At 44.1% G+C, this 72,089-nt stretch overlaps 1 long non-coding RNA gene and 1 pseudogene across 2 annotated transcripts; one reads left to right on the top strand and one right to left on the bottom strand.

Annotated features, from left to right (window-relative positions):
• Positions 1-24,117: 24,117 nt before the first annotated feature.
• LOC142589788 (uncharacterized) lies at positions 24,118-69,843 on the bottom strand. Of its 2 annotated transcripts, none has more exons than XR_012829935.1 (3): positions 69,690-69,843; positions 68,662-68,721; positions 24,118-24,260 (listed from the first exon to the last, which is right to left on the bottom strand). It is a non-coding gene; the product is annotated as an uncharacterized LOC142589788 (long non-coding RNA). The 2 variants fall into 2 exon arrangements; XR_012829936.1 differs by lacking the exon at positions 24,118-24,260 and adding an exon at positions 66,708-66,851.
• LOC142591817 (U6 spliceosomal RNA) lies at positions 44,602-44,710 on the top strand (annotated as a pseudogene).
• Positions 69,844-72,089: the final 2,246 nt, after the last annotated feature.

The following is a 72,089-nucleotide window of genomic DNA, read 5'->3' as shown; positions in this document are numbered from 1 at the left end:
AAAGGAAAAGACTTACTGTGGGCCCAATGCAAGCGTGCCCCGAATCGCGCAGACCTACGGGCCCAATTTAAGCAGCTCAGAAATAAAGTTATCACCATGATCCTCTCCGCAAAGCGAATACATTTTTGAGACAAATATAAAGCTGCTAGTTACAGTTGTAAGAACACACGGTCGTTAATTACCAGCTTTAGAGGCGCTTATACGCGAGCTGATATAACGAATTATTTTCCTTCCGGTTTATCTAGCGGCAGACAGAATATTTTTGATCAGTTTAATAATCACTTCTCTCGTGGAATGAGAAACACTAACTTACAGGTAGATTTGTGTACTTTGCATCACAGCATTAGTGAGTCGGCATACCTGCCTTCAATTTCTCAGGAAGAGTTAAGATCAATTATATTCAATTTAAAATGTAATAAATCTCCTGAAATTCACGGCATTTCCATTAATGAATTGCGCGGAACATATGAATACATCCAAGAGGTTTTGCTAGCACTGCTTCATTGCGTAATTTCAAGTGCTGAAATTCCCGTAAAACTGAAAGCAGCAATAGTTATACCTCTTTATAAAAGCGGTGCGCGCAAAAAAATAGAAAAATATCGCCCGATTTCAATTCTGCCTTCTATCACTCAAATATTTGAAAAACACGTACTCTTAACAACGACAAGCTTTCTGGACGCCCACAGCATTTTGTCGCCAAGTCAGTATGGTTTGTCGCCCGGCAAAGGCACTCAAACCCTTCTGGAAGATTTCTTCGATCAGTTTAATATAGCTTTCGATAATAATAAAGTTGCTTGTGCGCTCCTTCTTGATCGTAGCAAGGCTTTTGACAGTGTTCATATTGGTCTGCTGTTAAATAAGCTTTTCTTGTTAGGATTTCGGGGTGCTTTCTGGTCGTTATTAGCAAATTTCCTTCCGGGTAGGCGTCAGGTCGTCTCAGTTGGGCACGTTCATAGTGCATTCTTCATTATTAAAGCTAGAGTTCCGCAGGGATCTATACTCAGCCCGTTATTATTTAATATTTTTGTAAATGGACCTCTTTAGCTTGTTACACGTTTCTCTTTATGAATATGCCGATGATACGATGATCGTAACTTCTGCCCACAGCGACTATGATGCCAATGCTTCTTTAGAGTCTGCTGCCACAAAAGCTATGGATTTGTTTCCAAATACCCTAATTACTATAAATGTATCTAAGACGCAAATAATCTGCTTCCTTAATCCCTTAAGGAAGGTAGCCCTCGACTATCCTCTTGTTTTCTATACTTCAGATCGTTCAGCTTGTTCTTGTAGACCATTACAGTACTCATCTGTTGTAAAATATCTTGTTTTATATCAATGACCTTTCTTGGAACAGCCACCTTGCTTACGTTTGTAAAAAACATTGCGCCGTATCCTGTCTATTGTACAATACGAGATACTACATGCCCTTATCAGTAAGGAAAAAAATAACACATTCTTTAGGCTACACACTACTCCGATATGGAATACCAATTTACGGGCACTGTGTTATCCGCTGGCACAACAGAATAAATGCGATATTGCACTACCTCTTAAAAAATATCTCTTATGATCTGAGCCTGAATGCTGACAGAGACCGTGTGAAAATACTTTCGATGCCGAATTTCAACCATCTTTTAATGCGAACGGTTCTTTTAAAACACTTCTGGTGCAGTCAATTCCAAGTTCCATAGACTTCTTCACGATGCTTAAGGCCCAGAGACCCCTTTTGGAGGTTACGTTGTTCTACAAGGTATGTAACTAGAGCTCGGGCCCATTATGTGCCCACCTACATCAATAAATTACCGCACAGCACCTTCTGAGCAAAAACAAAATATAAGTTAAAGAGACTGCTAAGGCATATCTGTTAGTAAAAGCGTATTTGTTCCTTTTGTTTACCGTTATTGCTTGTGTTCTTACATGTGATTGCGCAATTCCTTTGCACCATGACGGTCAGACTGGTATATGGGTTTGGATTATCTCATGGTCATTTTTGTTCACACGCATTGCTGTGCTTCTGTGTTTCATTATGCTCAATGAAAACTCTTTTCATAGACACTGTATAAATTGTTGGTGTTGTATACTAGTGTTCGCCGCTTATAACTGGTCTATTAATCTACCTTGTATGGTTTTGCTACCGGCCAGGCACTACCGCTCAAGCCTTCAAAGGCTTCGACAGGCCTGTATAATTGTACTAATTTGATTATTGGCAATAAACGTATTATTATTATTATTATTATTATTATTATTATTATTATTATTATTATTATTATTATTATTATTATTATTAATATTATTATTATTATTATTATTATTATTATTATTATTATTATTATTATTATTATTATTATTATTATTATTATTATTTAAAGCACAACAATAGCGACGAACACAGTCGCTATCGTCAAAATTTAATCTCTCGGCCAAATGCGTCGGCTTTTATGCACGAGCCATGGCACGTTCCAGAGTAATCGCTGGTGCTCGCGTGTCTTCCTGAAAGCTCCACACCATTCGCGTCGCGCATACATGTAATCAGATTGTACAAGGTTCGGTGACAATAGACAGCGGACAGAACCGTAGATAGCATTCCATAAACTACCGATACATGCAGGTGCGTCCCACGCTGAGCGATAACATTTCGTAGGTGGTGAAAAGCGTTCACCTGAAAAAGATAAACAAGTTCACGTTTCAATATTCTTGGCAACGTCGTCTCCCAAGATGGCGTCCTTTCGGGTGGAAGAAAACTTGGTGCCGTTTTCGAGTTGGCTATACCAAATAAACTGAAATAACTTCGCACGTTCCTTGGTATTTCTTTATATTTTGGTCACTTCATGCGTAATTTTTCCTCCATCATACCAGCTTTGACTTACCTTCTCCGCAAAAGACGCTGCGTTTGGGCATGGTCACAAGCATGCGACGATTTATTTACTACATTATGACACCTATCTAGATTGCAGACAACCCTGAAAAATGTTGACCCCTCTAGCAAAAATGGATTTCCCGAGTACCACCTGCATACGCCAGCCGTGCGCTCAGTAAAGCCGAAGCCAACTTTTCGGTTACGGTAAAACTGCGCGTAATCATATGGACCATGGGAACGTTTCCCTCTTAGCTTTACGGACGCCCAGTTGACGTTGGTACAGTTAATATTGAATTATCATGGTTCAGCTCCTTGAAATATCCATACGATCAACTCGGCCATTCTGGTTCCAGGAGCACGACATTCTCATGCATTCTCATGCAGACGCTCTGCCCCGGTCAATTCGTCTACCTGGTGTGGTGACACCGTCTGTGTCGAGCTACGGCGTGTGGACGTACAACGTGTGGACCTACGACGTGTCCTCTTTAGCTGTCACCGGCATGCTTTTGGAGCAGTGAAAGGACTCCTGGCTTGCCTTATTTATCGAATTGTTATTTAGGCCACGTCACGTCCTGCCTTGGGAAAACTTCGCACTCAAGCTCCCAATTTCATTCTTAGCGACGGCTGGCTATAATATCGCAACTATCTTTCTGAAGGACTCAAATGACTTTCCGTTACTCCTCACAACCTATGCCCTGACGTATGTATCGCCTTTCATGCTGACCCAGTGCGCGAACATGCCAGAGTATTGAAGACTTACACCGACATTCGCCTCCACTAGTATAGGTGTGGAATGTTCCGCGCTTGATTCGTCGCTACACCCTTTCCGGTCTCGCTTGCCAGCACCGTAAGATGCCTTCCTGCCCTTTAACGGCTCCAATTTAAGCCATTGTCTTGTTCTCCGCGCCCCTTTGACCACATCGTCATCGACGTATACGGACTTCATCGAATCACACCTCCTGGCCACAACTGAATAAATGTTGCTACTTGTCACCCCACGTGACACGCTGAGGTTTTCCATCTTGCATGAGAAATGACCTTGAAACTTTGATTTCAGAACACATAATTTTGTGCGGGTGCTTTCTCGGCTGGGATCCATGATTGAATGTGGAGGTTTTGCTGCGACTTCAGTGTAGGTCAATGGCGCGGAGTCCGGCAGATGCTGGTGGGTGGCAGGCAGGCTCTTCGGAAACTAGCTCTTTTATTGTCCTTCGAAGCGATGGGGCAAGCGATTGCGCACGGTCCATCGCTGTCACCATTTCAGCATAGTTCTAAATATTAAACGTTAAATAGCCAGACATGAACGTTCCTTGCAGGACATTACTCAAAAATGAATCTACCCCCGCTTGATTTGCAAGCCTTCACATATCGTATAGATTCAACGTTAAATGTATGTCTCATAAAGGTTAGGGCGAAAAACAACCTATTCATAATGCATTCAAATGATTTTGTACACTACAATCACAGTCGAAATATGGTTAGGTTAAAATTTGGAATCGCAACTGCGACATTACTTGAACGGCTACGAAACAATGTATTCTAAACGGAATTGTTATTTGCTTGCGGGTGCTCTTTGGATTCTTTCCATTGTGCGTGCTTTCCTCGAACAAGCGATACTGATGTAGTCCACTTTTAGCCTTCGCGGAAGTGAAACAAGAGCAAAACCACATTTTTCTCTGGCGTGTTTTACTTTTGGCTCGGTGTGATGTGCCGTACCTGAAAAAAAATACTTTCGGAGCAGGTGTCTTCTGAATTTGCAAAAAGAACAAAGATCTGCGTGGTGGTGGTATCGCACTGACTGAAAATTGATAACAACAGATATACTGTAGTGTTTGTCTCTTAGATCTTTGTTTCTTCTATCGCCACAGAGACCGCATTGACACTTGTTTCTGAAATCTCTGCCGAAGAAATACCGAGCTCGCAAAAAAAGAGATACTCCCCAAAAAATACGGAAATAAAACATAGCCTCCCCAACGCACGTTGTAACCGAACAACAAGAATGAAGAGTGTGACGTCATGGAAAGCATCGCAAAATTGTATTTAAGCGCTCGCTGCTGGAAGAACTTTCACACTACTAAGCGCGTGACCATGGTGCGCGTTTTGAGCTTCAGCATTTTCGTGGTTTTGACCATATTTGCCTTACTTTTGTCCTCGATGCCGGGATCGGTCTTTGCAAAAAGGGGTAAGTCAGCATTTCTAAAGATTTCGAGAGCAAATTTCTTTTGAGAAGACGATCCTAAGTGCGCTGGCGGTAAACAAGGCATCCTAAGGACACCATTACCGGATTTATTTTCAGAAGTAAATTCGACATTCGGGGTTGTACGCCTGCTGTAAGTGAAGTGCAAGTGATTCGGGAGCTGATTGATTGTGAAGCGTGATGTCCGCGCTTGTTTGCTGTCACTTTTGTGAGTGCACCGCGTTCCATGGCTAGGAAAATATAAAATAACGTGTATAGCCGCGACCATTGATGAGTTGTTGAGGTTGCCAGCTGCAGAAACGTGTTTCTAATATATGGTACTTTACCGATGACTTCTGACCGAGTGCACATACAGCTGTGCTCTACGAATGGACAATTAAGCACACAGCTGGCATGGTTGCCCTGAGCTGCATGTTGGGCAAGTGGAAGAGCAGCGCTAGCAATCAGTACCATTTTTACGACTACAGCTGTCTTTGAAAACTATGGTGCTGAACCTTCGTCGGCGACGCGGTTTTGTTTAAGATGGGCAGGCGAACGTGGCTTCTGGCTACCCGACATGCCGTTAGATCGGCTTCCTAAAAGAAAATAGCTCGACGGTTCGACTTTGGACCTAGTAGTGCCTATTAGGAAGCAGCGCTCGGAACGCCAAATAAAGGGCACAATGCCGCGTGCGTGTTTTTTGGAGAATTTTTGATAGGGCGTGTTGTGAATGGTTGGCTCTGCTGCCGACGCAGGTAGTGTGTCGTTTCCGCACAGCTGTGTAGATGAGTATAGCAATCTCTAGCAGTATATCCAACATCGGGCCCCCTCCTTTAGAATAAGTGAAGTAGGTACCCCATATTGTTCTCAGCGCTGAATTTTTATATGCCTTTGATGAATCGGCTAAAATGAGCTAGACAATGAATGTTTAGATTTTTTGAAAGAGCCCCACGTTAATGCTTATTTATCTTCAACAGGTGGACCAAAGGGAACAGGTGGCAAAAGCAGTGCAGGAAAACAACACCGAATGCCACCTGGTAGATGAAAGCTTTGTTGATTTTCCTTTTCATCACGAAATTACACATATTTTCCCAATGGTGCATACTGAATTGGCGTTTTATTTATTAATGCCGTATTGTTTTACTACTGCAGTTGTCAAGATGTAAGACGTTATATATATATAAGTCAGTTAACCGAAGTGTATACGCCGATTCTCGTCTGCATATACGCACAAACATAGAGAGACCGGAACAAAATTATGTCATACTTTTGTATAGCACAAAGAACATGCACGCGCAGACACATAACGTAGTTAGTTGCCCTTCGAATATAAATAAATAATTATAAAGTTTTACGTACCAAAAAACGATCTGATTACGAGGCACGCCGTAGGGCGGGACTCTAAATGTTGAGACCATCTATTGTTCTTCAAAATGCACTTAAATCTATGTAAGCGGGTCTTTTCTAACTTCGCGTCTTTGAGTGATTGTAACCTGCTTCAGCAGTTTATTATTGTCACATCAGCAGCCTTTTCCACTTGTACATCAATTATCAAATCATACGGTTTACAAACTGCAAACTGATTAATATTGCGTTTTTTTCTAAGGATTAGCTATAAGTGAAGAAGCCGAAGAACACCGTTTGGTGCTGTCATATTGTATATTCCACTTTTTTCATGAAGTAGACAACACTTACAAGCGATGTATACAAACAGTATCGAATTTACTTGGCTTATTACTCTTTATCAGGACGCTACAATGAGAAGGTAACATTTCTCTGTGTAGCCTACACACTGTAAGACTTTGTATTATCTTCTTAGCTTATATGAAGAGCTTTAGCTTCATCTTTTGAACTAAAACCACTAAAACGAGGCTTACTTTGCATAAAATTTCGAAACAGACTTTAATAAAGCTGGAAATTTTGCAACACATGTAGAAATTGTCGTAACGGAGGCAGTAAAATAAATATGAGTGAATGGTGCACATTTGCTCATAAATTCAACGTCCATCACGACGCGCTAAGAAAAGTGCTGTAAACGAGGCTTGCCTACCTCTAAGAAAAGCTATTTGGATAGTAAGCAAATGCTTAATTTACAGGTGATGGTCAATACCACATGGCGAAAATAATCATAAAATACCGGAATGGTTTGAATTTTCTTATGAACGGACACTTCTTATTGGTTCAGATATTGTGACAGCTTATTCACCACAGTTGTACGAATTTGTGTCCTTACTAAGCAAAGTTGTTTCTAATAAAAGTTATCATGAACGTGGCGCTAATCGTTTCGCATGCAATGTTTATGTCTCTGCATGCGTAGTTTTTACTATGTATTGCTACGTTTTCAACAACAAAGTATCTTGTTTTGCGCAAGCACGAACTACCACAGCGCGGGATCACATTCCGCTAACATGATAGAAAAGATGACACTACCTGCGATATTCTCGAGGACCAAGCTAGATTTCGCACAGCATATACCCTCGAAAAGTTTGATATTTTCTAACGCCGAAATATTACGCGCAAATTTTAGAAATTGCAGCGGGCTCATATGAGACGGCCGGTCAGGAAATAGTGGCTAACCGGCAGATTATGTTTCTATTACTGGACGTGGGGGCGGCTGACCTGGCTTTAATGCCAAAGACAAGAGCGCATAATCCTTAGGAATATTGCCATAAATACCACTGGATCCAACCAACTACATAAATTTTGGTGGAAAGTAAAGTTTTGTGGAATTGTCATTGTGAACTGTATCTCCTTTTATATTTAAAGAAAGTATCCGTTTCGCCCAAAAACCGAAGCATTGAGTGCTATATCAAATTAGTATAAAGCAATACGGCGTAAACATGGGAGTCTCACCAGCCGTATAAACATGGAAACATTCGCTTGCTAATTGAATGAACAAGCATGACGTCAACTGGAATAGGCGAACATGATCAAATAACACTGGATGATAGCGGACGGTCGCAGCCGACCGCTGACAAAAGCAAGCGCGGAAGCAGCAGTGAGCAAAGTTACCTTCGTGCTGTCTATAGCTTCGAGACAAACTGAGTAGCAGGAAAGTAGTGCGCAAAAAGGTATGAGCAGACTGCATATCGCTTTCGAAATACGAGGCGCGGATTTGCGTGTCCACGCAAAGTACGCATTTGCTGGCAGAGCAGAAGCCGGCCCTCCCCTCTACTTAGCAGCCTCGCGGCTTTCTTCCCTTTCGCGCGCGAGATTGACACGTGATCGTCAGTTGCCCGTGTGCCCCGTATCGAAATACGCAGTTGCTTCCGAATCACAAAACCGTCCCCTCCCTCCCTCCCTCCCTCCCTCCCTCCCTCCAATACTCCCACGGCCTTTCGCGCGAGGGAAGGCGGTGCGTTTGCTCTTCGCGTACCTCACTCGCACGCGCCAGGTTGAGCCGCGATCGCGGTCCCACTCGAGTGCAGGCACTCGAACATACAGTGTACGGCGCGCGTCCACGGCCTGATCACCCATAGATTTTGTACGGAAAGTGATTCGACGCCGACAAACAAAAATGCCCCTGAAGTGTTCATATAATTGCTATCTCAATACTACAGTGATACCATGGGTGGTTGCGTATTCGACGTTAGCAATATCAAGTGAATACAATACATGAACTATTCTTATTAGTATTCGGAAATGAACTATTCGTTGTTTTCGAGTACATAAAACTAACCAAACGGCTGCCTAACAATGTGTCGCGATTGATTAGTAGCGACACGACATCAACTATGGAGGCTATGGGAAAACAAAATAGGCAATAAAGATTTCTTTATTGCTTAGCGGTGGAAGGCTGCATATCAACCAGCAATTTTTGGGCGATTTTGTGTTTTTCGCAGTATATTTGAGTGTCAGTTTTATTCTTAACGCCACAAGCTGTAGTGCTTTCGTGGCAACGGGCGATTTGACATGTATCTGCATCAGAAGAGACCTTGAGCAATTTTTTTTTTCTTCCACAACTGGTGGTCTTTCTATGTAAACCCTTAGTTGGGGTTTCTAGAGAGGTATTCCTTGCACGATTGGTACAGCAGGAATTATTTCTTCAAAATTTTGTTGGCTATCAGGCTCTGATGTTGCGTGACTGTTGGTGTAGTCGGTTTATTCCCAACCACTGAATTGGTCTTTACATTTGTCCAATTGTTTGTTCGTAAGTGTTAGCCAATTTTTCACTCTACTCATTCCCGACGTGCAGCCTAATAATACCGAATCAAGTTTTTGGGCTTAAGTTGATGCGTCCTTGATTGACGACTAAGAATTCCATTCAATGTTCAATACTAAGAATTCGCATTCGATTCGTATTAGAAAACGCTTTATTCCCCTATCTACTTTTTTTATTCTCTTATCCCGAAATCTTGGTTGGACCTTACATATCTCACAAATGGTAACACAAAGAATGAATGATAAATAGCTGCAAATATTTAGTAATGGAAACAATAAGAGAAAAAAAATTCGATCAACAAAATAAATGTACCAAACATTGTAGTTCGAAATATAAAAGACAATGCCTACACCAAGGGTGATACATAGCAATATATGCTGCGATACAAGGAAGATATAGCGTGAAGCAGACGAGCGAAAGCTAGAATACCCGTAGAAAGCGTTAAAAGCGTCTCTGTTCCTAGCAGCGTGCTAGCGCATAAGCATGCGCGCCAAATTTTGAAGAGGAATGTAGTTCACAGGCACTGGTGTAGTGAATTCACTTCCATTTTCCCTCCAAGTTATCATTAGTTTATATCGTATACACATGTGCCTCATTGCCACTGTAGGGGATAAGCCAACAATTAGACGAAATATTCCATAACAATAACGAGAATCAAAATGTCAGGTTTGATCAGCGCTAGTTGATGTAGAAGGGGCAAATAAATATTTTAATGTTAAAAGAAGCGCAATGTTCAGAAACATGAAGCAACCATCAGTAAACTTGAGAATGCAGTGAGACAGAGATAAAAATTTAACGCAAAAATAGGTTAGACTTCTGAACCATTCCTAGACTAGGAAGCAGTGATGTCAGCAACTAAATCCAAGGCGTGAGGATCGTATAAAAAATGAAGCATTTGTTTTATGTCCTGGTCAAATATACGAAGGGGAAAATGAAAGTAACTGATTGTACAAAACTGAAGTGAAGACAAACTAGAAAGAAAGCTGGGGATTGCATTGCTCTTCCAATAAGTCTCGCTGAAAAGTGACTCTATGTTTCTTTTCATGAAGGGAACAGAGTGTGCTTTTAAGAATGTTGCCTTTGATCCGAGTTTATAACTATGTTAACCTTCGGGTGTGAAAGAACAAGCAGCTTTCCATGTCACAAGTTGGTGCAACATATTTGCTTTAAATGCTGAACTCACGCATTGTCGTTTCGCCCGTGCAGAAATTAGCCATATAATGCCGATATAACAGGCAAATGTACTGGCAGCAGTGCATGCAAAGAGACATTCAGAGCGTTGGCATAAGGTTGAATTAACAGAAAACTGAAGGTAACGATCCTAAAACAAAAGTTTTACGTTCTGACCGATTCGCAATATATTTGTGATTATTAGATGATGATTACCTACTATTCTTCAAGTGTATACTTACGCATGAACGTTTCTGCAAACCTGCCATGCAACACTCACATTGACGACGTAAATTCTAAAATATCAAAATCACTCGGATTCACTAGACGCATTCTATCCAACTCCCCGGCCGACTAAAATTGGTAAACACGTTTCTAATTCCCTCCGAAACAGAATGTGCCTCATTCATTTGGAACCTGGATCAACTATACCTAATAATTGCTAGCTTCACTTCATTATAAAGGTACCAGATATATACAAAAAAGTTACAACCATTCCAGTTTCAGAATAATAAACACTTACCTTTCTATCATCTTATAAACGAAAATTGTTGGCACTATTATATCACTTCGACAAGCTATAGTACGATTACTCTTAATTAGCGAGGCCTTACTTATGGCCGAAGAACGTAAATAATCGAGCTCAGATCACTATGTTCAAGCTCAAGCTCAGCTTGCGCGTATTACACTTTTGAACCTCCTCAACACTATTGATTCCCGTACGCCGCCTGAATAATTAGGTCTAAGGCAACGATGAAGTTTTGTGCTTTTCGTTGTGCTGTCGTTTGGTGCTGTTTTTTTTCTGCTTTTGTGCTTAATCGCGCATTAGTAATATTAGTAACATTCAGGTGTGGCTTTTGTGGCCCCTGAAGACATCTGCTTTGTAGGCAGACCCTCTCTGCAAAGGTTGCTATGGAAGACAGGGTGGTGAACCCGTCCCGTGGCAGGGACACACAGCCCGTCTTCTAGAATGTCTCAATTTTTCACTACCTTGCGACAATGCCGGTTCCGAGCTTCCTGATATCCGGTCAGAGGATTCGGATAGCTTACATCGTCCTCAAATGAAGGGCAATCATCTACAGTGACATCGTTTACTATCACAGTAGCCTCCATGCCGTCCAAACGATGGTAGGCATGAATCCCTTCTGCAAACACTAACCTAATAATGGCTCCTGAGGTTCTCGTGGATTCAAGAGGCTCGCCTGAACCCAAGGCTACATCTGATTGCTGTTGTTGAACAGGTGCCAATCATCGCTAAGAAAACTCTGCTTCGTTGACCTGAAGTTTGTGCTGTCTAGACGCTTGCATACATCGTATCAGCTGTCATATGTGACGCTGACATCAAACTCAAAGATGACTTGCTGAAAAGCATGATCATTTGCACACAAGAATGAAAAATTATAAGCATTGGTAGGTCGAGCTAGTTAAATTCTGCGAAGAATACATTTTCGTCTCAGAAGCTGCCTGGTCATTCAAAACCGAACTAGAGCGACAACCTTGCGACCCTTTCTCCCAAAGCGACTACAATGCCATGAATGTATAAAGGTTTGTCATGCACAAGGTTCCTGCGCAAGCGTTGTGGTGTGAGTCAAGTGTTACGGGAATAACGCGCTGTGCATTCCTGCGAAAATCAGAAGCCTCGGAGCCCTAACTGTAACGGTGAACATTTGGTGACAACGAATTCCGTTGTTAGAGGATGCAGTCATAAATCTGCAAGATAAAGCCAGAAAGAAGGCAGCAGGAAAGAAGAAAACGAGTAGTCGCATTTCTCGTCCAGCAGTTGTAAACGCCTCAACTAAGGATGAAACCGCACGTTCAAGGAATGGCACAGATACCGTGCGTCCGAAAGGGGGTGTGCCTTCTTTCTCTGTGATACATCCTGTCCAGCGTTGTCATCGATATCGACGGAACCAGTGTCTACTGAGACTTCAGACTCGGTGGAGAACATTGTTAAAGGAACAAACAACCTATTTTTATGGTACCCTCTTTCTTTAGCACAATGAAAAGCGTACCATCCAGAACGTCTAATCATGAAGTAGGAACGCCGAAAAGCGGCGTGAAACATTTTTTTATCAGAATTTTTCCATCTGCAGTGAGGATGAAGTCGTTCCCTGGAAGCGTTCCCTGGAAGCGGTGGGTAGACAAGTGCGGTCGTAGGTGTGAGAAAGTATTATTTCGTTCATCGAATCGATATTCCTGCGATTGCCTGGCCCCTTTGTCGAACTACAACTTTTTCTGGTTCCTTTTTTCGCCATGTTGTTGTGAATTGGAACGCCGACGTCGTCGCCAATACGTATCTATTGTCATAACCAAATGGTGCAACCGCTTATACTAAAAGCAGTGAACTTTGTTTATTTGTATAATATATTAACCCACTCATTATGTATACCCCCCAGGGGTCTTTTGTGTGAATGAAGTGAAAAAGTGAACTTCCTGAAAGAATACAAAATCGCTGAGAAATCCTCGATTTCCCACGAGTATGTAGGCGAACCAATGCCCCTCCTCAACCAGGCCTAAACTGGAGGCAAGCACTACGACTGGCGCCGCCTCCAAACAAACACATTTACACATTTACAGATGCAACACAAAATGTACCGAGACAAGTTCCAGTGCACGCTATGCCCGGTGGCCGCCATCTGGCCGCTCCTAGACAAGACTCACCATACCTCGCCGGGGGAGGTGCGACTCGCGGAAGCGAAATTCGGAAGCTAGCGTGCGACCCTTGATCTCGCCCGGCAGCCGCTGTGAGCAGTGGGACCCTGGAAGACGGGCTTCACCCATTATAAAGAAGCTAGCCTCTGCTATAAAAACTTTTAATCTGTCTCTCTCTCTCAGAGCTGTGATTGAGAGTAGATTTACTGGATAATGAGAAATACGTGTGTGTGGCAGCGTAACGTTGACAATCTCTGCCGACACGTATAGGACGCCGCTCTGCCAACCCTTCTTCAATTGGGCGGGATTTTTAACTTCTCCGTTACAATCCGCCACGTTTTTCGACTAGTCTACGCAAGCTAAGCAAAGTGAAGCGAGTCGATCGCAGACGCCGTTACCACCCACGTCGTCTCCTTATCTACTTTCACTGCGCTAGCTCGGCTCCAACAAAACCCTCTTCCCTTCAGCGTGTTTCTCACCTCTTTGCAGACAATTTGACAGGAAGTATCTGCAACGCCGGTAACGCTATTCGTTTTTAAAGTAAACAAATGTAAGGTCCCTCAAACGAGGAAAACATTTGATTTTGCCATTAAAACAACGCTGTCCGTCACAGTCCGATATCTGCGTCGGTCACTATCTAAACTTGATGTAAGTACAACGCAATAAACACAGATTAGAATAGTTTTAATCTAAAGGGCTCTGGATATCTCCCATTGAGTATGAGCCCGCGGCGGGTAGGTCCCGTTCGTTGGACATACGTAACGCTATTTTTAAAAAAATCCTTTTAAAATTATCAGTTACTTCTTAAAATCAAACAGGCAACAGATGAATGGCAGACGCAGGAATGTGCGCGCGTAGCGAAAGAACAATTTTCAGTCTTCCCATTCTCCGGCGCGACGCACATTGCGCGTGTGCTTCTTAGCGGTGCTTTAAAATGGCGCCTCCTGTCTAGAGATGATCGCCAAACAGCAAGCGGGCTGTAGTGCAGGAAAAGTCGGCGTTTCTCAGCTTTCGCATGCTGAGACGCACAACGCATTTCGTAGGCAACGCACAGGCACTACGGTGGTTCCGCATGAAGCCTCTGTGAGTGCGAAGAGACCCACGAGAGTGGAGCCCAGCTTCTGTACCCGCCTCTTGTGGGACGCGGTTTGGCGGTCGCAATACAGTAATTCGGTAGGTCGCATTAACATGGACTTTGAGTCTGAGATGGGTTCTCCGGGTATGAATGGTTGAGGCCGTTTTTCTGGGTACCTGGTGGTATTGGATTGATCGCGGTATTTCTACGACATTATTCTTTGTAGTGATGCCACCCATCCTGTCTGCAGTACTTTCTACTGATGATGAGCATGACGTCCTCGTCTGTTTAATAATAATAATAATAATAATAATATATGGGGTTGTACGTGCCAAAACCACTTTCTGATTATGAGGCACGCCGTAGTGGAGGACTCCGGAAATTTAGACCACCTGGGGTTCTTTAACGTGCACCTAAATCTAAGTACACGGGTGTTTTCGCATTTCGCCCCCATCGAAATGCGGCCGCCATGGCCGGGATTCGATCCCGCGACCTTGTGCTCAGCAGCCTAACACCATAGCCACTGAGCAACCACGGCGGGTATCCTCGTCTGTTTCTATGGTCTTTCTGGCTGAGCGCAATGCATAGCGAGCTCCGCCGTCCAGGTTTCAATCTGTGTGATATCTTGTGCGGTTGTGAGGCGAATGCTCTACGCTATGTGTTTGTGTAGTTTAAAGCAGACCATCACCACCGTCATGTAAGCCTCCTTATTGCACCGACGCTGCTGTCACGAGTGCGACAAAGAATGCTACATCAACAGATTGCCGTCTTGTCAAGAACAATATCAGTGCGATAGAAAGTTCGTTCGCTACCACTAAAGTATTTCTCAAGAAAGGTACGTCTTCCTTACGGGGGCCATGAAGTAGCTCACTCATTCTCTGCGCTTATCCGCTATAAATTCGTAGCCGCAAAGGGGCCGCCCTGATACATCATTGTAATGCTCACTACCTGCTCAGACTACCACCAAATATAAGCTGAGAGAAGTATTATTGTTTCACACAAGAATAGTATATTTGCAGAAAATAGAAGGGTGAACAACTTTCCTTAGGAACAGATGTTTTTTAGACATCTGTTCCTACGAAAAATTGCTCACCCTTCTATATTCTATTTGGCCTGGAAACGACGCCATCCACGGATACTTTACTACCAGTCACTCCACAAAAACCAACATACTACGCGCAAAATACCATTGTAAGGGGAAACGCTGTGCGTCATATATGGCGGGTGACCGCCTTACAATGTCGTAGGTGTCACAGGTCTTCCGTGACGACTGCCGTCATAAGGGTGCCTATTGCTCTACTAATACTCACTCCTCCCTTGGTCGCCGATTCGAAGAGTTGGATTTTCAGCAAAACTTCTACCCCGCTTCATAGGTTCTAATTGCTCTCTACACGACGTCACCGACGTGACGTATGAGATTTCATTGGAAAGGTCGTCTGCGCCCATCCAGACTGATGTAGTTCGCGTTGCTCGACCAAATCCGTATAACTCGCCCGTTCATGCTGCCCTCTGACCTGGCCAGGTTGTGCGAGTGTTTTCACCCGGAAGAGAGGGGCGTGGGGAGCGTGAGAGAGAAGACCGGAACGTTAGGGCGGCCCCGAATAAAAACAGGGAGAGGTTGCTCCTGGCCATCTTGGCTGCTGGCACCTTACAATATAAATACTTGTAAATGTACTTTTCTTGTGTGAAAGAATAATACTTGTCTCAGCTTATATTTGGTGGTAGTCTGAGCAGTTAGGGAGCATTACATTGTTGTATAAGGGCGGCCCCTGTGCGGCTACCAATTTATTGCGTTTGAGAAACAGGAACAATTTCGTTGATCTCAGTTTGGTTAACATGTATGTCTTAAACATAATGATCATGGTGAATGTAGGCGCAGAAAGTGTGGCGCAGAAAACCATCAATATTGGCTACTGCACCTCTCTCTTTACCTCTTATCACACCTCAGTGGCGTTGGTTAAGTTGATTTCCTTTACGAACATGTGAAGCTTTATTGCCTATAATAAAATAAATGTCACCGTCGTCCTCATTGTGACACGGAGTATAATTGACCACTATCAGGATCAGCTGCGATATTTTAGACATAGCCCGTTGTCACAAAAGTCCCTACAAGCAAATTATATTATGCGCTCGGTTCGATCTAGATGTTTCTGTTAAAGACGTGTGCACAAGCGCTGTGTTAGGTATTTCTCATTTAGGCTGCCAAAGTTCACCATTGCTGCCTCCGAGTTATTCAAAATAACCCATTTTCTTTCTTAAATAACTGCTCTGAAGGAGTTCGTGCTCATCAAACCAACACGCTCATTCTGATCATTCACACTATTCTTCCTCTTTTTAGCCACGTTGCCCTTCTCAATGTGCACTTCTTAGCTTTCGCACAATATTATATTCATTTCCTCTTTTGCCAACCTTACAGAATGTGTCAATATTATAATTCTTTTTAAAGTTCCATCTTTACCGTCATTTACGTTTGAGGGAGAATTCCAGGCAACCTGCCTGCCTCAGTGCTGTAGTCCACTAATATTTTGCTCCTGTCTATGAATATCCAACTTTTATTTTCTTGTATGGCTATGTCCTTATAGTGTCTGGTCCCAATTGCGCTGACGCCGACGCGCCAATACCGTTTGTGAGCCCGTCTTCAATGCTACGACAACCTCGTCAATTCTGTAAATGCTTCAACCTACGCCTTATTATCTTGCATTCTGGGCGCGTTAACTATGATCGATATTCTAATGGTTCTTTAGGATGCAATGTTTGCGGCATACGGAGTGAATTCAGCTCATGTGAAAAAAACATTAAGAAAATAAAGCTACAATTGAGCGAAAAGCACGCATTATTATACTTCCATGTTGAGCGGTGAGGAGAGATGACGCAGATTTTATAGAAGATATAGTCGCCGTAAACTACAATAGACATTACCAATCTGTGTCGAGGATATGATAGTGTGATCCATTAGACATATCTCTGAGGCGGCCCTAGAGAAATGTTGTTGTTCCTGAAGCAAATTGGCAGTGAAAATACTACACAGAGTATGATGAAATTAATTTACGTAGACCACAATGAGCTGTATGAATGGAGACAGTAATTGCAGACGAATATATATATATATATATATATACATATATATATATATATATATTGTGCGTGTGTTTCTGTGTGGTGTGTGAAAGTGACTCGGCTCGACCTAATAACACTACATTAGGTAGATGGCGGCGGCTCCTGGCGACATTCCCGTATGAAAGACAATACCATACGCGCTCTGTACACGAAGAGATGGCACATTGCACCATCTGTTGTTGCTACCGCAATACTTATGCACCACTCATTCTCACTTGGCATTGTAGACGGCGGCAAGATGGCGCCAGCAGTAGCAGCTTGTTGTGGGATATTCTGGAAGGAGAAGGCTTAGGGGACGAATGTCTACAGCTTTTGAGAAACATTTACCTAGAAAATGCCGTTAGCGTAGAATGGGAAGGGATGTGGAGCAAAGAGAAAGTAGATATCAACAAAGAACTGAGGCAGGGGTGCCCTTAATCCACACTACTGTTTATGACGTACGTGGTGAGGATGGAGAGGGCGCAAGAAGGAAGTAATGTCGGGTTTAATCTCCCATACAAACAGGCGGACTTGTAAAGGGCTTCATCCACGACGTCCGTCTCAGAGATTCAGTGCAACCAGTCTCAGTGAAACTGCGTCCTCTACCTCTGGTTCTCCTTGAGCAAGAATCCGCCGAGCTGCAACGGCTGGAATCAGCTGATATGATCGAACGAGTCACAGTGTCCGAGCGGATTTCTCGGCTCGTCGTCGTTCGGAAGAAGGATAATTCCAATCGAATTTGCGTCGATGTGAGGGAACCCAACAAGGCTATTGTCATCCACGCCTTTGCACTACCGAGGGCTGACCAATTGTTGCATCGACTCGCTGGTGCTACTATCTTCAGTAAGTTGGACTTGCACTCCGCTGATCATCAGGTTTTATTGTCCGAGAAAAGCCGTGAGCTTACCACTTTCATCACTCATGATGGCCTCTTTCGCTGCAAGCGTTTGTGTTTCGGATTTGCATTAGCGCCTTCGGCTCCTCAGTGGATTATGTCATCTGTTTTGAAGGACTGTCCAGGCACCTTGCGCTGCCTAAGTGATGTTTTGATTTGGGGCCGCACACAAGCTGAGCACGAGAAAAATCTGCAAACTGTGGTTTCCAGAATCTCAGCTGCTGGCATGGAGCTTAATGCAAAGTTTGTATACATGGTCCCAGAGCTCACTTTTTTGAGACATAGGTTCAGTGCAAACCATTTTCGCCGCTGGCAAACAGAGTGAAGTCAATTGTTGATGCACCGCCGCCAATTGACAAGAAGTCGCTGCATTCATTTCTTGCTATCACGCGATACTACGCTAAACTGATCCCGCAGTACGCTGAATTGGTAGAACCGCTAGAAAACTGCAAAATCAAGGATGCCCTTTCGTCTGGCATTAGGATACTGAATACAGCTTCCAGACTATTAAGGAAGTGGTTGCATACGAATTCGGCTTCTGCGCCAAAAGTGTTAAAAGGTACGTAGATCGTTGTCGCGCAACAAAATGTCCTCAATTTCGTCCAGGAGATCTTGTCCGAGTACGTAACTCGAGAAAGTCCCGTCCTAATTAATCGGGACAAATTAAGATTTACCTTAGGGTAGGTCGCAATACTTTCATGCTTGAAAATGGCAAACGTTGAATTGCATCCGAACTTGTGAAATGCCCTGCACGACAGGATTTTCTTGAAACAGTAACTGAAAAAAGTTATTCCAGTAACTACCCATTTCTTGATGATGGATTCGCACCTTCCACTTACTACTGGTATAGGGGATACCTTACATTTCTTGAAGCGTAAACGTGCAGTACGCCCATCATCACTACGGTACGGACTGTCATACGAATTCAACTTTTTATGCCAAAAAGTATCTTGCATATACCTTAGGTATTTTGTATCCTCACGGGGGAAGTGTCCCAACATTCTTGGAGTGTAAAGTGCTTTATACGCACAATCTTCAATCCACGACAGCCATAGAGCTGTCTCGAGACAGGCTCAGAGCGAATGAGGCACCCATCAGTGCTGTCCTAGGGGACACACGCATGTTCGCATTGCCTAGTTTTTGTAATCGATGAAATCTTCATCATGTGTGGTCTGTGTGCGCAAGTGTGCGTCTCCTCGTTGCCTTCCCAAAGCGGGTACTCTTCGGAACTCTAGTGCAATCGTGTTCATTGTCACTCTTCATGTTGGGTATCTCTCTTAAAATGGGGAAGCAAAAGATGTCCGCTTAGAAAAAGAAAGCCTGTGATATGTACATGCACCTGAATTTTCTTTTGTATAAAGATGGCTTCACCAAACATGCGTGTTACAGTGCTAACATGCTCTCTTTAGTCAACTCAGTTCAAGTTAACAACATGGCATGTAGTAAACAGCACTTTCACTGCGATTAATTCTCCATTTGGCCACGCCAACTAAGATGTGTACGCGATTAATGTCTATAACTGATTCTAGCAAAAATTCTACTCATTGTATAATGATAAATGATAATATATCCGAAACTTACATCAGAAAATCTTCCGTCCCGTCGAAGCTACTACAGCTATCATTTGTGTCATTGTTTTTTCTATTCTTATGATATGACTAATATAAATGGGGCCCTTCGGTTTCCTTTCTTCTAGTTCATAGGCAGACTAAGAAATACTTTAGTGGTAGCGAATGAAACATCTATCGCACTGATATTGTTCTTGACAAGACGGCAATCCGTTGATGTAGCATTCTTGTCGCGTTCGTGACAGCAGCGTCGGTGCAATAAGGAGGCTTACATGACGGTGGTGATGGTCTGCTTTAAACTACACAAACACATACCGTAGAGCTTTCGCCTCACCACAGCACAAGGCATCACACAGATTGAAACCTGGACGGCGGAGCTCGGCGATGCATTGCGCTCAGCCAGAAAGACCATAGAAACAGACGAGGACGTCATCATCATGGACAGCCGCCGGGCCCATCTGATCGTGGCGAAACGTTCGATACAGGCGCGTTGGAAGCATCAGCGGGTGAATCGCAAATTGAGGAAGAAGGTGGCTGACTTAAACAGGTCCGTTGAACACCATTGCATGCTCCTGTGCCGTCAGCAGTGGAACAAAATCTGCAACCGAGCCAGCAGGGAACTGCATCGCAGTTGTACATGGAAGCTATTTCGGCACCTCCTAGCCGAAACAAAGTCATGCGAGCGCGACCGCCTGGCCCGCCTCATGCACACCATCATACAACAAGGAAAAGACGCTGTTATCATGAGCCTGCAAGCAAAGTATCTGCCAGGCACGCCAACGGAAACCCCACCCGCCGTACGGGGGGCTGCCCAACCCGTCGCTCCACCGATAAATTAGAATATCAGAGGTACGGCTAGCGCTGCACGAACTCAACACCCGCGCAGCAGCCGGCCCCGATCTCGTTACCAACAAGATACTACGCAACCTGGACGATGCTTTGATAGAGGCCCTAACACATTACTTCAATGAATGCTGGCATTCGGGCAAGCTCCCCCGACAGTGAGAGACGGCAAGAAGGATCCTGATTCCGAAACAAGGCATACCACTGGAAATCGGCAACCTGCGTCCCAACTCTATCACGTCCTGCGTGGGTGACGTGCTGGAGCATGTGGCCGCCAACCGGTGGCAGGATTACCTAGAGAAGGAAGGCCTCTATCCTGATACGATGAAGGGCTTCCGGCGCTGACACAGCAGACAAGATGCCATGTTTGAACTCAAACAAGAAATCATCAATAACAAGACACAAGACAGCAAAGTAATTCTGGGGCTCGATTTACAAAGTGCATTCGACAAAGTCAAACACTCAGCCATATTAGATGAGATCAGTAGAAAGCACTGCAGACAACATGGGTGGCATCACTACAAAGAATAATGTCGTAGAAATACCGCGATCAATCCAATACCACCAGGTACCCAGAAAAACGGCCTCAACCATTCATGCCCGGAGAACCCATCTCAGACTCAATGTCCATGTTAATGCGACATACGGAATTACTGTATTGCGACCGCCAAACCGCGTCCCAGAAGAGGCGGGTACAGAAGCTGGGCTCCACTCTCGTGGGTCTCTTCGCACTCACAGAGGCTTCATGCGGAACCACCGTAATACCTGTGCGTTACCTACGAAATGCGTTGTGCGTCGCAGCATGCGAAAGTCGAGAAACGCCGACTTTTCCTGCACTACAGCCCGCTTGCTGTTTGGCGATCATCTCTAGACAGGCGGCGCCATTTGAAAGCACCGCTAAGAAGCACACGCGCAATGTGCGTCGCGCCGGAGAATGGGAAGACTGAAAATTGTTCTTTGGTTACGCGTCCACATTCCTGCGTCTCCCATTCATCTGTTGCCTGTTTGATTTTAAGAAATAACTGATAATTTTGAAAGGATGTTTTTCAAAATAGCGCTACGTATGTCCAATGTACGGGACCTACCCGCCGCGGGCTCATACACAATGGTAGATATCCAGAGCTCTATAGATTAAATCTATTCTAATCTGTGTTTATTGCGATGTACTTACAACAAATTTACATGGTGACCGACGCAGATATCGAACTGTGACTGACAGCGTTGTTCTAATACAATTTCTACAATCACAGTTTTGTACAATCAGTTACTTTCATTTTCCCCTTCGTATATTTGACCAGGACATAAAACAAATGCTTCATTTTTTATACGATCCTCACGCCTAGGATTTAGTTGCTGACATCACTGCTTCCAGGTCTAGGAATGGTTCATAAGTCTAACCTACTTTTGCGTTAAATTTTTATCTCTGTCTCACTGCATTTTCTGCTTTACTGATGGTTGCTTCGTGTTTCTGAACATTGCGCTTCCTTTAACATTAAAATATTCACTTGCCCTTTCTACACAACCTAGCGCTGATCAAACCTGACATTTTAATTCTCGTTATTGTTTTGGAATATTTCGTCTAATTGTTGGCTTATCTCCTACAGTGGCAATGAGGCATATGTGTATACGATATAAACGATGATAACTTGGAGGGAAAATGGAAGTGAATTCACTACATCAGTGCCTGTGAACTACATTCCTCTTCAAAACTTGTCGCGCATGCTTATGCGCTAGCACGTTACTATAAACAGGGACGCTTTTAACGCTCTCTTCGGTTATTGTAGCTTTCGCTCGCCTGCTTCATGCTATATCTTTCTTGTATCGCAGCATATAATGCTATGTCACACTCTTGGTGTATGCATTTTCTTTTGTATTTCGAACTACAACGTTTGGTACATTTATTTCGTTGATCGAATTTTTTTCTCTTAGTGTTTCCATTACTAAATATTTGCAACAATTTATCACTCATTCTTTATAATACCCTTTCTGAGATATCTAAAGTCCAACGAAGGTTTTGGGATAAGAGAATAAAAAAAGTAGATGGGGGGAATCAAGCGTTTTCGAATACGAATCGAACACGAATTCTTAGTATTGGACATTGACTGGAATTCTTAGTAGTCAAACAAAGACGCATCAACTTAAGCACAATATTTGATTAGGTATAATTAGGTTGCACGTCGGGAATAAGTAGAGTGAAAAATTGTCTAGCACTTAGGAACAACGGGACAATTGTAAAGACCAATTCAGTGGTTGGCAATTAACCGACTACACAAACAGTCACGCAACATCAGAGCCTGATAGCAAATAAAAATTTGAAGAAGTAATGCCTGCTGTACTAATGGTCCAAGGAATACCTCTCTAGAAACGCCAACTAAAGCGTTACATAGAAAGACCACAAGTTGTGGAATAAAAAGAAATTTGCTGAAGGTCTCTTCTGATGCAGATACATGTCAAATCGCCCGTTGCCACGAAAGCACTACAGCTTGTGGCGTTAAGAATAAAACTGACACTCAAATATACTGCGAAAAACACAATATCGCCTAAATATTGATGGTTGATATGCAGGCTTCCACCGCTAAACAATAAAGAAATCTTTATTGCCCAATTTGTTTTCCCATAGCCTCCATAGTTGGTGTCGCGTCACCTGTAATCAATCGCGATACATTGTTAGGCAGCCGTTTGGTTAGTTTTATGTATTCGAAAACAACGAATAGTTCATTTCCGAATACTAATAAGAATAGTTCATGTATTGTATTCACTTCATATTCCTAACGTCGAATACGCAACCACCCATAGCATCACTGTATGATTGAGATAGCAATTACATGAACACTTCAGGGGCATTTTTGTTTGTCGGCATCGAATCACTTTCCGTACAAAATCTATGGGTGATCAGGCCGTGGACGCGCGCCGTACACTGTATGTTCGAGTGCCTGCACTCGAGTGGGACCGCGATCGCGGCTCAACCTGGCGCGTGCGAGTGAGGTACGCGAAGAGCAAACGCACCGCCTTCCATCGCGCGAAAGGCCGTGGGAGTATTAGAGGGAGGAAGGGAAGCAGGGAGGGGACGGTTTTGTGATTCGGAAGCAACTGCGTATTTCGATATGGGGCACACGGGCAACTGACGATCGCGTGTCAATCTCGGGCGCGAAAGGGAAGAAAGCCGCGAGGCTGCTAAGGAGAGGGGAGGGCCGGCTTCTGCTCCGCCAGCAAATGCGTACTTTGCGTGGCAACGCAAATCCGCGCCTCGTATTTCGAAAGCGATATGCAGTCTGCTCATACCTTTTTGCGCACTACTTTCTTGCTACTCAGTTTGTCTTGAAGCTATAGACAGCACGAAGGTAACTTTGCTCACTGCTGCTACCGCTCTTGCTCTCGTCAGCGGTCTGCTGCGACCGTCCGCTATCATCAAGTGTTATTTGATCATGTTCGCCTATTCCAGCTGACGTCACGATTGTTCATTCACATAGCAAGCGAATATTTCCAAGTTGATACGGCTGGTAAGACTCCCATCCTTACGCCTTATAGCTGTATACTAATTTGATATCGCACTCAATGCTTCGGTTTTCTGGCGGAACGGATATTTTCTTTAAATATAAAAGGAGATGCAGTTCACAATGTCAATTCGAGAAAACTTTATTTTCAACCAAAATTTATGTAGTCGGTGGGATCCAGTGGTATTGATGGCGGTATACCTAAATATTGTCTTTGGTATTGTCGCTCTTGTCTTTGGTATTAAAGGCAGGTCAGCGGCCTCTACGTCCTGTAATAGAAACATAATCAGCTGTTTAGCCACTATTTCCTGACCGGTCGTCTCTTATGAACGCGCTGCAATTGCTAAAATTTGCGCCTTATACATTGGCGTTAGAAAATAGAAAACTGTTCGACAGAATATGCTGTGGGAAATCTAGCTTGGTCTTCGAGAATATCTGAGGCACCGTCATCTTCTCTATCATGTCAGTGAATTGTGATCCCGCGCTGCGGTAGTTCATGCTTGCGCAAAAGAAAATTAAATATTTATGACTTTGTTATAGGAAACGCAGCCAATACATTGTCAAAACTACGCATGCAGAGACACCAACATTGCATGCGAAACAATAAGCGCCACGTTCATAATAACTTTTATTAGAAATGACTTTGCTTAATAAGGACACAAGTTCGTTCCCCTGCAGTGAATAAGCTGTCAAAAAATTTAAACCAACAAGAAGTTTCCCATCATGAGGAAGTTGAATCCATTCGGGTATTTTATGATTATTTTCGCCTTCTGTTATTGACCATCACCTGTAAATGAGGCATTGGCTTACTACCCAAATAGTTTTTCTTAGAGGTCGGCAAGCCTCGTTTATAGCTCTGCGCGTCGTAAGGGACGTTGAATTTATGATCAAATTTACATCATTCACTAATATATTATTTTACTGCCTCCGTTACGACAATTTCCACACGTGGTGCGAAATTTCCAACTTTATTAAAGTCTATTTTGAAATTTTATGCAATATAGGCCTCGTTTCACTGGTTTTAGTTCAAAAGGTGAAGCTAAAGCTCTTCATATAAGCTAAGAAGGTAACACAAAGCCTTATGGTGTGTAGGCTAGACAGAGAAATGTTACTTTCTCATTGTAGCATCCTGATGCTACAATGAGATGCTAATGAGTAGTAAGCCTAGTAAATTTCGTACTGTTTGTATACATCGCTTGTAAGTGTTGTCTACTTGATGAAAAAAAACTTGACTATACAAAATGACAGCACGAAAGCGTGTTCTTCGCCTTCTTCACTTATAATTATTTCTTAGAAAAAAACGCTATAATAATCATTTTTCAGTTTGTAAACCGTATGCTTTTATAATTGTTGTAGAAGTGGAAAGCACGGCTCATGTGACAATAACAAACTGCTGAAGCAGGTTGTAATCCCTCAAAGAGGTGAAATGCGAACAGACCCGTTTACTTAGATTTAAGTGCATGTTAAAGAACAATAGATGGTCTCAACTTCTAGAGTCCCGCACTACGGCGTGCCTCGTAATCAGATCGTTGCTTTGGCACGTAAAACTTAACAATCATTTATTTACATTCAACGGGCAACTAACTGCGTTTTGTGTCTGCGCATGCATGTCCTTTGTGGGACACAAAAGTGTGACATACTTTTGTTCAGTTTTATGTTGGAGCGTATATACAGACAAGAATCAGCCCATACACTGAGGTTGACTGACTTATGCTATAATCCTACATCTCGATATCTGTAGTAGTAAAAGAATACGGCATTAATAAATAAAACGCCCGTACGATATGCAGCATTGGGAAAATATGTGTAATTCTCTGATGAAAAGGCAAATAAAAAAAAGCTTTCACCTACCAGGTGGGATTAGGTTAAGTTTCCCTGCACCGCCTTTGCCATTTTCTCCGTTTGGCCCTCCTGTTGGCGATAAATTAGCATTACTGTGGGGCTCGTTCAATAAATCTAAACATTCATTGTCTAGCTCATTTTAGCCGATTCATCAAAGGCATATAAAATTTCAGCGCTGTAGTTTGAGAACAATATGGGGTACCTACTTCACTTATTCTAAAGGAGGGGGCCCGATGTTGGATATACTGCTAGAGATTGCTATACTGATCTGCACAGCTGTGCGGAAACGACACACTACCTGCGTCGGCAGCAGAGCCAACCATTCCCATCACGCCCTATCAAAACTTCTCCAAAAAAGACGCACGCGGCATTCTGCTGTTAATTAGGCGTTCCGAGCGCAGCTTCCTAATAGGCACTAATAGGCCCGAAGTCGAACCGTCAAACTATTTTCTTGTAGGAAGCCGATCTAACGGCATGTCGGGTAGCAAGAAGCCACGTTCACCTGCCCATCTTAAACAACACCGCGTCGCCGACGAAGGTTCAGCACCATAGTTTTCAAAGACAGCTGTAGTCGTAAAAATGGTACCGATGGCTAGCGCTGCTCTTCAAATTCCCCAACATGCAGCACAGGGCAACCTTGCCAGCTGTGTGCTTATTTATCCATTCGTAGAGCACAGCAGTATGTGCACTCGGTCAGAAGTCATCGGTAAAGTACCATATATTAGAAACACGTTTCTGCAGCTGGCAACCTCAACAACTCATCAATGGTCGCGGCTATACACGTTATTTTATATTTTCCTAGCCATGTAACGCGGTGCACTCCCAAAAGTGACGGCAAACAAACGCGGACATCACGCTTCACAAGCAATCAGCTCCGGAATCACTTGCGCCTCTCTTACAGCAGGCCTACAGCCCCGACCGTCGATTTTAGTTCAGAAAATAAATCCGGAAATGTTGTCCTTAGGATGCCTTCTTTACCGCAAGCGCACTGAGAATCGTCTTCTGGAAAGAAATTTGTTCTTGAAAACTTCATAAATGCTGACTTACCACTTGCTGCAACGACCGCTCCCGGCATAGTGGACAAAAGTAAGGCAAATATGGTCAAAACCACGAAAATGCTGAAGCTCAAAATGCGCACCATGGTCACTCGCTTAGCAGTGTGAAAGGTCTTCAAGCAGCGAGCGCTTAAATACAATTTGGCGATGCTTTACGTGACGTCACACTCTTCGTTTTTGTTGTTCGGTTACAACATACCTTGGGGAGGCTATGTTTTATTGCAGTATTTTTTGTGGAGTATCTCTTTTTTTACGAGCTCAAACTTTATTTTTTTGGCAGAGACTTCAGAAACAAGTGTCAATGCGGTCTCTGTGGCGATAGAAGAAACAAAGATCTAAGAGACAGACACTAAAGTATATCTGTTGTTATCGATTGTCAGTCAGTGCGACACCACCACCACGCAGATGTTTGTTCTTTATGCAAATTCAGAAGACACCTACTCCGAAAGTATTTTCCTTTCCATGTACGGCCCATCACACCAAGCCAAAACAAAAACACGTCAGAGAACAATGTGTTTTCGCTCTTTTTTCGCTTCTGTGAAGGCTTAAAGTGGACTACATCAGTATCCCTTGTTCGAGGAAAGCACGCACAATGGAAAGAATCCAAAGGGACCCGCACGCGAATAACAATTCCGTTTAAAATACATTGTTTCATAGCCGTTCCACTAATGTCGCTGTTGCGATTCGTGATTTTAACCTACACATATTTTGGCTGCGATTGTACTGCACAAAATCATTTTAATGCATCATGAATATGTTGTTGTTCGCCCTAACCTTCATGAAACATACATTTAACCTTGAATCTATACATTATGCGAAGGCTTGCAAATCAAGCGGGGGCAGATTAATTACTCAGTAATATCCTTCAAGCAACCTTCCTTTCTCGCTATTTAACGTTTATTATTTAGAACCATGCTAAAATGGTGGAAGCGATGGACCATGCGCAATCGCTTGCCCCATCGCTTCGAAGGATAATAAAAGAGCTAGCTTCCGAAGAGCCTGCCTGCCACCCACGAGCATGTGCAGGACTCCGCGCCAAAGTGACTCACCGCGTCGAAGTGACGTCTACTCGATAAAGATGCATTATTATGCCGAATAAAACTGAATTTTCCTCTGAATAGCCGCAGGCTGTCCCGCTCCGAATGGAATAAAAGATAGATGCCACCGATCGCTTACGCACTGGTTACTCGCTCCTGTCGGTGAGCATGGGTTTATTTGCGTGTAATAAGACTTTTTACGTGGCCGTGCAACGTTTTCGAGCACTTTCGGCACGTTTACGACCTCGTTCTGCCAAGTCTTCGTTGCTGATGATCTGTTTTAGCGTCATTCTTAAGTTTCCGTTGCATGCCGCCGCGATTGTCGACGAGCCACCGCAAGCAAAGTAAGGGGAAGCGGACCGATCGCAGACGCCGGCGCCACCCTCTTCATCCGGTTATCGATTTTCAGTGCAGTGGCTCAGCCCTATTGAATACCTCTCCAGTTGAGCGTGCTCCTCGCTTCTTGTGAGCCAGTTAGATAAGGCAAGCCGCTCAGTGTAGGCAATGTTATTCGTTTTTCAAGCAAATAAAAGTGACCTCCTATGAACGAGGAGAGTGTTTGATTGGTCTGTTGAGACAACGCTGCGGGTGACCGCCCGATACTTGCGTCGGTGGTTACGCAAATTTGACGTCAGGAGATTGGAATAAAAACATATTGGAATAGTTTTACGTTATAGAGTCCATGGTGTCAGAAGTGGTAAAGCCTGCTCCTAACGAACTCAACTAATGGTGGTCAGCTGCTGACGGACTTCCTGGATGCCCCTTCAGCAGTCATGGAAAGCGTCAAGCCTCCGGAACCATCGAACACATCGGGAGACACCACGAAAAGCTGGAAGCTGTTCCAACAAAGATTCGAACTCTTCTTGGGTGCAACGTCACCTGACAAACCAAGGTCGGAAGTGACAAAAACTGCACACCTTCTTAGCGCAGCCGGCGAAGATGCGATAGAAATCTACAACAATTTTTCGTTCATTGGGACGGAAAGCAAAAATGACTATAGATGGGTCGTTGCCAAATTCCAAGAGTAATTTAGCCAGCCGGAAAGCTAAGCTCACGAAAGGTATGTGTTTCGTACGCGTGTATAGCGGGGGGCCGAACCATTCGAACAGTTTCTACGAGAACTCAAGAAAGAGGCCAGTTTCTGTAATTTCGTCACCCCAACCGATGACATGGTTCAGGACCGAATAGTTTTTGGAATGAACTTCGCGAAGCTGCGAAAAAAATGCTCACAGAAAAGCAGTTATCCCAGGAAGGTGTTCACGCCTTATGCAAAGCAGCCGAAACCTCAGCTCGCCAAAACGAGATATGGTCTAGGACGAAGGAAGCACCTGAAGTCGACTGAGTAACTGCGAACAGGAGGGTGGCAATTCAGCCAGCAAGGTGCACCCGTTGCGACCGGTGCATCCGCGAAGGCGTTGCCCGGCATACGGCAAGAGTTGTCGTTTGTGCAACAGTCCAAATCACTTTGCGGCGTGTAGCACAGGGAGAGCTAATATTGGCGAAGTGCAGTGAGGAGACGATGACTTCAACGTCTTGGATGTAGCCGTAAACAGTGTTCCGACTGGACGCGACTGCATAGGTGGAAGGAACGTTACATTCAAGGTTGACACCGGATTCCAATGGAAACTCGTGTCTCTGTTGGTTTATCTCAAGTCAAATGTCGGTACGATTCATTCAAACGGCACGGCGCTGCCCTCGTACAACGGCGGAATTTTAGACCACTGTGGGAACGGTCTCGGCCCCCCTCGTCATTGGTAACCGGCAGGAAAGTGCCCAGTTCTTCAGGCCATTCTGGGGTGGGAGGCCAGCGAACGCTTTGGGTTTATTCCGCGGAACGCTGACACTGTAGCCACAAGAACCTCCGAAGAAAGAGCCCTGCAGTTCTCCCACCTATTTCACGAAACTGGACGCCTTCATCGGGAATGCAAAATTATGTTTCGCGAAGGTGCTAAGCCCAACGTCCTTCCAGCTCGCAGAGTGCCCCTCTCTCTTCTGCACCCGCCGCGTGCAGAATTGGACCGGATGGAATGAGCGGGAATTGTGCGGAAGATGAGCAGCCCAACAGACTTGGTATGTGTATTAGTCATCGTGGCAAAAAGAGGGCAAGCTAAGGATATGTCCCCAGGAAAATTCACCACAGCTTAAAATGTGAACACTATCGGATGCCTCGTCGAGAGGACATAGAGGCGGAACTAACAGCTGCGAAATTTTTCTCGCGTTTAGACGCCAATACCGGATTCCATCCAATTCCGCTCGGTGAGAATTCATCGATAATATGCACGTTCTAGACGTCCTTTGGGCGGTACTGTTTTTTGGCTTTCTTTCGGTATTTCCGAAGCCAGCGAAGTGCTCCAGAAAGCCCTAAATCCCATTTTTGAGGGCCTTCCAGGTTCTCGCGTCTATGTGGACGACGTGTTGGTTTGGGGGGCGACCAGAGCGCAGCACGACCAGCGCCTACGAAGTGCTCTCAAAACAGCCGGGGTCGCGGGACTTATCTTTAATGATGGAAAGTGCACGTTTGGTGCAGAAGAGGTTGCATTGCTTGGTGACGCGAATTTCAGCGGCGGTATCAAACCTAATCCAGAATTTATTTATTTCTTTGTTTCAATGTACCTTAAAGGCCACAATGGGAGCATTAAGTAAACGGGGCGTCATTGAACAAATGACATCAGAAAACAGATATATGATCGCTAAAAATTGTGAGAGCTAAAAATGTTTGTAATGATCACATGCTTCCAAAACAGAGAGAGAGAGAGAAATTTATTTACAGAAAGGCAGAGAGGTCGGCTTGAGCTATAACTTGCTCTGGCCTGCTACTCTACTCTGGGGAAAAGGGACGGGGAGTGAAAGGGCTGATGAATGATGATGGTATAAGGAAGAGATGCGTATATACAAATTCACAGAGTTGTGGTATCTCTAAAGGCGTGCGTCCAGCCCAGCGGCTTGGAGAAAAGCTACAGCGGCTCTTGTTACCAGGGCTGCGCTGATTGCATTAGGCCAAGGACCTAAAAGAAACTCGTCCGACAGCGGTCTCTCATGGATGTTTGCTATGGAAGAGACTAGTTGCTGTCGTTCTTGCGCGTACGCGGGACACACGCAAAATATAGGTTCAAGTGTTTCTGGCACCTCACAGTATTCACAGTTTGGGCTAGTATCACTGGCACCTATCATATTTCTATAACGGTTGGTGAATGCGACACCAAGGCGAATCCGGTGCACCATGCTAGTGTGGTTTCTTTTGAACTTGTGAGACATACGAAATCTCATTTCTTGGTCCCATTTGTGTAATCGCTTGTGTCGTCGATCTGGTTGGGTCCAGTTGCGGTTTACGCGACGAAGTAGGGCGTTTGTGTCTGTTCGTGAGAACGGAATGCGTACTTCACAAGCATTATCTAAAGCAGTTTTCACTTCAGCGTCTGCCTGTTAGTTCCCTATCACGCCACAGTGTGATGGTATCCACTGAAAGGTGACATTGTTGCCATTTCTAGTTGCGTGGTCGAGATACTCTGTAATTTCTATAGCCATAGAATAATACGGGCCCCGTCTGAGGAAACAGTCAATCGTTTTCAGAGCTGGCTTGCAATCGCAGAATATCGTCCATGCGTGAGGAGGCTCCTCGGAGAGAAATCGAAGTGCTTCCCGGATAGCAACAAGTTCTGCGGCAGTTGATGTTGAGCTATGGTCGAGTTTAAACCGGCGAGCGATGATCATATGTGGAATGACGAAGGCTGCAGTGGAGGCATATGGTGTGTAAAAAATAAAAACGCTCAATCAATACAAAGTGTTATCGGGAAAGGAATGAAAAGTACAATTCACGGTAACATAAAAAGCGATGTAACACTCGCGCAAAATAACGTACATAGCGCGAGCACATAAAGCAAAAAAAATTGAAGCAGCCATAACAAGAAAAAGAACCGTATGTGACAGTTACTATATGACATGACATATGTATGGATGAATATATTGGTTATGATGAAGACTGTAGGTTCAGTAGTTGTCTGAATTTATCATTGCTCATTTGAGCGACAGTGCTATTAGGAAGCGAATTCCATAACGGAATCGCTCGTGGTAAAGCCGAGAAGATAAATGCCTTAGTGTTGCCATAAACTCGAGTGAGGCTTAAATCATTATAAAGACGTCGGGATGTGCAAGACGCGCGTTGCAGTGGCAAGTTTGATGGCTGGATTTGGGAAACATATCTAAGGAACAAGGACAGGAGTGCTATGTCACGTCGGCTACTAAGTGATTGAAGGGAAAGGTCGAGTTTTGTTTGAGTAATGCTTGATTGGTAGCTGTAATTTTGGAAAATAAATCGACTAGCTCGGCTTTGGATGGCTTCTAACCTGCGGATTAAGTATTCGTGGTAGGGAGACCATATTGGATACGGGAACTCAAGCTGAGGGCGTACAAATGATACGAATGCTAATTTACGCATGTTAGGTGGGCAACTACGCAAGTTGCGAGGAATATACCCAAGAGATTTGAAAGCATTTGCGCATATGGTTGCAATGTGAAAGGCCTAGGAAAGGCTCGGTGTAATATTTACGCCTAGATATTTATATTCTGATGCCTGAAATACTATATTTGAGTTTCGAGTTAAACGCTAGCATCCATGCGGTGCCAAAACCAGAAAACGAGCAGGCAATACAAGGGATGCTTGGGGCTATAAACTATTTCAGCAGATACTTGCCAGGCTTGGCGAAGTGGACTGTGCTGTTATGGTTGCTTCTCAGGCATGAGGTACGGTTCGAATGGATGAAAAACCAAGGAATAGAGTGGCGGGATATTTGCAAAACTCGGAACGAAGCACCACTGCTAGCAATTTTCGACCCGAACCTGGACGTAAAGGTGACGTCAGATGCCTCGCAATACGGCGTTGGCTCAGCTTTGTTGCAAAGACGTGGTATTGGATGGAGACTAGTAGCCTATACATCGAAATCTTTAACGGAGATGGAAGAGCGCTATTCTCAAATTAAAAAACGAGCTCTAGCACGTGTTTTTGGTTGTAAATGGTGCCATCACATCGTGTATGGCCACCCGGTGACACTTCCAAGCGATCACCGGGCTCTCATTGACATTGCAAAAAAGGCACTATCTGATATGCCACCATGAGTGCAGCGTTTCTTTTGCAGGCTTTAGAAGTGCGATTACACAAGCATGTTAATTCCTGGCAAACAAATGGCACTGGCGCACATGCTGTCAAGGGCATCCGCTCCTGGAGACGGCACTGCCACGGACACCACCGATGTTGAAGTCCACGCCGTCTTCGTGGTGTGGTCACTCGTCAGCGAAAGAAGTGGCCTACGCCTCGCACATGAGTCCGCATAGGATCCGTAGCTGAGGATAGTGTGACAAAAGGTAAAGGACAGACAGGCTGTGGAAGGACCCCTCGAGTATGCGTCCTCTGAGTTTTGAGTCGTGAATCGTATATTTCTCAGGGGGACAAAAGTTGTAATTCCGACACGAATGCGGCCTGAAATTTTGCAAAAAATTCAAGAACGGCACCTAGGTATAGAAAAAGGCATAGGAGAAGCACGACAGTTGATCTTATGGCCAAGCGTCAGCTCGGATATTGGAGCACTAATACAAAAGTGTGCTATTTGCAGAAGGCATGCATACAAACAGCCAGCAGAGCCGTGAATGCTTCTTATAAAGCACTTTACAGGCTTGGTTGCATGTTGGTGTTGACATCATTAATTACGGCGGCAAGTACTACCTGTGTGCTTGCGATTGCATCTCTAACTTTCCAGAAGTCTACCAGCTCCGTGACCGGTCAACCAACTCCGTGACGGAGAAGCTCGGAGCATTGGTCCCACGATATGGTATCCCAACGGATGTGTGCACTGACAATGGACCCCAATTTTTCAGCCAAGTGCTTGCCCGTTTCGCTAAGCTGTACGACTTTCGGCACGTGACTTCAACTCCCCTGTTCACGTGCTCAAACGGATTAGCAGAAAAATGTGCGAAAGTGGTGAAAAGGATATTAAGGAAGTCCATCGAAGCAAACGAAGACTTCTGACTTGGTTTTCTTGGTTACAGGCCAGCCCCTTGGAAGAGGTGCGGTGCCCTGGTAAACTGCTTCAAGGAAGCCGACGTCTCACACCTCTATCTGACTTCATACCACAGCAAGCGATTCATACAACTAAGAACAAGCAATCAAATCGGAGGCATCATGCCTTGCCCCCCTTCAACGTAATGACGTCGGGTGAGTAAAGGGAACGTCGTGGTCAAAGAAAGCCATGGGAATGGCACCAGCTGGACCACGTTCCTACTGTGTCCGCACAGAGGGCCACAAAACACTATGCCGAATCCGGCAACACTTGCTAGCCACGAAAGCAAGCTTCAGTCCCGACATAGCAGCTAGTGATCAGACGACGAACACGATACCACGCCATCTGACAGCACTAATACTCTACCAGCTTAGACGTCTTCATTGTTGTGCGTTGGAAAAACGTGAAAACTAACCCCGCCTCCAACGCCTCCAACGCTACCTAGGATATCGCAGAGGCAATCGAGGCCACCTGCACTTCTGGCCTCCGATGCCAACTAAAAGCAAATCGGCTACACGCGCTCAAGCGACCTAGACTTCTGTAACAAGGGAAGATGTATCGCATCGCACGCATGCGCACCAGCAGTGGTCGCACACCGTCGTCACGCCGCTGTCAGATGTACGATAGCACACTCCCTCTCGTACAGACTCAGTGCGCTATGAATACCGACGCTCAATAAAAACTGGGGTTCACTGTTCACTGGCTGTGTTGATGCTTCCCTGCGGAAAGCTCAGGACGACGCAATCATCATGGTATACAAGAATTCACACAAACATTCTGACACCGACTGCTTCTCTCACGTTTCTTGTCGCCCGAAGACTCAACACGACCAGCAGTACGACTCTTTTGTAGGGCCAATAAGTACCGACGACTTTACCGAACAGCAGGTCGCTCATCTGAAGCTAAGAAGCTTTGTCGAGTTCTTTGAACGCCAGACCAGCTTTCTACTAGGGGTACTTGGGGTATGCATTGTCTACGGTTTTAATGCAAAAGGACGTTTTCGTAAAGAATACTCTTCTCGCCAGTCGAGGCGAACTACCTTCTTGTGGTGCCTTCAGCACTGGGGCCAGTGTTTCTCCAGAGCCTTCATAACGACGTGATGGCAAGGCATCTTGGGTGTATCTGTATGCTTACGACGATTGAGGAGACGCGCTACTGGCCAAGCTTGAACGCTGACATTGCTAGTTACGTCGAAACATGCCGAGAGTGGCAGCGACGCACGACACCATCACAATAAAAGCTCAGTTGTCACAACCGATCGAGCGTCCTTACCGATCGCTTGAGCAAATCAGCATGATCTTGGCGGGGCCCTTTCCGATGTCAACAACAGAAAACAACTAGGTTGTTGTGGCCTCCGAAAACGCACCTACAATGCCCAAGGAAATGCCCTGGCCAAAGGTCTGAGGGCGAATAGAAAAATTATTTGTTAGAACATCCTGTGGCGACATGGTGCGCTAGCAGCCCAAGTTATGGACAGATAAATGGTTTAGATGCGATTACTCAAGCCATTCTGTAATATAGCCAATCATGTCACCGCGTGAGAGCCACCTAGCACCTTCAGACGAATGGACTAGCAGAACGACTGAGCAATACGCTTGCCGGCATGTCAGCGATCTACGTTGATGTTTGACACACGACATGCGATGCCGCTCATCCGTATCAAACACTCGCTTACACCCTTGCAAAAAACCACGCACATGATAGCGTTCAGGCTAGTTGCTGGAGGGATCGCGAGGACAGCGCTCGAGATTGCGATCGCCTGTCGCAAGACCGACATTGCGACCGCCTGCTAATCAAATACCAGCTGAGGACCGGCATTTTGCACCACGATTTTGGACGGTACTACGTGCATTATGACACCGATTATCATGTTTCTGCTCCGACACCAATACGCTGACGAGGACTTAGTGAAAATCTTTTGCAACACTACTTCGGATCACACAAGGTAACCCGACGTTTTGGCGCACTGCACAATGACATTTTGTGAGACTGCTCTTTGGAATCACAGTGGCGCCGCTTGCGACCTGAAGTCGTCCTCGTGGAACTTCTTAAGCCTCTGCACGCCCACCGATCAAGTTCTCGACTTCGCTTTTTTGCGACTTTGTTGTTCATTTTCTTTACTTCGCGTATTTTCTTTTAGGTCTTATGCTTGCAGCATCGGGACGATGCTAATCTTGAGGGGGGCACTAACGCCGGTACTTTTTACCTTTCGCGGTTACTGCTTTTCACCGGCTAAAACATGTTAAACGTCATCGCTAGGCGCAACACACGCTGGCACGTATCTGAAATCTCTCGAATGTCATCGATCGCGCTATCCGTGGTGTGGTGCCACCAAAACGTGTACAATGTGAGTGCATGAACGACGCAAATTGTGTACTACTTTCCGGAGAGCACGCAAGCACCAACGATTACGCGGGAACCTTCGTTGACCCGAGTATAAAAGCCGACCCGCTTGATCCTCTGGGCAGATATCCACGATCGCCGACTGTGATCACCGCTATGGTTTTTCTTCGTATATCACTTGCTTTTGTGCGCTCAAGTTAGCCGAAAAAAACGTTTTGTGCTTTGCAGTAATGCTACTGTGTTACTGAACCTCACTGCAACGTCACTACAGTCATTTAAAAATCTCTATGGTAACATTCCCAGAAGGCAATATACACCCCATACAAACTCCTAGATACAACGACGCAAAATAATATTTATGAGATCATGAGGTTCTGTAAAATGTACACAATGTTGATCTGCAGCTACGCTCTATGTATAGAGCGACAGCTCTAATAAAACTGAAGTAACCAGGCCCTGTTTTCCTTACATTCAAGAGCCTAGGGCCATCCGAGGAAAAGCAACCAGCAACATTGCCTCCCTTCATAACTTCCTACCCTGAAGATCATCTGCCCTGAAACAATACTACCGAAACCCTGGTGTTAAAGATTAAACTCTGTGTAGCAGCTTCTTTAATAGTGACACCATCTGTTAAGAACGATTTCAACCAAACCAAAAATGTTTAGGTACCAAAGACTGAGAGCACGTTCAACAGACTCAAGTCAATACTTTTTAATAGAGTCGCCTAACTTTAACATAATGTATTGCCTACCCAAGCGAAGGATTTACACGCAGCCAAATATTTTATTTTTATTTTGAAAGAAACGCGTTGGCTAGTGGCTTCTTATACGCAATATTTCATGCAGCAGAGATATTTTTGTCAAGTCCATTGTGAATCAGCACTGATGTGAAAAATTCTTTTACAATGCCCATGAGGAGGAAAACATACAATGCTGTCGAAGAGAAAGAAAGCTATTACACATTTTTAAAATCCTATATGCCACACCAGGGATTTATTTCTGACAGTTTGGGTGTTCCTAGCACACCCAACACGGGTTTTACAGACTAAAATCAACTAGCACTGTATGATGGCTCTTTGCTCTTGTACGTCCTTCTGATTTTTGCGCTACTTGAAAAACTGCAAATTTCATCGTGTTTTTAGGTGGACCTATACCTAATAAACCAGCCTCAAAATATGTTTTGGATATTATTGTTAGTCCTTGAAAAAGCTTCCATGACGCTTATTCATGATGCGTCGCTCTGTGAAGAAATAATCGTAGGACTTGAAAATTGAGCTGCGAACACCACGAGAACAAGTACCGCTGGTTTCGTTCGGGCGGCCATTTTGCCGAAGCATAGAGAACAATCGCTCGTTCAAAAAATGATAGACATTGTAGAAACAATGTCGCTCTATTGTCAGTAGCCTTGAAGTTACGCTCAGCGATCGCGCAAATTTGGGATACGTTCCCGAGAAAAAACACCGGGCTCCCAAAATTTTTTATGACATGTGATACAGCCGACAGCTAGTTTCGTGTAGAGGGTTTACTGGCAATGTCCCATTTTTTCAGCATAAGGCAATTTGGCTTGTCGTACATCTAAGAAACAACAGATCTATGACTAGAAATCCTCCAGGGGCCCCATGCAGTTGTCAGGTCACGTGCTTCAAAGCCCAGCTATAGATTCGACATGAAGGTAAATATTTATGCGAGGCACGCTTTACATAAAGCCAAGTAACCTATTTTGTGCGTTATGACAAAAAACGCGTTTTCCTCTAGAATGTTTTGACACTTGATGTATGTTCAATTTTCTTGGGAAGTTCTTTACAAGAATTACATGAAGTAGATTTGTTATCACAGTTTGAACATTAAAATACTACTCAAGCAAGATCAATGCTTCTTAGGGAACCTGCTGACTTCTGACCCGATTATTCTTCTCGCATTATATTAGTCTGAACGAAAATTCATTATCCTGGCCTCTGCAGTCACGTCTACACTCTATAAAACAGCATCAATTACACCTAGATTATGCAGCAATATTTTGCTCATAACGCTGTTGAGATTTTCACATCACAATTGCCGCGATTGCATGGATATTCCATGTAAGCTTCTAAAAATATATCTTTTGCAATACATGGTTCTTTAAATTCACACGGAGCCTCTGCAATGACAAGAAAACTTTTCCAGAAGGACGACGTACTTCCTGAAATATTTTTGCTGCAAACTGTCCTTTGCTAAGTCCGTATCTCCGTATGACATACTGTTTTTATACAAATATACTGTAAATTTCTATATATTTATCTCCGCATACAAGTTACGGTACCTTTCTTTAGCAGCGCTTCGTTTTGAAGATACATGCTGATCGGGGTGCGTAATTAAACTGCTGAGGTATTTGTCTCACATTTTTGATGAAAACGCTATGAATTTTTTAACATCGACATTGTTTGCTCGAGAGAAATAAGAAACTGAAATCTGAGTGAGGTGGTCACATATGTTTGATACAATCATGGTTATCTGGTTAGTTACTCTGCCTATTCGGACTTTCAAGGGCAACAATTTTAAGGCTTCGTTCCGGAATTAATAATCTTTGTATTGAACATTGAATAGTTAACGTGGTTGCTTATATAACATTAGGAAGCAGTGCTGTTCCACCATGATTTTCCATAAAAACAAGAAAATGGAGTGAAGGACGTTTGAACTTGCTAAGTTCCGTAATGTCCACTAATAGAATGTCCTTGTGGAGCGCATTTTTCGTTGTTGTGCCAATTAGGCGAAGCACTTTCCGGAAACACCTTTTCCTTCCTGCTGCAACAAATTAGTGAAGTGTCTTAAAGGTTCAAAGGAAAACATTTGCTTTGTCGATTACTTTGCTGCAAGCACCACTGTCTTCAGCACTCGTAGTGATCCTGCTTGCATTTAACTTGCATGCAGATTGAGAAAAGATATATCCTCATCTAAGAGCATTGGTTTCGAAGGCATAGAAGAATTGTGCAACCTGAAGCATTCTTGCCGGAGATTTCGCATTACTGCAATGCTATTTTTACTGCAAATGCTAAAGGTTGTACCATATCAACATAGCCATACATGTTGCTAAGTGCTACTCGTAGAAGATGATGTCAACCTTTAGCCTGAGTGAGACGTACTCATAATCGGCCACTTCCTGATGTGATAAAGGCGACGTGCTTTGGGTGAGTTGGCTGTGTTCCATGCTTGCCACCATTGCTGCTTTTGTAAACACACCCTATAAATAGTTCCCCTACTGGGCTTCCGCGTACCACTTATTTGGTTGAGGTGGTTCAGTTCCGTTCAGTTCAGTTCATTATTCTTTATATACAATGAATTGGTAAGACACAATATACAGACGAGGGTCCCAAAGTCAAAGATTGAAACGGGACCCTACGTTAATAATAAGATTGTAGTGATGTATTCGCGAAGAGCAAGCTAACTAAAACAAACATACACAATCGCGAAAATGCAACTTAGGAAAATACGATCAATGAAAACAACTTGAATGTATACATGCCTATAGTGCAAAAAAACTGTCAATACATACAAATGACAAATGTAGTGTAATGAATGACGTAAACTTAGTTACACATATAAACAGCTTAACAGCATGACTAGCAGCGAATGACAATGCCATATTTCCATAGTTAGAATGAATCATAGGTAGTAGAAAATTGCAGTTACGCGCAAACCTGGCATTATTGTTATTGATGAGGTGCATGGAATCGATGAATTGGTATAGGAGCTGTTAATAAGTAATTTATAAAACCTAAATATTAGATGATCCCTGAACAAGTTCCTTACAAAAAGGATGTTACTTTCACGAAGTAGTAGAGTGGCACTCGCGAAAAACCCACTGTTAGTGATAATGCGTATTGCTTGGTTCTGTAAGTGCTGAATAAAAGATATATGACAGATGCGTTTCCCCAGGAAACAATACCATAATTAATGCGACTGTGAATGAAGGCAGAGTATGATGCTAATAATGCATCTATCGAGACACGTTATTAGCTTTTTACTTTGACTATACTTTTATTATTAGCATTATACTTTGGTGTATACTCCTTCATAGGGCGGAGCTTCGTAGCAAACCAACTTGGAATCTATCTCGGTGTATTTAGGAGATGAAACGTCACCGCCAGCTGCTCTTGCAAGCACTACACAATTTATCCGCCTCTCATGGCTCCGTGATCCCGGGATCTTTTCTGGGACAAAAATTGTTCGCGTGGAGGAGTGACTAAACATGTACGAATGTGTCAGCAAATAAGATGGCTGGTATCCAACTAGAATGGTGGCAAGCGTCATATATTTCTCCTCTGTGGAGCACCTCCCGTCTGGTTTTTGAACCGCGAGGACGATCTCACCAGCTGGGACAAATGGAAGCAGCAGCTCCGCTGCCTTTTCGGCAACCCATTTGGTCGGCAGCTTGCCGCCAAGAAACTACTCGCGGTACGTATCGTGACGTTAACAAAGATTTACTTATCGTACCTACAGGGAGTGCTGGCCTTGTGTCTACACGCTGACCAGAAGATGTCCGAGGTTCACAAGATCGCCAACATTCGTAAGGGTATCGTGGGCGACGAATTTATTCTATTCGTCTTCATCAACGTGACGAGCGTTGACAGTGTGAATAAAGAGGGTCGTCGTCTACACCAAAAGAAATGCAGGTGCATCTCGCCTCTTTTCGAGCGTCTGTCGAATATCGCCGCAACGTCGTCCTACAGGGCAACTCCTTGTCAGCCATCCACATCTGACGACAGAGCGCGCATAGTCCACTGAGAGCTTGACGCCGCATATCCGGCTTCTGATAAATCCACAATATTCGATACCTCGGCGCCAAATGTTTCATTGATCCCGGCCATTATTCGCCAAAGATGTGTCAAACTCATCCTTCTCTACTGTCTGCTCCATGAACGCTCCTGACGCCGGCCTAGTCTCCGCGGGTAGGCGTGGTCGCGAGCCGTACGGCCTTGATTATTCCAGAAGCTTGTCGGAATGTCGAAACACTGATGCTAAGCCTACCTGTTTCTGCTGCACGCGAACTAGACACATTGCCCTCTATTGCCGCAGCCAGAGGACCTCTCAGTCCCACAGCCCATTTCCCACATGCTCTAGTCCCTTCCGTACCGAAACCTCTGAACCCATTGTACCTAAGGAAGGTACCCGCTACGCCCGGTCGCCTATGCCGTGTCACCATCCATTACGACCACCACCTGGAAGCCGCTTCCACTCGCAGAGCTTTCAGCGTCGTTGTTTTTTTTTGAAAAACTGACTGCACATGTTCTAGAGGGCAAGCTGAGCTGGCGACCTTGACCTAAAGGCTCTGTTTCCCTTAGGTGCCCACCGGAACACTCGAGTCCACGTCGAAGGCATCGCTGTCAGAGTTTCTTTGATACTAGGGCGCACGTCTTTCCCATGAGTGCCAGTTTTCGTCGTCGTATAAAGAAATTCCTTACAGATCCCACGACCGAAGTCGGCTGTTTCGCTAACGATGCGACGGTCGCCCCTTTTTAGGATGTTCACAGCACTCGTTGCCGTTGGTGTTCACCGCGTGGTTACTTTTACGGTCCTTGCACATTAACTTCGGGACCGGCTAGTTGGAGTCGATTTTATTTCTACCGATTCAGATCTGACTGATTGCCCGGCCATTGCACTCCATCCTGATCTTCCACGCCTTTTAGAATACAGTGAACAACCTGCTTCTTCTCACTTATATTGCAGCGACGTTCATCTCCTACAATTTAAAAGCGTGACATACGCATCATTGTCATGTTCGGCAGCAGTTACAGAACCAGAATTCTTAGTGACGATCTTTCTCACGTCCTGATCACCCACAGTGTCTCTGCACCCTACACCCTTCCAAGCATTATAGCTAGCAGAACCAGCCTTCCACTAGTGAATTTTGGCTTAATCGTGAAACTACTTGCGCATTGGTTTTCCGTAGCCCACCTTTGCCCTCTCGAGTGCTTTCAGGTAGAAGATTTTGTACCGCATGCTACATGTCCATAGAAGGGCACTCCAATGCCAACAACTTGTGGCAGCCGATAAATTTGCATCGTGATCACCAATGACCTTACGTCTGAGCACCCTGATGCGTTTAGTCGTATCCTCCAGTGTTATATAGATACTTTAAGCTTTTGTTCCGCATCGCATAGACACAGGCGATTTCAGCCCTGTGCACTGGTGTCCCTATCAAATGTCTACGCCTTAGTCTAGTGTCATTCACCATGAGGTAAATAAGATGCTTGCAAAGACATTATCGAGCCATCCTCCAGTCTCTCTCTTCTGTTGCTATATTTACCGAGAACCATGGATCGTGGTGTTTTGTGGGGACTATCAACACCTGGGCAACATTACAAAGAAAGACGCTTGCCCACTACCGCGTACCCTTGACTGTCTGTATGGTGCCACACCTCTGCTGTCGGCGCCTGATCTGTATATTCTTAGATTGCGGTGAGCCCCATAGACAGAGGTAAAACGGGTTTTGTAGCTCCTCATGTGCTTTACCAGTTCAAGGTCATGCCTTTCTTTCTGTGTAATATCCCAGCCACTCTCGAGCGAGTGACTGAATTTCTGCTTCATAAGTTCGAATGAGTTGACGGGCTTGTATAATTTAGATGACGTAACAGTGCTCCCCCTGACTTTATATGCAACTCCAATGCCATTCAGCATTTATTGGCCTATTTCCTCGTGCAGAACTTTGGCTGAATACATCGAAGTGCCGTTTCGTCCATGGCCGCATTACTATCTTTTGCCGTATTTTTAACGCTATTGTCTTACAACCTGACCGTGAGCAAATTGGAGCCGTGAAAGACTTCTCTACGCACAACTCCGCCAAAGATCGTCGCAGCTTTGTGGGAGATTGCTCCTTTTCTCACCGGCTTCTGAAAAATTTAGGCAGTTACTGCGAAACAGCTCACCAACATTAAACAAGGCGCACCTTTTGCATGGGTCCATGCAGAAGATGCGGCTTTTTCTGAGGAGGAGTACATTTTAATGAGGAGAAAGGACGAGAAGTCGGCCTGGAGAGATTGTCTCTAGCGCGCTACTCTTCACTGGGGAAAGGGGAAGTGGGAAAAACAGGGAAAGGTCGGTGTCAGGTGATTATGGTATGGTACGATGAGCTGCTATATACACGTTGTTCAATATACTGATGCACACTGTCGAAGCAATGCACGCAAGAGTAATCTCGTCCACACAAAAATAATCTTGTCACAAGAAGTTATCGCACAAACATATTTCCCACTGACTGCATGTCTCACTGGTTCTAGAGGCGATCGTCTAAACCATTCTCCTTTTGAAAGTTAAAAAGGGACTTCATGGCACGTTGGGAACACTCAACTCTTCTGCACGTGCCAAAACCGTTTCTGCCGAAAATGGACGGTAGTCCAAGCAGTCAGCATGTGGTTGAAAGTCCGACGGCAATAAGTCTTGCTGCGGTACCACGGCTTCTGAGTAGGTGGCAACAGGCCATATGCTTGTAGCGTTCATCAGTGGATGATCCATGTGTCTAGTAATTACACTTATATGCACTCAGAACGCTTTCATTTTGACCCACTTCGTACCATCAGCGCCAACTTGAGTGGTTCTAATTCAATAGCGGAGCGCAATCTTTTTATGAAGGCCAGTGTGGGGGCGTCCTTGAAACACAATCCCTCGTGCAATAGCAGCAGTAAAGAAGACTCAATTTTACCGTGACATCGGTGACTATTAAGACCATCGCCGCGGAATGTTTCATGATGTCTGAACTTAAAAGCCCGCAGCAGCCTATGTCTAAGGAGCAACTCGGCTACTAACTTCCCTGTCTCGTGCAAGCACTGCTATGAGATCGAGGAGCAACATTTAAATGGCTGCTCCCGTCGGAGATTTTCCTTCGGTGACAACGAGATCCCATGCAGATTATCCTTGTCACGGCGATAGACCACCCCTCTGAGCTTCAGCTGTTGACGTTGAAAAAACGAAGGACGTTGACGGCATCTCCGCCACCACCAGATGTTTTATCGGCTTGCGTTTCTTTCGTTTCTGTAATTTTGCCGTGCTTCCCGTCCAACAATGCCAGCTTACCTCGCGAGGTTGCTATACTGCACCGATACATTTTAACCTTCGCGGAGCTTCTCGCTTCCAATTTGCCACAAACCCATTGAAATGGCGGACACAGAATGTGCTCTGGATTCTCCCAACCTGGACACAACCACCGCACTCGATACTCGTGACCCAACACTTCGATCATACAGCAACACACCACTCTGTTTTGTTCATAGCATCAGCGCTTATCGCCGTCAGAAAGTGCTTGACATGCCCGTTTACTTCCAAACAACATAAAACAAAAGGAAATTCGAAAGATGCAGAGAAACCTAGTATGGCCCCTGCGTAAGGATGACAAGCAAAATTGCGACGCGTTCACCCTCACGCTCATATTTTGTCTGCCATATATACTGGTGATTTATTATTAACTGCTTAGTTTCAGTTTTCCAGCCTTATCACCGCAGGGCGAAGTCATGCCAGTCCATGGACATGCTACAGTTGATCTCCCACTGACGGACCTGTTTGGGATCTATTTGTTCCTAAAATCACCTAAAGGTGTGGAACTTTCTTCTCTTTTTGCTGTTTCTCTTTTCTTCTTTCTTCACTAATAATCAACTGGACACAATACTGAGACGCAACATGCCGTGCCAATTCAGAATTTCAGTCATGAGTTAACTAAGAAGTTACACTTGTTATATCTAATGCTCGATATCCGCGATAGCTCGTTTTTTTGTCTTTGACTTTTTATTAAATTGTAATTTCGGCTTTCGACCACTATTCATTTTCTTTAATTTGGCTGAAACCTGTGATATCTTGCTGGTGTGTGTTTTCCTTACTTTTATTAAGGTTATTCGTGGCATGGAGGGCCTCAAGAACATGCCGTGTATCTGGCCGAAAAATAATGATAAGGAGCACTAATGTCGATGAGTGGTCTTCTTGGGACTCAAGGTTAACTCTTTTACGTCACCGACAGCTACAGGAAATTGATGTTTCTGTTGATATTGGTGTCGATGTGAATGTCCTGCCGGAAATTCCCTCAAGAGTACCATTTACCTCCCACTGTCCTCGCAAAGGCTTAAGAGCTACCAGCATGCTGTTGTACGGACGTAGATCAGTGCTTGGGAACCCCAGCATGCGCCGATCGTTCAGTTGAATTTTTCTCCTAGTAAGCATCGGCGAAGCTGCTCTTGGCGCAGATTTGCTTTTTCGTTTCGTTTCCGGATAACAAGACATACATATCATTTTCCGTTCATTTATCTGCACTTCAAATATAAACTGCAAAAAAGAACTTCGCTCATGCTTTCTTTGACCTAATCTGTCTGCTTCACGTGCGTGTCTCGTGGTCTTCCGGGTCAGAGAAGCAACGAGCTCCGCCATTTTCTTGCACCTTGGTCGTTTTAGGTGTGTTTCGAGGTCGTGGAAACATCTCGTACACCTAGCCGCGTTCACAATCACCTGCGTACGTGGCATTCCGGAAATACGAGGTTAGAACCATTAAGAAATAATTCTATATTGTGTTACCTATGGCGATCAGCAAAACCCGTCGATCGCGGATAAATCAAGGGAGCTTTTACGCATGTAAGGTCCTCTGCGCTGAAATTCTCCGCCATAAGGTGGCCGCACAGCCTTTAGTGTTATCTGACTGAGCAAACTTGGATGCTCGGTTGCCACAGTCAGAACTTCAAATCCAATTTTTTTTTCAAATCTGAAGGTGGAACTCTCGACTTTGCCTCCTGTCCTCCAATTCACTACACCTCTGGACTGGGAGTGACGCCTGACACTGGCAGAAATGCCGAGAGCCAGTGGATATATACTAATCTCAATTAGGAAGACCTGCTAAGCTTCAGCAAAAGACACTTCTTCAACAGAACAAGATTTTGCCTCCCTGTTGCAGTATTTGGTCACTCCTTCCCAAATGAATCATCCGGTCAACCAACGGCCCTCAGTCCTTAGCTGATGCGCAGCGCCTGACAAAGGTGGTGGTCAGGCCTGTTGCATAATAGAGGGTGCTAAGAATCCATGGACCCAGATATGCCGCCAATGGAAACTGACCGTCGCCACATTTAACACATGAACTTTCCCGAGTGAAGCTAGCTTAGAGCAGTTCATTGACGAATTTGAAGTCTTGTTTGGGATATCATTGGCTTAAGTTTAGAAGAACTGGTGAGGCTTATAGAGTGCTGACTGATGGCAACGCCCCCTGCTATAAAGGACTTCCAAATAAGAAGTACAGAGTACGATTCCTAATGCAAAAGGCCACAGCGGGCAACGTTGAAAAATTCTACAGCAATAATGAGAGGGTAACAGTATTTGCAACAAATGTTAATAAGAGGTATAGATTGAATCCAGTGGAAGCCTACGCTCCAACTTCCAGTCATTATAATGATGAAATCGATCAGTTCTATGAAGACGTTGAATTAGCGATGAGAAAAGTGCAAAGTTAGCATACTGTAGTAATGGGCGAATTCAATGCAAATGTGTGGGAAAAGCAGGCCTGAGAACAAGCGGTTATCAACTACGGCGGCGATTGCAGAAACACTAGAAGAGAGATGTTGGTATAATTCGCGGAATAGAATAAGCTAGGAATAATGAGCATCTTCTACAGGAAGCGCACCAAAAAATAAGAAAGTGGACCCGGGAAATCCCTAATTGTGAAACATGAAATTCATTTCATACATTCTGATGATCCCAGCATAGTGCAGGATGTAGAAGTGCTAGGTATACTAAAGTGAAGTTATTAAATATTAGTGAGGTCTAGGATTAACCACAATCTGAAGAGAGAAAGAGTAAACCTTGTCAAATAGAACCAGGCTAACGTCGACGCAGTAAGGGAAAAAGCAGACCAATTCGGCTGATACTTACAAAGAAATATACAGCCTTAGGTTAGCGAGATAAAGATGACACAGAGGCAATGATTGAAAGCGCAACTAGTCTGGCTTGAGAAGTAGCAATTGAAGCTGGAGGTAACCCATTACGACAACCAATAAAATGCTCCTTCGTTGCTCTCCTAAGCAACGAAGAACCGGATACGGAAACGACACCGAATGAAAGTCTTCTGAAATGAGATAATGAAAGCGGGACTTTCAAAGCTTGCCCGCAAGAACAAAATACGGGATGTTGGTAATTACAACGTAACGTAAGTAACATAACGTAAGAAACGTAACGTACGAAAAACTGAAGAAACAGTTAAACATGGACACAGCATGAAATGAGTAACAAAACTTGGCGTAGGACAAATCAAGATCTATGTACTTTAAAATATGCAGAGAAGTGTTATCCGGAATTCCAAAGATATTGTAAAGCGTCGGAATAACTATATCTTGATTAGTACAAAACCCAGAGCAGCCACAATACCTCCATTCGAAGTAGTAATGAACAGGTTACACAGGCTCCTTCTATAGCCAGCGATGAAGTTAGGTAATCAACAATTCTGCAGACTACAGTCAGCCTCCCTATAAAGATTTCATAGATTACGAAAAGGCATTGGAGTCAGTAGAGATACCAGCTGTCTTAGAGGCATTACGTAATCAAGGAGTACAGGAAGCCTATGTATGTTAGAAGATATCTACAGAGATACCACAGTTACCTTATTGCGCACAAGTAGCAAGATACTATAGAAAGGGCTCAGACAAGATGACAAAATCTCTCCATTGCTGTTCACTGCACGCTTGGAAGAAGTATTCAAGCTACTACTGTGGGTAGGCTTATGATTAGGGATCAACAGCTAATATCCCAGTAACCTTCGGTTTTAAGATGACATTGTCCTGTTCAGAGAGAGCATAAGATCGGGGTTGAAGAATATTATGCAGAAAACAAAGATAATGATCAATACCCTGGCAAGCACACAAGGGTTCAAGGATGCCAGTGAGACTCTAGTCTATGAAGGAATACGTTTACCTAGGTCAATTATACACAGGGAACCCTGATCATATGAAGAAAACTTACAGAAGAATAAAATTGGCTTGGGGCGCATTCGGCAGACATTGTCACATCCTCACTGGAAGTTTGCCATTATCACTTAAAAGGTGTACAATCAGTCCGTTCACCCTGTGATAAAATAGGGACATGCATAAATAGGGGCATGCATGGTAGAGAGCGCAGTAAACTGGGCCGAGAAATTAGCGAAGCGTTCCAGACGAAAAAATTGAGCGCGCATACACGTGTGAGTGAACCTTCGGTTCATATCAATAATAACGAACTTCAATTTCTAAATTTATCATATTATTCCAAGTGTCGTTGCCTTTGTAGGGAAAGAGTGTGACGTTGCTTTTAAACACGCATTTGTCTTTTGTCAATATGTAACTAGAAACCTTGTTACCGTTCTTGGGTGTATACGTATGCGTGGCGGAGATTTGTGGAATGGGGTCACAATAAATTTCAGTTTCAAGTTCAGCGTTGTCCTGTCCGTTTCTACTTACTTGTGCTCGCGTCCGTACTTGTTGGAAACCGTTATACTTTCAAGAGTTTGACAATTATTACGGCAGGTAACAGCGAAGCGCACTGGTGTTTCTCTCTTTTTTTAGGGAACCTTCTGCGATTTCAACAAATTGAGTCATCGAGACTTCGTCACGTTCCTATAAAGGAGACATCAAATGTGTCAGCGATGTACGTAGTGCTATTAAAGCCGACTTATGCCTCACAAACCAACCTGGAGAGATCTCTTTCACTTTAACGTTAGTAATCGAAAAAGATTGCTTAACGCTTATTCATGTTGCATGGCCGTGCGCTGAGATATTTGCGGGAATCGAAAAGTGAGGGAGAAACGCCGCGAGACTAAATGCCCCAGGTTTCGGTGATGGTGGCGATTTTGTCGAACTATACAGAACAATCGCTCGTTCAAAATTATGATGGACACTTTAGGATCAGTTCCACCTTGTTGTCCGTAGCTTAAAAATCAGGGCCAGTGCTAGCACACCTTTGTGATACGTTCCCGAGAAAAAACGCCAGGCACTGGAATTATTTTTGGCACGTGATAGAGGCGGCCTAAAATTTCGAGCAGTGGGTTTATTAGCGATGTCATCTTTTTTTCTCAGCGTATGGCGATGTGCCTAGTGGTGCATCCAACACACAACAGAACTGTGACTTTGACTCCTGCCAGCTGAGATCCGCTAGGGGGTCACATGGAGCTTTCAGGTCGTATGTTTCATAGCCCAGGAACAGATTCTACATGAAGTAAAATGTTTATGTGAGACACGCTTTAGCCGAAGACAAGTCACCTATTATGTTCGTTGTTATGACATAAAACACGTTTTTCACTCGCACTATTTGACGTTGATGCATTTTCAATGTTATTGCGAAGTTTGATTGAAGAATTCCTAGAAGTAGGTTGGTCATCTCACTTTGGACATCAAAATACAACCAAACCAAGAACTTTTATGCTTGTCAGGGAACCTACTGACTTCTGACACAATTCTTTTTCGCACTTTGTTTTAGCGTGTTAGCGTGCATGAAAATTCAGAAAAACACTTTTTTGAAGACGCGTTTCTTGCCTGAGCAGCCAAGTGTGCACTTTCTACACAACTTCATTCACAATACCTTGATATTTCTGCAATATCTTCCTGGAAACGCTGTGCGGCTTTTCAAATAACAAATGACGTCCTTCCATGTAATTTTATGCAAGCTTTGAAAAACATCTCCTTTGCACTACATGATTAATTGACATCACACAGTACCTCTGCAATAACAAGAAATCTATTCCACAAGTGTCATGTAGGTGCTCCACTCTTCTCGCTTTGAATAATAAGGGTTCTGCTCTGTCAATATCCCCGCACACTATACTGTAATTTATACTTTCACCCACCTCAGCTATTATATATAGCTAACGAAGGTGCTTTTACCCTATTTTACGAATCAATATTGTTCTACCATGATTTTCCATTAAAACAAGAAAATCGAGTCAAGGACGTTTGAACTTGCTATGTTCTTTATTATCATGTAATAGAATGTACTTGTCGCACATATTTTTCGTTCTTGTGCATATTAGGTAAAGCCCTTCTCGGAAAAACCTGTTCCTTGCAGCAGCAGCTTAATAGTGAAGTGTCTGAAAAATGTCTACGGAAAATATTTGATTTCTCGATTTCTTTGCTGCAAACATCACAGGCTACAGTATTCGAAGTCCACCTATTTTTAATTATGTTGCCTGCAAAATAAGAAAATATTCACTACTAATAGATGGTTTTCTGAAGACTTAGATGAATTCTGTAGCGGCAAAGCAAAATTGCCCGACATGACGCATTATTGCGGTTCTAATTTTATTGCAAATGCAAGGAGTTGTACCATGTCAACGTAGCTATGCATATTGCCAAGTGCAACTCGCACAAGATGATGTAGACTTGCGTTTAGTGGAACCTACACATAAGCGGCCACTTGCTGATATGGTTAAGACGACGTACTCTGCGTCATGTTGGCGGTCTTCCATGCTTGCCAGTGCATGATGCGCTTATAAGGACACTCTGTAAATAGTTTCCCTTATGTGCTTCCATGTAACATTTATTTGGCGGAGGTGGTGGATACTCTTTCAGAGGACGGGCCTTCGCAGCACACCAACCTCGAATCGACCTGGATGCATTCAGACGATCGCAATTCACCACCAGCTAAGCTTGCGACCACCACCCAGTTTATCGCCCTTTCAGAGCCCCGTGAACGCCGAACCTTTTCCGGGGCAAACAACATTGATGTGGATGAGTGGCTAAGCACGCATGAGTTCGTCAGCATATAAAATGGCTGAGATCCAACTTAAATGATGGCAGGCGTTAGATATTTTTTTCCCCGGCGGAGCACTTCGAGTCTGCTTTTTACCCACCAGGACGATCTCACCGCCTGGGACAAGTTCAAGCTGCAGCTCCGCTGCCTTTTCGGCAACCTATTTGGCCGACAGCTTGTCGCCAAGAAAATACTGGCGGTATGCAGCGAGACGCCACTAAGCCTTGCTTCTCGTACATACAAAGAGTGGCGCTGGCCTAGTGTCTACAAACTGACCAGAAGATATCCAAAGCTCACATAGTGGCCCACATTGGGAATGGTATCGTGGGCGTCACGTTCAATTTGTTCGTCTTCATCAACGTGACCACCGTTGACAGTGTGATTAAAGAGTGCCGTCCTCTAGAGCAAGCGAAATGACGGCGCATCTCGCCTTTGTTCGAGCGTCTTCCGAATATTGCAGCAACGTTCTCCTAGAAAGCAAACATTGTCAAGCATCCACATCAGACAACAGGACGCGCATAATCCACCGAGATCTTGACGCTGCATATCTGGCTTCTGTATCGAGGTATCGGATACTTGTGGGCTTTGGAACCACAGTATCCTATACCTCGACGTCTACAGATTCATTGATCTAGATCCTTGCTCGCCAGGAATTTGCGAAGCCCATCCTTCTCTATTATTTGCTTCATGAACACTCGTGATGACTGCCTAGTATGCGTGGACAGGTCTGGTCGTGAGCTGTACGCCCTTGATTATTCCTGAAACCAGTCGGAATGGAGAACAAGCGATGATGAACCTGTCTGTTTCCGCTGCAGCCTCGTTAGACACATCGCTCTTTATTGCCGCCGCCAGTGGACCTCTCCGTTCCCTAGCCAAATTCCCACATATTCCAGTCCCTTCCGTACCGAATCCTCTGCACTCATTGTCCCTAAGGAAGGTAACGGCTACGCCCGGTCGCCTACGCCGTGTCGCCATCCATCTCGTTCGCCGACTCGAAGCCACATTCCTTTAGCCGTCGTTGTTCGCTGGAAAACTAGACTGAGAAAGTTCTAGACGTGAAGATGCGCTGTCAACCTTGACACAAAACCATCTGTTCCCCTCACGTGCCCACCGGAACACTCTTCACGTCCACGTCGAAGGCATCACAGTCTGAGTTTCGTTGATACTAGGACGCATGTCTCTCCCATGAGGGCCAGTTTTTCGTCGTATGAACAAAATCCTTACAGCTCCTACGACTCAAGTTCGACGTTTCCCTGACTGTGCGATGGTCATCCTTGTTGGGGTGTTCATAGCTCTAGTGACCGTTGCTAGTCACCAGGTGGTTTTTCTTTTTACTGTCTTTTCGCATTCACCTCAGGACTGCATACTCGAACTTGATTTTTTTCCCACTGATTCCGCTCTGATACTTTGCCCGAGCAGTGTCTTCAGCCCTAAACTTTCTCGACTCTGCGAATCCAGTGAGCAACCTGCTTCGTCTCAGTTACATTGCCGCGAATTTTTTGTCCTAACATCGAAAACCGTGATATACGTCTAATTGTCATGTTCGCCACCTGTTCCAGATCGCGAATTTTACGTGACGCCTCTTACTCACGTCCTGATCACCCCCAGTGTCGCTGCCCACTACACTGTTCGGATCGTTATGGCTAGCGAACCCACATTCAACTTATGAATTTCTTGCTTGATCATGAACTCTTGCGCAGGGGCTTTCCGTAGCCCACCTTTGCCTACTCTAATGTTTTCTGCTAGAAGCTTTTGTACTGCATGCTACATGTCCTTAAGAGGGCACTCCGATGCCGACAGCTTGTGGCAGATGATAAGTTGCACCATGATCGCCAATGACAGACCTTACGTCTGAGAACCATGATGCGCTTAGTCACATTCTCGAGTCGTGTTGAGAGACTTTCGGCTGTTGTCGTCCATCGCATACCCAGAGGCGATGTTAGCCCTGCGCACTGACGCCCCTGTCGCATGTCTTCGGCTTAGCGAAGCGTCATTCACAATGAGGTCAAGAAGATGCTTGCGAAAGACATTATCGAGCCATCCTCCAGTCTCTTTGCTTTTTCTGCTGCTATAGTTACCGAGAAGCATGGATCGCGGAGCTTTCGTGTGGACTGTTGCCACATGGAAAAAAATGTCAAAGAAGGACACTTAGCCATTTCCGCGAATTGATGATGCCCTTGAATGTTTGTATAGGGCGGCTCACTTCTCTAGGCTATCAACCTTTGATCTGCATATTCTCAGATTGCCGTGAACCCCATAGACAGAGAGAAAATGGCTTTTCTAGATGCTGACGGGCTTTAACTGTTTAAGGTAATGCCTTTCGGTCTGTGTAATGTCCCTGCCACTCTCGAGTGATTGATGGACTTTCTGCTTCAGAAGGTCAAGTGTGTTGACGGGCTTCTGTAAATTAGACAACGTAACAGGGCTCTCCTGCGTTTTATTTGCAATTACAAGGAACTTCAGCATTTTTTGACGTATTTTGCAGCACCGGACTTCAGCTGAATTCATCGAAGTGCCATTTTGGCCATTGCAGCATTACTATCCTTGGACATATGTTAACGCTGCCGACCTAAAAACCTGACCGTGAGAAAAATGCAACCATGAAAGAGTTCCGAAGAACTTCACTTTGGTCTAGTTGGTATTTATAGCATATTATATTGACCGCAAAAAAGACGGGGACAGTGGGAGAGAACACATAAACAGCACGAGCGATAACTTTCAACTGTTTTATTCACGGCAGCCCGTGGGCATATATAGGCAAAAAGAACATGCGCAGATCGCAGCAAACAAGAATACACGTCAGCATTGGGGGTGCGTTTTTAAACATTTTAAAAGTATTTAGTAATATGGATGACTTTGTAATTGTTTTTAACGGGCAAGGAAGTTTAAGTTCTTGTGACAGCATTTTAGCCGTTTTTAAACAACTTGGGACTTAGATTGGGACTTAGGTGTACTTAGATTTAGGTGCACGTTAAAGAACCCCAGGTGGTCGAAATTTCCGGAGTCCTCCACTACGGCGTGCCTCATAATCAGAAAGTGGTTTTGGCATGTAAAACCCCATAATTGAATTTTTTTTTCATACTCCAACGCTATGGTCAGGACAGTCTCCAGGATTGCAGGCGTGAGCGTGTCTAGTATTGCATGGTCCCACAGCGTGAGCTCCGCGTGCTTCAGTAAAGTTGTCTTGAGGTGCTGGTGCAGCGCTTGTGTCGATGTTGCCTCGTCTAATTGCAGGGCATGAATCGTAGAGATAGCCCAGGTGATGGCCCTTCGGTCGCAACCCCACTTGGGGTGGCGGAACTCCATTGAATGAAGTCGGTGGTGAGACTGCAGGATTTGTTTCGGCAGAGCTTGAAATCTAGCTAAGCAACGGTGGTAGTTAGACTCTGTGGAGAGCGTCTGAATCGTTGACCATGTGGCAATAACTGAGGCCCTCTTCCCTTGTGACCACTGTTGGGCTGGGAGAAATTTGTTTTTGTTTTTAATTTTGAGCACTGTAGGTGTCCTTTATAGTGGTGCCTCGACACGATCTCTGGAGCGCTAGCTTGAAATACGTCCGCGACTCGCTATGTATACAATGTCGGTGCTAAACTGGCCAAAAAGCGACACCGCAGTCTGCTGGGCTAGTCGAAGATTATATCGGCGGTGACAGAAGATACATGTCGTGGCCGTTATTGATCATGCAGGCTTCTTTGCGATGTTACGAAAGTGCCGACTGCTCATGTACATGGCAAGATGCGCATTGCGGTTCGCCTTCGCCGGAATTCTTTCTGTGTCGGTGAAACTGCTAGTGCAAGAGGTTGTCTTGTTGGCGGCCAGTTTCTTGGAGAAGAGCGTCAATTGGATATAGTTTTTTTCCACGTGTTTCATTATATTTGCATCGACAGAGGCGCTGGCGCCATTCGTGTAGTGTCCTCAAGAAGCATCTTCTAGTGGATACTAGTGGGGACTTGTGGTCACCGAAGCGTTGTGTAAAAGCTAATGTCCTGATGAAGAACTCCTTACCTCGTATACCAGAAAACACGTCATAGAGCGTCTGTTTTCTAAAATTGCCTGATGGGTGGCACTATTAGGGAAGACATGCTTGTAGGAATTGAGAGAGAATGAACATCATAAAGGAAAAATAGCGTCAAGGAGGATGGTGGATTGGTCCTTGGGACCTTAGTTCACATTGCCATGCGCCAGGACTGGTCGAGAAGAGAGACTAAGTCTGATTGGTCAATTTGGTCTCCAGTTTAATCCGAGAGAGGATGACTACCCAAGGCTCCATAAAAGAATTTCGTTCTTTGGAGTGAATTTCAATTTTGGCGCCGTGATTGGCGTACCCATTTCACATATGGCAAGCATGGTCTCCCCCCACATCAAGGAGATTGATAGGCGTATCTGGTTGGCCAGATGGCATGCCCCTACCCTAGATGTGGATATGTGTTTGGATCTTTCTTTACAGCTGAGCCTCCCCCACTGTTGATTGCGGGTTTGGCACGTTGAGTTTTTGGCGCGAAGGACGTTGATGTTTTAAAACATTGCGCTCTAGCTAGCTTGTTGCTTTCGTTCGGGGTGTCTTTCCTTCCTCGCATTGCAGCCTAACGAGCAAGATCATCCACCCTTGTGCGGCCAGTGACACCACAATCCTATGGACACCATGCAGACACCTTTTTGAGTTTTTCTCGCATCTCTCATGGCATGTCTCCTACAACGCTGCTGCAGTATTGTGGATTGATCGGGTATCGTAGCTGTTCGAAGCCCTAATGCCCACCTATGATATACTCCGCCGTTCTCATTTTGGGACCAATATCGCAGCTTTGTGCTCTTCAAAGTTGTACACCCGGAGAGCCTCTAGTCTCTCCATGAATGTCCCCACCGGAAAACTCATGGCAGCGTTATGAGTTTATGAGTTTATGAGCCACACATTCTAACACGCTGTGCGTGTTAAAATGTGTGGCGGCTCTGCCTCTTCACAATTAAGCTCTTGATACGGGAGGCTGTAGGTAATTCTAGTTCCCGTAAAAGATTGAACTAGTCTTATTTTGCCTTATTCGCTTAGCCATCTCCCATTCCGCGTAATTCTTCCTATCATTCAGGTGACTTGTTTTACCACAGTCTTTAGAGTTTGTAGGATGTGGCCTGCTTGAAGTGTTAAATCTCCAAGCTTCAGTTCAGCGTTTTGATATTTATAGCTATATCTTCCTTTTACCGTAATCCAATTATAACTTTTCAGGTGCACATTTCATTCCATTCTCAGGATCGAAAATGTGCGCTGTGTTTATGGCTTCTAGAAGAATTTGTTCTTTTCTCCTGAATGAGCATTTTCTTGCCCAAAGAGTAATGTTATCGGTATAAAATTTAAAATGCGGATTTCGAAATTTTTCCAGTCTATGGGCTAAGTTATTTATCCCCAAGTATAACAATAGGGCTTACAGGTTGGCACCTCGTGGTGTGCCCGCTTTTGTTTTATTGAAGGAGTCCGATCAGGTTTTAAAGTAATGTGTGATGGTGCGTGAGGAGAGGAGTGACATTTACATGGCACGCAGCATCATTATAGCTGTTGTGATTATCGAGGGCTCTGATGGGCGGATGCTTGGAAGGTATGTTTCTGCGCCACGAAGCGATGACGCAGCAGATGCTTGGGCAGGTTGCGCATACAGTTCTGGTGATAGCGTGTCGCCAGACTACATGATGCACTGCTGTCATGTGCAGTTTGCCTGCATCCTGGGTCATACTGAATGCAGGACGAATTGATCGTTTCCCAAAAATTCGCAGGGCGTGGCAAATGTAGAATGCTTACAAGCTTTATATCTGAGAGTTGTTCACGAGCTTTCCAGTGGATTCTTGAATGCGCCTTCATCTTGTTATTTCGTTATGTATACTCTGCATCATACCTGTTCTTTCCATACCAATGAAATAAGATTAATTTCATATGCAAGTTTGGGATGTTTGCACTCCACTAACGCTTATGCGCAATTCTTTCACCTACGCTGATGTACACGAAGAAGGAATCGATCAAATTGCATTATGTTTCGTGTAGAAGCCACACTGATCTGTTAAAGCTACAAGGTGCTTCCTCGTCATTTTCAACAGTGCCTGAACATGGCAGCGGCATCATTCTGGGGTGCGTCTGACACAAAAAGTTGGGCCGAGTTTATATTTAGTTGTCCTAGAAGAAAGTTTGTGGCAGACACGCAAGAACAGTATATCATGTGTTGGTGCATTATGAACTCCACAGTTAATTACCAATTTCGCTACTACTGAAAATAGTTATAAAAGCACTACATAGGTATGTATTGAAGTGTTTTGGGAAATTAAAGTACCACACCACGTTTGGGAGGTAGTGCAGAACATGATATATTGCCCTTTGGAGGCAAAGCTGAAGCTAGTGCCATATTAGCTAGTGGTAATGAAGCTAGTGCCATTACTGCCATATATTACAATTCTTCCAAAGAAACGCTGTCTCAGGAAATTTGACAGTGAGTTCACCGATAGTAGAAGTCTGTTATGAATATTCTCAGGAGTAGGTACTGTTGTTTGGCTTTCAAGGTCATCGATGGGCCCCTGATACACAAATAGTCCTTCGAGTGTGTCGTAGCTGACTTCAGCAATGATAAACTTTTCTGCGAGAGACATCACAATAGCTCAACTTACAACAGAACGGAGCGCAAAGGACACCTTTAGCGGAAAGCTGAATGTTTTTTTACCACAACAAACGATGACTCAAGGGTTCAAAATAGAATGCGATCGTTATACATCATATCTGTTTTTTTTTCCCACACCCATGGAATAAAAGTAATTTATAATGCCAAATTTGGCATTTTTGCGCTCAAGCAACAGTTATGCGCACAACTTCTTTTCACCTACGCTAAAGTGCACGAAGAAGGAATCGATCGACTTGCACTGTCTTTCGAAGCAGTGCAGAAACCACGCTGATCTTCTGGTAAAGCTACAAGGCGCATCTTCGTCTTTTTCAACAGTGCCTGAATATGGCAGCGGCATTCAGTGTGTAGATATTTGGTTTTAAAGAACATATTAAAAATTTAATTTCCGATTTTACGATTTTTCTGCAACCGAAAGCATTAAAGTGGATAACTGTAAAGGTTCCTTAGTCAAGCAGATTGTTATAACATCCACCACGTATTTCTTATAATAGCTTAGCAGCAAAACGTTTTTGTTTTGTACCGTCTGTTCTTGCGGAAATAGCGCATTAGCGAAGTTGAACCGCGAACGAATGCGAGCCTAAACATACACTATACGAACACGCTCAAAATATTTTCAATGCTGTTGTAAATCGTTGATGATGCGAAGTCACAATTTTGGTAAGTTAGGTCTTCGTATACTAAAGTTTAACTTTCGTTCGCCCTGAGAAATAAATAGGAAGAATTCCATGTCATCAACAAATTTATGGCAATTCTACAAACAGAGAACTCTGAGGGCGTCTTAACTCCCTTGTCTTTTTTACCGTGTTCCTCCACTCGAGGTCGTGTCATGTCTGTCATGGCAACACGCCTAATGATGCCAACCGACAGCGCTTATATCCTCTTCAGTCTCTCGCTCTTTGTACAGCCAGACGCCACTGACCAGGACTGCGGGTAACGTCGTTATACCAATCTGTTATAACTACTCTGGTGAGAATGACAAGGCCGCCTTTGACTATGGTTCTCCAATCAAAACATTGTCCAGCCTTATTGAAGCACCTTATACCTGTTTAAAAACGTTTGACCTGTACGTTAAAAATAAAAAGTACAATTGCGGTTCCTCTTCTTGTTGTAGTCCATCTGGAATACGCGCTATTCCTGACTTTTCTTTAGCGTATTCCCTATTTAGGGTATATATTTAGTAACTGTGTCAATGTAGTGCTTGTTATCGCTGAAGTGCCTCAAATGCAGACGATTTATGCAAAAGGAAGCGTTCGTGGAGCAAGTCCTTTCGACATGCATAGATTTTGCACGACTCATTATTGATGAGCACTACAACCGAGCAGAAATGAAAATTAATATCTGTGGTAAAATGCTCTGCAACAGTCGTGTAGTCATAGTTATGGCTGCAGGCGGGATGGCTGCACGTGCACATAAAAACGAATGAATAAAACAAGCTGCTAAACATTGCTTTGCTTATGTTGGCGTTGCCTGCAGCATCGCTTTCCCCTAGAGAAATGTTGATCAAACCACGATGCGCAAATAGTGCCGCTGGTGCCAAGAAAAGCACTAAAAGAATGGGAAACCGTGAAATGGGCGGTAACTGATGCTTGAGGGAAGTGCCGCCATCAGTGTGCCTCAATTTGCAAATATAACACAAATAATTCTTGATCGAGCGCTGTTATCTCGTAAGCTGAGTGGCATCCATGCACGCGTTCTTTGGCCTGTTGGCGTAGCGTACATAAATTCGCCTTTCTCTATTCACTCCAAATTGGTAAGTTGGACTTGAAGCGGTTGAGGACATCAGGAGTGAACAGCTCGGAGAAACTTTTCTTTAAATTTGACAGTATCCCATTAGTCAAGCAAATTTACGAAGTGGTTATACGGAATAACTCTATAATATAGGGAATAACACAGTCTCCTACTCTCCAAATTAAAAGCTTTTTATTTGGAGATGGTAAATAATAGAGTCGATTGCCGAATATTTGTCATTGTGGAAACAGACTCTTGTTCCTAACGGTATATCTCCACAACATGCATTAGTTACGTTGGGTGTTCCCGAACACTGAGTGCGGGGGCCTCTATTGTTTTTGTTGTATATTATTGATATTTCAGTTGGTATACAGTCTTCACCCAGAACGTTTGCCGGCGATTGTGTTGTTTATAGAGTGGTAGATGCCACTTATGATACGCATATCCGGCAAGCTGATTTGTATAGCATAGCAGACGGTTGTGTGAATTGGTTCATATCATTAAATATAGAAAAAACTGTTCACGTTGCCTTCACGACAAAACGTGCAAATCATCGATATATTTATACGATTATTAGTTGAGGTGCAAATATAAGCAATAAATGTATATATCTAGGCCTTTTGTTTTACTTTCAACTTACGATAGAACAAGCGTGTTAACTTTATTGTAAATAAAGCAAAATCAGTTTTTTCTTGCGGCGAAATTTTTGCTACAGAGTCATTCCAAATACCCTGCTCTACTTCAGTCATGTATGGCCAATGCCACGACATACATCGACATACTACGGCATACATCTGAGCTTCTAATTAAACTTGAAAAGTCGAGAATAGGGCACTTATATATGTTTTTAGTAGCTATAGGCAGCAGCTTGGCATGATAAAATGCAAAGAAAAACATAGATGGCAAGAGCTCAAGGACAGCATAACGCATGTTAACACAAGGCAGCAAAGTAATTCTGGGGCTCGATTTACAAAGTGCGTTCGACAAAGTCAAACACTCAGCCATATTAGCACAAGTATCAAGACTCAACATCGGGGTAACGAGCTGATATTACATTCAAGACTTCTTGACCAACCGCACGGTGGAACTGCACGCGGGAGACCTCAAGCTCCCCGAACACAAGCTCGGCAGTAGGGGTACTCCCCAGGGTTCGGTTCGGACAGTTTAAAATTATTCTAATCTGTGTTTATTGCGATCTACTTACATCAAATTTACATTGTCACCGACGCAGACATCGGGCGGTTACCGACAGCGTTGTTTCAACAACAAAATCAAATGTTTTTCCCGCTTAAGGGAGCTTACATTTGTTTACTTTAAAAGCGAATAGCGTTACCGGCTTTTACAGATACTTCCAATCAAATTGGCTGCAAAGAGACGACAAGCACGCTGAAGGGAAGAGGGTTTTGCTGGGGCCGAGCTAGTGCAGTGAAAGTAAATAAGGCGGCGACGTGGGTGGTAACGGCGTCTGCGACTGAATCGCTTCACTTTGCTTATCTTGCGTAGACTAGTCGAAAAACGTGGCGGATGGCAACAGAGAAGTTAAAATGCCGCCCAAGTGAAGAAGAGTTGGCAGAGCGGCGTCGTGCACGTGTCGGCGGGGAGTGTGAACGTTACACTGCCACACACAGGTATTTCTCATACTCTAGTAAATCTATTCTCTATGAGAGTTCTGAGAGAGAGAGAGAGAGAGAGAGAGAGATGTTTTTATAGCAGAGGCTAGTTTCTTTATGGTGTGTGGAGCCCATCTTCCAGGACCCCACTGTTTGCAGTGGGTCGCCGGGCCTGGTCTAGGGTCGCCCGCTGGCTTCCCAATTACACTTTCGCGAGTCGCACCTCCCACGACCAATTATGGTGAGTCTTGTCTAGCAGCGGCGAGATGGCAGCCGCCAGGCGTAACGTGCACTGGAATGCTACGTGTTGCAATGCCAGTGACCGTGCTCACCACAGGCATTTGTTGATGTATTGGCCTCGGTACATTTTGTGTAGCCTCTGTAAATGTGGGAAGGTGTTTGTTTGGAGGCGGCGCCAGCCCCGTGCTGGCCTCCTGTTTGGGTGTGGTTGAGGAGGGGCATTGGTTCGCCTACTTACTCGTGGGAAATCTAGGATTTCTCAGTGATCTTGTATTCCTTTCGGAAGTGCACGTTTTTACTTCATTCACCCTAATGACCCCTGGGGCGTATTACATAAAGAGTGGGTCAATATATTTTACAAACAAATACAATTCACTGCTTCATAGTATAAGCAGTTATACTATGTTTATGTTATACTATGTTACATCATTTTTTTATGACAATAGAATGCGGCGAAAAAGGGAAACCGATAAAGTCGTAGTTCGAGAAAGGAAACAGGCAATCGTAGGGGCATCAATTCGATCAACGAAATAATATTTTCTCACACCTACGGCCGCACTTGTCGTCTACCTACCGCTTCCAGGGAACGACTTCATCCTTACTGCAGATGGAAAAATTCTGATGAAAAAATTTTCACCCCGCTTTCGGAGTTACTACTTCATGATTAGACGTTCTGGCCGGTAAGCTTTCCATTTCGCGAAAAAGGTGGGTACCATGAAAATAGGTTGTTTGTCATTTTACAATCTTCTCCACCGAGTCTGAAGTCTCAGTAGACACTGGTTCCGTCGATCTCGATGACAACGCTGGCAAGGATGTATCACAGAGACAGAAGGCACGCCCCTCTTCGAACGCACGGTATCTGTGCCATTCCTTGAACGCGTGGCTGCATCCTTAGTTGACGCATTTGAAACTGGTAGACGAGAAGTGCGATTACCCGTTTTCTTCTCTCCTGCTGCCTTCTTTCTGCCTTTATCTTGCCGCTACGACTGCAACCTTTAACGACGAAGTCCTTGTCGCCAAATGTTCACCGTTACGGTTAGGGCACCGAGTCTTCTGATTTTCACAGGAATGCACAGTGTGATTCCTGCCAGATTTGAGACACACCACAACGCATGTGCAGGAACCTTGTGCATGATAAACTTTTATGTATTCATGGTATTGTAGTCGCCTTGGTACAAAAGGTCGAAAGGTTTTCGCACTAGTTAGGTTTTTAATGACAGGCCAGCTTCTGAGACGTAATTGTTATCTTCGCACAATTTAACTAGCTCAGCCTACCAATGCTTATAATTTTCATGGAGGTGTGCAAATGATCATGCTTTTCAGCAAGTCATCTTTGAGTCTGATGTCGACGCCACATATGACAGTTGTTACGATGCATACAAGCGTCTAGACAGCACAAACTTTAGATCAACGAAGCAGAGTTTTGTTAGCGATGATTGGCACCTGTTGTATTAACAGCAGTCAGATTTACTCTTTGATTGAGGCGAAAGTCTTGAATCCACGTGAACCTCAGGGACCATTATTAAGTTAGTGTTTGGACATGTGATTCATGCCTACCATCGTTTCGACGGGCACGGAGGCTACTGTGATAGTCAACGATGTCACTGTAGATGGTTTCCCTTCATTTGAGGACGATGTAGGAGATTCCATCCCGAAGGGCGCTGCTTGTCAGGTATGAAGCTATCCGAATCCTCTGACCGGATATCAGGAAGCTCGGAACCGGCATTGTAGCAAGGTAGTGAACAATTGAGACGCTTTAGAGGAGCGGGCGGTGCGTCCCTGCCACGGGATGGGTTCACCACCCTCTCTTCCATAACAACCTTTGCAGGGAGGGTCTGCCTACAAAGCAGAAGTCTTCAGGGACCAGTAAAGCCAGCGCTGAATGGTAAATGCTGAGTGTTGAGTGTTGCGTTGCGTTGTTGTTGTTGTGTTGTGCTTTGTGTTGAGTGAACGCTGAGTGTTGAATGGGCGATTAAGCACAAAAACAAAAAAAAAACAGCACCAAACGAAAGCACAACGAAAAGCACAAAACTTCATCGTTGCCTCAGACTTAACTATTCAGGTGACGTACGAGAATAAATAGTGTTGAGTGGTTCAAAAGTCTAATACGCGCAAGCTGAGCTTCAGCTTGAACATAGTGATCTGAGCTCGATAATTTAAGCTGTTGGGCCATACGTAAAGCCTATCTAATTAAGAGTAATCGTACTGTAGCTTGTCGAAGTGATGTAACAGCACCAACAATTTTCGTTTATTTTCGTTGTCGTTATTTTCGTTTTATTATTCTGAAGCTCGAATGGTGTGAGTGACTTTTTTGCATATATCTGGTGGCTTTATACTGAAGTGAAGCTAGCAATATTTAGGTATAGTTGATGCAGGTTCCAAATGAATAAGGCGCATTCTATTTTGGGGGGAACTAGAAACGTGTTTGCCGAATTTTAGTCTGCCGGTGAGTTGCATAGTACGCCTCTAGTGAATCCGAGTGCTTTGGATGCTTTAGAAATTATGTCGTCAATAGGAGTGTTCCATGGCAGGTCTGCAGGAACGTTCATAAATAAGTATTTTATTGATGAATAGCAGGTAATCAGCATCGTAATAATCACAAATATATTGCGAATCGGTAACAACGTAAAATTTTTGTTTTAGGATCGTTTCCTTCCATTTTCTATTAATTCATACCGTGTGGCAATGCTCTGAATGTCTCTTTGCATGCACTGCTGCCAGTACATTATCCTGTCCAGTGGGCATCATATGGTCAAATTCTGCGCGCGCGAAACGACTATGCATGAGTTCAGCTTTTATAGTAAATATGTCGCCCCAACCTACGACGTGAAAAGCTCTTTCCTCGTTCACACCCTAAGGTTAACATAACAATTATAAACTCGAAGCAAAGGCAACATTCTTAAAAACACACTCTGTTCCCTTCACGAAAATAGAGCATAGAGTCATTTTTCAGCGAGACTTATTCGAAGTGCAATACAATCCCTAGCTTTCTTTCTAGTTTGTCTTCACTTCAGTTTTCGTACAATCAATGACTTTCATGTTCGCCTTCGAATATGCGACCAGGACATAAAGCAAATGCTTCATTTTTTTTTATACGATCCTCATGTCTAGGATTTAGTTCCTGACATCTCTGCTTCCCGCTCTAGGGATGGTTCATAAGTCTAACCTATTTCTGCGCTTAAATTTTTATCTCTGTCTCACTGCATTTTTTAATTTACTGATGGTTGCTTCATGTTTCTTAACATTGCGCTTCTTTTAACATTAAAATATTTATTTCACCTTTCTACATCAACTGGTGTTGATCAAACCTGGCGTTTTAATTCTCGTTATTGTTTTGGAAAATTTCGTCTTATTCTTGGCTAACCTCCTACAGTGGCAATGAGCCACATGTGTACACGATATAAATAATGATAACTTGTAGGGAAAATGGAAGCGAATTCACTACATCAGTGCCTGTGAACTATATTCCTCTTCAAAACTTGTCGCGCTTGCTTATGCTCTAGCACGTTACTTGAAACACAGACGCTTTTAACGCTTTCTTTGGTTATTGTAGCTTTCGCTCGCCTGCTTCACGCTATATGTTCCTTGTATGGCAGTATATATTGCTATGTCTCACCTTTGGTGTATCCATTGTCTCTTATATTTTGAACCACAGTGCTTGCTACCTTTATTTCGTTGGTCGAATTTTTTTTCTCTTCGTGCTGCCAATAGTAATTATTTTCCGCAATTTATCATTCATTCTTTATATTACCGTTTGTCAGGTATGTGAGGTCCAACTAAGATTTTGGGATAAGAGAATAAAAAAATTAGATGGGGGAATAAAGCGTTTTCGAATACGAATCAAATACGAATTCTTAGTATTGGACATTGAATGGAATTCTTAGTAGTCAATGAAGGACGCATAAACTTAAGCATAAAAACTTGATTAGGAATAATTAGGTTGCACGTCGGGAATGAGTGGGGTGAAAAATTGGGTAAAACTTAGGAACAAAGGGACAATTGTAAAGACCAATTAAGTGGTTGGGAATAAATCGACTACATCAACAGTCACGCGAGTTCAGAGCCTGATTGCAAACAAAATTTTGAAGAAATAATAGCTGCTGTACTAATTGCTCTAGGAATATCTCTCTAGACACGATAACTAAAGGTTTACAAAGTAAGATCACATGTTGTGGAAGAAAAAGAAAATTGCTGAAGGTCTGTTCTGGGGGAGGTGCATGTCAAATCGCCCGTTGCCAGGAATGCACCACAGCTTGTGGCGTTAAGGATAAAACTGACACTCAAATATACTGCCAAAAACACAAAATCGCCTACTAGCAAAAAATACAGGTAGATATGCAGGCCTCCGCCGCTAAACGGTGAAAAAATCTTATACTGCCCAGTTTCTTTTCCCATAGCTTCCATACCTGGCGCCGTGTCGCTTCTCATCATTGGCGACACATTGCTGAGCAGCCGCAGATCGGTAGGAAGAACATGCCTTAGTTTGCTCTAACATGTTTGGTTAGTTTTATGTATTCGACAAGAACGAATAGTTCATTTCCGAATACCAATACGAATAGTTCATATATTGTATTCGCTTCATATTCTTAACTTCGGATATGCAACCACCTATAGTATCACTGTATTATTGAGATAGCAATTATATGAACACTTCAGGGGCATTTTTGTTTGTCGGCTTCGCCGTCATTTTCCGTACAAAGTCCATGGGTGATAAGACCGTCGACGCGCGCCGTATACTGTATGTGCGAGTGACTGCACTCGAGTGGGAGCCGATCGCGGCTCAACCTGGCGCGTGCGAGGGAGGTAAGCGAAGAGCAAACGTACCGTCTTCAGTCGCTCGAAAGGCCGTGGGAGCATGGGAGGGAGGGAGGGAGGGAGGGAGGGAGGGATGGAGGGAGGGGACGGTGTTCTGATTTGGAAACAACTGCGTATTTCCATATGGAGCACAAGGGCAACTGACGAACGCGTGTCAATCTCGCGCGCGAGAGGGAAGAAAGCCGCGAGGCTGCTTAGGAGAGGGCAGGGGCGGCTTCTGTTCTGCAGCGAATGGGTACTTTGCACGGCCGCACAAATGCGCGCCTCGTATTTTAAACGCCATGTGCAGGTGGCTCATACCTTCTTGCGTAAGTAATATGTTCTCGCTGCTCAATTTTCGTTGAAGCGATAGACAGCACGAAGGTAAGTTTGCTCGTTGCTGCAGCCACGCTTCTTCCCGCTAGTGTTGTGACAGCGTGTCGGCGATCATCAAGTGTTATTTGATCATGTTCGCCTATTCCAGCTGACGTCATGCTTGTTCATTAACTTAGCAAGCGAATGTTCCCAAGTTTATACGGCTGGTAAGACTCCCATCAATAGGTTGTATATATGTATACTAATTTGATATCGCACTCAATGCTTCGGCTTTCGGGCGAAACGGATACTTTCCTAAATATCAAAGAAGATACAGTTCACAATGACAATTCCAGAAAACTTTATTTTCACCAAAATTTATGTAGTCGGTGGTATCCAGTGGTATACATGGCGATATTCCCAAATATTGTCTTTGGTATTGTCGCTCTTGTCTTTGGTATTAAAGGCAGGTCAGCGGCCCCTACGTCCTGTAATAGAAACATAATCAGCTGGTTAGCCACTATTTCCTGACCGGTCGTCTCTTATAAACGCACTACAATTGCTAAAATTTGCGCCTTATACTTTGGCGTTAGAAAATAGAAAACTGTTCGACATAATATGCTGTGGGAAATCTAGCTTGGCCCTCGAGAATATCTCAGGTACGGTCATCTTTTCTATCATGTTAGCGAAGTGTGATCCCGCGCTGCAGTAGTTCATGCTTGCGCAAAAGAAAATTAAATATTTACGACTTTGTTATTGAAAACGTAGCCAATACATAGTCAAAACTACGCATGCAGAGACATCAACATTGCATGCGAAACGATTAGCGCCACGTTCATAATAACTTTTATTAGAAACGACTTTGTTTAACAAGGACACAAATTCGTTTAACTGCGGTGAATAAGCTGTCAGAAAATTTAAACCAACTTCCTTATGAAGTGGAAGTTCAAACCATTCGGGTATTTTATTATTATTAAATAATCATGTAAATGACTGATTGGCTTACTATCCAGAGTTTTCTTAGAAGTCGGCAAGCGTCGTTTACAGCCTTTTTCCCGGCGCGTCGTGAGGGACGTTCAATTTATGATCAAATTTACACCATTCACTAATATATTATTTTACTGCCTCCGTTACGGCGATTTCCACACGTGGTGCGAAATTTCCAACTTTATTAAAGTGTGTTTTGAAATTTTATGCAAAATATGCCTCGTTTCATTGCTTTTAGTTCAAAAGATGAAGCTAAAGCTCTTCAGATAAGCTAAGAAGGTAACGTAAAGTCTTGAGGTGTGTAGGCTGCACAGAGAAATGTTGCCTTCTCATTGTAGCGTCCTCATAAAGAGTAATGAGCCAAGTTAATAATATAATAATAATATTTGGGGTTTTACGTGCCAAAACCACTTTATGATTATGAGGTACGCCGTAGTGGAGGACTCCGGAAATTTTGACCACCTGGGGTTCTTTAACGTGCACCTAAATCTAAGCACACGGGTGTTTTCGCATTTCGCCCCCATCGAAATGCGGCCGCCGTGGCCGGGATTCGATCCCGCGACCTCGTGCTCAGCAGCCCAACACCATAGCCACTGAGCAACCACGGCGGGTGTAATGAGCCAAGTTAATTCGGTAATGTTTGTATACATCGCTTCTAAGTGTTGTCTACTTGATGAAAAAAACTTGGCTATACAAGATGACAGCCCCAAAGGGTGCTCTTCGCCTTCGTCACTTATAATTATTTCTTAGAAAAAAACGCTATATTAATCATTTTTCAGTTGGTTAACCTTATGATTTGATAATTGTTGTAGAAGTGGAAAGGACTGCTTATGTGACAATAATAAACTGCTGAAGCAGGTTGTAATCACTCAAAGAGGTGAAATGTGAACAGACCCGCTTACTTAGATTTAAGTGTATGTTAGAGAACCATAGATGGTCTCAATTTCTAGAGTTCCGCACTACGGCGTACCTACTAATCCGATCGTTGTTTTGGTACGTAAAGCTTCATAATTATCTATTTGCATTCAAAGGACAACTAACTACGTTAAGTGTCTGCGCATGCATGTTCTTCGTGCTATACAAAAGTGTGACATACTTTTGTTCCGTTCTCCATACGTTTGAGCCTATATACAGACGAGAATCGGCCTATACACTAAGGTTAACTGACTTATACATATCATGTTACATCTCGTTAACTGCAGTAGAAATACAATACGGAATTAATAAATAAAACGCCAATTCGGTATGTACCATTAGAAAAATATGTCTAATTTTCTGATGAAAAGGCTAATAAAAAAAGCTTTCACCTACCAGGTGGGATTTGTCGTAGGCTTGCTGGACCGCCGCCATTGTCGGATCCACTCCTTGCTCCTTTTGTTGGAGATAAATTAACAGTAACGTGGGGCTCATTCAAAGATGCTAAACATTCATTTTCTACCTGATTTCAGGCGATTCATCAAAGGCACAAAATTTCTGCACTGTAGTTGGATAAGGATATGGGGTACCTACTTCAATAATTCTAAAGGAGGAGGCGCGACGTTGGATATAGTGCTAGAGATTGCTATACTGATCTACACAGCTGTGCGGAAACGACACACTACCTGCGTCGGCAGTAGAGCCAACCATTCACAACACGCATTACCAAAACTTCTCCAAAAAAGACGCACGCTGCATTGTGCCGTTTATTAGGCGTTCCGAGCGCTGCTTCCTAATAGGCACTAATAGGCCCAAAGTCGAACCGTCGAGCTATTTTCTTTTAGGAAGCCGATCTAACGGCATGTCGGGTAGCAAGAAGCCACGCTCACCTGCCCATCTTAAACAAAACCGCGCCGCCGACGAAGGTTCAGCACCATACTTTTCAAAGATAGCTGTAGTCGTAAAAATGGTACCGATGGCTAGCGCTGCTCTTCAAGTTCCCCAACATGCAGCACAGGGCAACCTTGCCAGCTGTGTGCTTAATTATCCATTCGTAGAGAACAGCACTATGTGCACTCGGTCAGAAGTCATCGGTAAAGTACCATATATTAGAAACACGTTTCTGCAGCTGGCAACCTCAACAACTCATCAATGGTCGCGGCTATTGCACGTTATTTTATATTTTCCTAGCCATGTAACGTGGCGCACTCCCAAAAGTGACGACAAACAAACGCGGACATCACGCTTCACGAGCAATCAGCTCCCGAATCGCTTGCGCCTCTCTTACAGCAGGCCTACAGCCCCGACCATCGAATTTACTTAAGAAAATAAATCTTAAAATGGTGTCCTTAGGATGCCTTCTTTAGCGCAAGATCCTTCTGGAAAGAAATTTGTTCTTGAAAACTTTAGAAATGCTGACTTACCCCTTGCTGCAAGGGCCGATCCCGGCATCGTGGTCAAAAGTAAGGCAAATATGGTCAAAACCACGAAAATGCTGAAGCTCAAAACGCGCACCATGGTTACTCGCTTAGTAGTGTGAAAGTTCTTCAAGCAGCGAGTGCTTAAATACTATTTTGACGATTCTTTACATGACGTCACACTCTTCGTTTTTGTTGTTCGGTTACAACGTGCTTTGGGGAGGCTATGTTGTATTGCAGTATTTTTTATGGAGTATTTTTTTTGGCGAGTTCAACCTTTATTTCTTCGGCAGAGACTTGAGAAACAAGTGTCAATGCGGTCTCTGGGGCGATGGAAGAAACAAAGATCTCAGCCACAGATACTAGTATATATGTAGTTCTCGATTGTCTGCCGATGTGACACCGCTACCGCGCATATCTTTTCTCTGTTTGCAAATTGAGAAGACCCCTGCTTCGAAACTATTTTTTTCCAGATGCGGCACAGTCACACAGAGCTAAAAAAACACGCCAAAGAGCAAAGCGTTATATCTCTCTTTTATTCCTTATTTTGTGAAACCTGAGTCTGTACTACAGAAGCATCGCTAGTTAGGGAAAAGTAAGCGCAATGGAAAGGATCCACAGGATAACCGCATTCGACAAAACAATGTTCCGTTTACAATGCACTGTCTTGTAGCCGTTCAACTAATGTCGCAGTTGAGAATTCTGATTTGTACCCCAAGATATTTGACTGTGATCGGGATACACAAAATCACTGAAATGCATCATGAATATGTTGTGATTTCGTCCTAAGCTTTATTAAACATGTTCTACAGTTAATATATACAATATACGTGGGCTGGCAAAGCAAGCGAGGAAAAATTCATTTTTCAGTACTGTCCTTCAAGGACAGTACTGAAAGTGTATCTGTTTAATGAAACAGTACCTACTAGGTACTGTTACATTACTAGGCACTGAAACAGTACCTTTTACTGGACAGTACCTATTTCGATATTTAACCCTTATTATTCAGCAGCACTGCTAAAAAGCTGGAAGCGATGGAGCATGCGCATTAGCTTGCCCCATCGCTTCGCAGGATAACACGAGAGCAAGCTTCCGAGGAGCTGCCTGCCCCCCCGCCAGCATCTGCCGGACTCCGCGCCTTCGATCTACACTGAAGTCGCAGCAATACAACAATACTGGCTGACCACGGATCAGCGCCTCCTCTTCAGCACGTTGGTCTATGGGCAAGGGCCCAGCTGCCTTTTCTTGGGTACTCCACTACCATCTCTAAACCCTGGGTGCACTCCGTACAACACACCAATCTACTTTTAAAGCGAATCTTTCTTTGCCTACTTTCGCGAGTATGCCGTGTCCCCCTTGCTGTTGAGTTGGTCGTTATCTAAACTGGAATATAATTGTGTATATGTTCTAACATTACACAAAAGCACACGTGAAGTGGCTAACACAACTCTTGCAGGGGTACAAATTATGTCCACCATTGCTTTTCCTTACAAAAATATCTTCCTACTTAGGACATGAACGTATGCATATACTGTTGCCTCACCACCGCTCTAATAACCGATCAATTATTAGAGCGGTGATTCTTAGCTAACAAATTCCGTGATGTACTTTATTTTCGGTGAATTTGATCCACAGGGGATTTCCCTGCGTGTGTGCCAACTGATGGCCAATCCAAAGCAGTGGGCATGTCCCATTGGGGCACAAAGGACTGAGTTCTTACTTGTTCTTTGGTGCACGTCCCCGCAGGAACGTCTGCGAAAGCAGGCGTTTGTTGCGTTGCGACACCACGTACGCCAGCACATGAGGGTCGGACCCACCCACGTTTAACCGTCCGTGCCTTAGCCGTGTCTGAGGAAAAGGGAGTCCTCGGAATTGAGCCGAGGCTGAGTGTTAGGACCCTTAAGGCTCCTCGGCCTAGGCAATACAATCCTTTGGCCTCGGCTTCACGTAGACGGCACCCCTGGACTGACCCAGCCGGGGGGAAATTGGTAGTTGCCTTTTTCTGTCTCTCTCTCCGTACACCCTTCGCCTTTCTCTCACTTTCCATGTTTCCTGTCTTCTCCTGGCTTACTTTTACTTCCAATTTTTCCGGGCAGCAAGGGTTAACCTTGTGTGAATAGCCAACTTAGCTCATTTCATAACTGGTGATAGCGATAATGTACAGCTGGCGTTTGCAGGACCTGTTTTTACAGTCCTTGCAGCGTCCCCTTGTAGGGCTCCACGGTAGGTGGCTGGCGTTATTGCCGGAAGCGACACGTTCCTCTATGGCTAGTTCATTCCCCCCCCTTACATGATCGCCCTCACAAAAAAGGGTGCACCGATCAAGTATTCCAGTTTTTCGGTTAGCAAAAAGAATTTTCCCCCGTTTCCGTGTTATTCATTTTGAAAAGCCAGATAAACAAGTGC

Source organism: Dermacentor variabilis, chromosome 8, assembly GCF_050947875.1.
Source record: "Dermacentor variabilis isolate Ectoservices chromosome 8, ASM5094787v1, whole genome shotgun sequence".
Lineage (NCBI taxonomy): Eukaryota > Metazoa > Arthropoda > Arachnida > Ixodida > Ixodidae > Dermacentor > Dermacentor variabilis.
This window is presented reverse-complemented; position numbering and strand designations above follow the sequence as displayed.